Source organism: Astatotilapia calliptera, chromosome 7, assembly GCF_964374335.1.
Source record: "Astatotilapia calliptera chromosome 7, fAstCal68.1, whole genome shotgun sequence".
Classification (NCBI taxonomy): Eukaryota; Metazoa; Chordata; class Actinopteri; order Cichliformes; family Cichlidae; genus Astatotilapia; species Astatotilapia calliptera.
Genome location: NC_137428.1, coordinates 56240294 through 56311729, shown reverse-complemented (window position 1 = coordinate 56311729; position 71436 = coordinate 56240294). Strand labels below are relative to the sequence as shown.

Here is a 71436-nt window from a genome sequence, read left to right as displayed (position 1 = left end):
CACTCCCCCCAAAAAAGACAAACAAAAAAACCCAGCATTTGCCCCGAAGAAAAATGCTCCAACATGCTAAACTTTGTTTGACATCAGTCTACAAAGAATGTCCTTATAAGCAGCATTTCAGGCTGCTAGAATGAAAATGTTCGTTTACAGCGAGCTGTAATGTACACATGGGGGAGAGGGAGAAAAGAGAACTCGTGGCTGGAAGCCAGCTCGGGCCCCAGATGTGCAGTTGTTTGGGCCTTGTTCTGTGGTGTAATTGTGTAGTGAGGAGCCGGCTACCGGACACACACACACTGAGATCTGGGCAGCAGATGACTGCTCGCTGTTTCCAGTGCAGATAAGCTACAGGGTATTTAGGGTTTAAAACAAAAACAATATGAAAGAGAAATCTTCAGTTAGTGACACAGAAAGAAGTAACACAGCAACAAGAGTTGGGGAAATTTGTGACAGTCAATACTGCAAATTTTGGCATCAATCCCATACCAAGTAACTACAGGGTCAGTACTGCCAATGCCAATACTGACATCCATAGTTTTAACCTACAAAGGTAGCTCATCTACGGGAGAGAAGTGTGTTTTGATTTATGAGATGAATCATCATCAATTTGCAAGATCTGGACCCATTTTAATGACAGCTAAATTACTGTGATTAGTTAAGACAGCAAAGCACTTGTGTTTCTGGAGACCTGGAAGGTAAATGTGTCTGTCTGAAAAGCACTTTGGGGTCAGCTTCTGTTGTTTAAACATAATAGGCTTTAAATAAAATAGACGCAACAGTGAACACGAAAAAGTTCATACAAGAACAAACAAGAAAAATAAGTAACACAATTCAGTGAGCTACATAATGACCTTTAAGGATATCAATCCTATCACGTATATTAGTATTGATTTGATACCAGTACCAGCAATATTTGGATATGCCTCGTCTGCATTTACATTTAAACATGCTTACATTACCTAATTGCAAAATATGTAGATACTAGTAGAATTTCCTCCAGAAATAACCAGCAACAAGCTTGTTATTCTCCTGGAGTGATAGCTTTAGCAAAAAGCTGGTGACTGCTGCTTCAGAGCTGCAGCATCAAGGTCATTCTCCTCTTCGATGGGCCTCAGTGTGGTGGAGCTTGCCGCGCTTATCTCGCAGGTGTTTGCTTAACATCTGAAGTAGAGCTCACAGACATTTATTATCACCCTGAAAAAACAATAGCTCAACAATGTAACAACTTTCCATTTTTTATGTGGGCACAGACACTGTAATATTATTGGATATGTTCCACCGTGCTGTAAGGAGTTGGGCGATGGGGAAATGCTCTAAAAATGTCAGGGGTTTAAAAACATTTTGTTACAACAAACGGACCAGGAGAATGAGGAAATATTTCCCATTTGAAAACATAACCAAGTGAAAGTAAATCCAGCGACTTAAAAAAAAAGTATGCACTACTTTGCAGAACATATTTCCTGATATTGTGTTTGTATCAGTTTGTGTATGTCTTAGCTATTCAGAGTGAAGGATTTTGAGTATGCAACCAACACAGACATGCTTGTCTGCAGTTTTCCAAATAACCAACAGCGTGTAGACCTTTCACATTCTGTTCTCATCAAAAAGAAATTAATCTCTAATTGTGTAATACGTTTGTAGTCATTGTTATGCTTGTTCTTTTTCTGTATATCCACCCAACTCATTAAGAACGCATTATTATAAAAATCCTCACTGCATCAACAGTGATTGTGGGTGTATAGGTGATATATATATCACACTGAGCCAAAGCCTTTCTGCTTTATATATCTCCTCCTTCATTATTTTCAGGTTGGCGTTTCCCACCACACGGATCTGTGCTCTGGAAGAGTATGTCCTCCTCTTGCCTCAGTTTTCCATGGAGTCACTGAGCTGGCTGCCTGTTCCCACGCTGACTTATGAACAGAAAGTTGAAGCAGCAGAGGTAACATTCGTCTACCCTTCCACCAAAATGTTTGCTTTTGACCGTGCCGCGCACACGGAGAATGACATCTTACTATTTTGAGACGCTTAAGAGGGGAAAATACTCCACCCAGAAGTTATGCAATCTATAAACATTAAAAATGTTCCATATTTATTTCATGGGCTTTTCAAGAACAGGTCCACGTGGGGAGTCCGTTAAAAAGTTTTGCTGGACGGGCACTGTGAATACGCAGCTCAGGAGGAGTGGAAGTGTTCTGTCATGGTTGGACATGGGCGTCTGGAGGTGATTAGAGACCATTTGTTTCTGTCAGGGAACAAGGCTCCAGCCTTCTCTGTGTGTGATTGATGAATTAATGGAAGTGAATTGGACAGGATAAAAGGGGACACACACATACACACACTCATCAGTTAAATACTTTGACACTGAGACTTAATGTGATTGCCTGTGTTGGAAACTTTTTTCTACGAAAGGCCAAATCAAGTTGAAGAAAATTCAGCTCGTTTTTCTGACTGTGTGTGTATGCGTGCTGTTCTCATGGACACAATTTTCCATTCCATATATCCCAACTTCTCCTCCTTTCACTCTACATCCCTTACTGTTTTCTTTTTCCTGCACACACATGCACGCACACTCACGCACACTCACGCACATGCATAATAAACATACTAGTTGAGGACCTGGCTAATGCTTGTTCCTTGTCTAAAGAGCAAAGATAAAGACAGAGAGCGAAGTGGCGAGTGGTGCAGTAGACCCCCCCACCTCCACCACCACCACCACCTCCTCCTCTCCCTCCTCCCCTCCTGTCCTCCCCAAGGGGATCGGATGTTCTCAGCCGTTATAAGCAAGCAAAGCTGGTGGCCGGCAGACCGTCTGGCTCCAGCGCAGCCCGGGCACACAGACAATGCCAGACCTTCTGTCATGAGGTTTGCTTTCACTGAGGTCAGCTAAACAAGCCTTAAGGCCCTAAACACAGCCATGTGCACACATACTCCTCCACCCTCAGAAACAAAGCGCATCTGAACACACTCAGACTTACTTTCCCCCCCTACCTTAGGCAAAACTGTCAGTCTCCTGTTTATGTTTTCTGTGTCTGTGTTTGCAGTATCACTCTGTCCTGCAGCTAGTTGACCTCACTCTCCTTCTCAAACTCAGAAGACGGGTAGCCAGCTGACCTACGCTCCGTGCCAACTTCAGCATACTTTGGATTCCATAACTCTTTAACAACAGCATGACTATACATTATTACTCTTGTGTAGTTAACACTGTGTCACCAGAAAGTTGGAATATTTACCAGTTAATCTGTGATGATGTGATACTGTGCTGCAGCTTTAACTAAACTTGTACACAGGAATGTATCTGTAATAATTCTCCACCGTGTATAGAATATTATATAAAATTATAGAAACTCACCTCTCTAAAATCCCTGTGCAAATTTCACCCTCTGTCTCCTGTTCTTAACCTCATGTGCCGAATGTGAGTTTATGAGGAACAGAGTGTATCTTGAAATATTTATTTTTCCGGAAGATTAGTTAGGATGAATTTAAATAAAGTAACCAGATCTGTGTTTTAGGAATGTGTGTCTAATCATGTAAATTAAATAGCTGGCATTATGAAGGGCCTTTAAAAGACTGACGCAAAAATATATTTAACCACAAAGAAATCAGCTGTTTCCATTAGATAATCCTATTCAGAGCCACAATTTGCTCAATACACACTGAAATATTAAAATGTCAGCTACTAATCCTTTATGTTTTATCCTACTGTCATATTTCCTAACATAGTTACGTTCCTTTGTTTCCTTTACATGTAACTGTTATTTTTAATTAGTTTTCTGCAGCTCTTTATTGACATTATACAGTGATTTCATTTTGAGCCACGTATTTGAACCCAGGACTCCACAATTTTATTATCAAACTGACACAATCTACGTGCTTTAGACAACAATTTTAACATTCATGTTCTGAAATTCTTGGCTATTGTCTTCATTTTGCTGGAAAAAAAAGTTGTGTGTGTTTGTGGCATTTATGCAAGCTGAGTTTTTGTCAGTGCCAGTTAAAAGGGGACAAAAAGGCAAATCTGTTGCAGCTATTTTATGGCAGTCTTAGTCTCCTTTGTGAAGGGATAGACAGAGGTTAGAGGAGGCCCGGTGAGCGACTCTGGTCTCCTGCGTTGGGGTTGCACCAACCTGTCTGCGCTCAGGAGAGTAACTTTTTGTGAGTGACTCATTCCAGCTGAGGCTTCCTTGGTAGCCTGCTGCTTTTGATTTCACAGTCTGTTCCGGCTCCTCTCTCCCAGCGAGAATCTCAAAACACCTCCTCCTTCCCCTATTGCCACCCCTATACTATACACCTCTACTCACTCATCTCATGGGAAAACAGCAACAAGCACCACAACAGGTGTTTACACTTGCCTGTCTGTCTGCACAGGTTTCACGTTGATTTATGAGGGACAAGAAGAAAATAGGTGTGAAGGATTATATTGTGTTTAAGACACCGGCAAGAACTGCGTGTGTGGTGTTCCTCCCAAGAGACTGTCGGTCTGCAAATGTGGCGTCTCTGATAGACAGCTTTAACAACTATAAAGCATTTTTCACAGATGTATGAACACAGAGAGGCATTCATAAAAAGGAAGTGCAAAATAACACAGAGAAATACTTTACCAGCATGTTTTGTTGATTTTTAATATCAAGATTCACACACTGAAAAAAAAGGGCTGCGTTTAATTGAGTGGTCTGGATTTGTCAATCTGGATTTGGGATGCCCGTCCCTTATCCTTCATTTTCCTCAAAGCAAAAACAGCTGGGGATAATACATGAAGCAACACAGGAGTCTAATAACGTCAATATTAGATACACAAAATACTGCGTAGACTGGATGAAGTTAACTCAAAGGATTTGGCTCAGAAGGAAAAAAACACAAGCCTGCCATTTTAAATTGAGAAGCCTACAATGCCGCCTCTAGAGAAGCCAAATAACCGCTACATACTCAAACGTTTCCTTTCATCCTCCCTCCCCTTTGGCCTGCTCCCACTTTGCTTTTTGGACCATCTTTCCCTCTTATATCTCCTACTCTTCTCCTCACCCCCCCCCCCCCCCCTTTTTTTTATCACTCCCTCTTTCTCTGAATGAGCTGCCCTCAGATTACTGGGGTTTGTGGAGGTCTATCAGAAACATGTGTGGAGGTTTGGAGGCGGCTGATGGGAAGTCCTTCGTCAAGCTGCTCACCCTCATTCCTCCCAAAGAGCCCGAGCCAGTGGGGAAGAAAAACTCTTAGTGAGTTCAAAGACAGAATCTTATTGGGTTTTTTTGCAGGATATTATTTTCCACTGAACGGATAAACAGGAAAAACTTCCCACCCTAAAGTACTCACTGTAAAATGCAGGAGCCAGTTGGAAGACTGAAAGCATCACCCCCCACGCCCCACCCCATCACAGCGTTCAGCCACTACTCTTCAAGATTTTAGTCGATGTGTGATTCTCCTGCCTTCTCGGGCTAAATGACGCGTCCCGTATGTGGTTGGCTAATTATACAATGAGAAAAATGACATTAATTCAATTTATTAAATTGTATATATTTATTTTAGATGATCAGGGATAATTGCAGATACATACAAATGCATAAAATGAAATGCAACAACTTGAACTTGCCTCATCATATCAGTGTTTATATGTGACAAAGGTGAAGGCATGACATTATTACTTTAAATGTCCTGTTTGGACAGGGACTTTATCAGTAGCTACATTGCCCCCTTGTGGACTCTCTTTTTATTGTTTAGAAGGCATTAGATTGTACTTTCAAAATAAAACATTTATAACGCTAAAACTTTGGAACAAGCAAACACACAGTGAAAGGCAAGAGTGCTCTCTGTGTGTACGGCCCTTGTGTGTCTTCTTTATACATGCGTGGACTCGGAGGTAGCCTGTAAAAGTCTCACAGTAAAAATCCTACATAAAACACAGATGTGGTTTTAGCAAAGTGCATCAGAGTAAATGAAAAATGGTGTCTGTAATGACTAGAATCACATATTTTCGTATTAGATTGCTCATGGGTATGCATTAGTGTGCATAAGCAGTATTTTTATGTTGTCTTTAGTATAACAATTACCTCTACTGTTGAGGGAATTGGAAGAAGAGAACGTATTAGGCACCTTGAAATACTTACTAAAGTTGTACCTCAACAGGGTAGTTAAGTAAATGGATTTTCTGTCACTTAAGAATGTTCTTATTGGGAGGGAAAAGTAGCTCTGTGGTGTAACAGGAGTACTGGAAGCTATTTGTCTCTTCACTGTTTTCATAATCTTTCAACAAGTTTGCTGTTAAGGTATTTCAAATTGAACATGTATCTACAGTACTTGTATTCTGGCGTTTCCATGATAACTGATTGTGTGTGAACTTTGAGGCTCATTTACAACAAAGATCAAAGGTCTATGGCATCTACCATAGCTAAATCACTCTGCTGTGGTGTGTGTGTGTGTTAATGAAGAAGCTATCTCTGCAGAGAAATGCCGCTGAAACGCCCACCGACCTGAGTGTGAGCATGAGAACGGGTGAGAAAAAGACTGGAAAAATCCACGGCATTTAGGTAAAGCTATGTCATAAAGGCAACACTAATGAGCCGGAGGTTTTAAGAGGGAGGAAAGGAGGAGGGAAATGGTTTACATATGGATTTGAAAGAGCACAGGCATCACAGCTATGTTGTGTATTCAATGAAGCAAAGTAATTCTGGTGCACACATCTCTCCCCTGCTGCTCTACAGCTCCTCCTCCTCCTCTCAAACTCATGTCAGTTTTATCTAGCATGTTATTTACACAAACAACATTCATCTATTGGGTATTTTACAGTATGAAAATGCACTTTAAAAATGCCTACAAGAAGTAGAAAAGTAACACTATTCTTTCTATTTGATGTTTTATTGATATTTTCTCTTTTTTAACCCTCTTATGTTTAAATGTGGTCTAACATCTCACTTCTCCTCTGCTACCAGCACTAAAACGAATAATTTGAGATCTACTCGGTCGCTCTCCTCAAGTTCAACAAACACACGAGCTGGCCACAGGCTATGCGTAATGATAATGCATAATAGATAAATGCAGACTGTCGCTGAACACTACAACATGCCTGATTGCTTTCTTTTCCTTAAGTCACATTAAATCATCTTCTAAGCCACATTAAACTCTGTTCCCATTACAAACCTAATAGGATTGTCATTTTAATGAGTGATGGGTAGTTCCTGACAGAGGACTTTTCAGGTTCATTCAGCTGCTTCATCTACATGTAAAACAGAGGAAGATTAGGAAAAAACAGTATTTATATGGAAGTACTGCTATAATAACAATAGATACAAATATTATAGTAATTAAAAGATTTAAAACAAAAGAAACTAACAGAGAAAATGGGCCGCAAAACAACTTCATCTCCTGATGTTGCAAATAATGCTGTAAAGATGCCTCTCTTTGTAGACATCTTTGTAGACATCTTCACTGTGTGCTATAAATTAAAACAACAAAAGGTGATGTAAAACGTATTTTTATGTGACACAAAATTAAGGAAAAATTAACCTCAGATTTAATCTCCTTCCATCCCAACATATGTGACCTTCATTAAGCATCTACTTTGAAATGGAAGAAGCGGTTCACACACAGATCTAACAAAGAAACAAAAAAAGACTAGGTTAAACATTTAAACACCGACTTAGCTGCAGCTTTCAAACCCTATCACATATTCAGTAAAAGCTGTGTTTACTTAGTTAGAGTCTGTCGCCACATATAATGCTAAAAGACAATGCTGTGGCCCTTTCCACTCATGAAACACCGTCCCTTAATGTTAAGTTTTAAAATAAAACTGCCCCAAGATTTGCACTACACCAGCCTGTTGTCAGTCCCTAGTTAAAACAGAAAGAAATGAAAAACACTGAACTGAAAGAAATTCAGGCTTCCCAAACTGAGCAAAAAGCCACTGAAAAAGTCTTGTCTCAAATGGGGGGGGGATTTCTCTAGATGAAAACAAATAACCTTGGGAAAGCTCTCTGGATCAGGAAGCAACACAAGGCTTTCCACTGGGAAAACAGCCAACATATCAGAAGACCAACATCACCATACTGGAGAAAGGGAAATACCAACTGAACATGAGTCCACGCTTCCTGATATGATGCACAAAAATTCTTATCTGATAAGAAACAAATGCAGAATCTGTAGGTGAGAAATACTGACAGCGGGAAAGATATAAATATAAATACAAATACAAATACACCCAGTCCTCCGAGAACAAGGGCAGTGCTGTTGATGTTGTTTTTGTTGTTCGAAATGTACAAAATGATTTCCCAAATATTTTATCTTGTATCTCAGAATAAACTCCCTTTTCGCCTTCAGCACTACAACCCAAAAGTGTTCTATTGGAATGAGATCTGGTTACTGTGCAGGCCATTCGAGAATGATGAACTCAGGGCTGGACACGGTCAGCAGCAACACTTGGGTAGGCTGCGGCATTCATATGATGCTCAGTTAGTACTAAGGAGTGCAAATATTAAAGAGAAAACATCCCTCACGTCATTATATCAGCAGCAGCTGCCTGAACTTTTAATGCAAGGCAGGATGGATAAATGCTTTCATGTTGTTTACACCAAATCCTGACCCTATCACCCCAATGTTGCAGCAGAAATTGAGAAACTTTCGACCAGGCAACATTTTCCAATCATCTGTTGTCTAATTTTAGTGAGTTCATATCAATAGTAGCTAGTACCAGGTACCACTTCGTGTTTTAAGCCAGAGGTTCCCAAAGTGTGGGGCTAGCCCCCTAGGGGGGGTGCAGAGCCATTGCAGGGGGGGCGCGGTACGAAAAGGAAAAAAAAAAGAACGCTTGGACACTGCTAGCATAATGGACAGGATTTTCACGGGGCTCCCACACAAACGCAAAGCAGGAGATAAAGCATCGCCAAATATGTTTCCAAACCAACTTCCTTCCAAGCCAAAGACTAGAAAATATGGTGAAGCATATCTTCCCTGTGCCAAGGTAGGTCTCCCCGACAGAATTAGTTTCCCTGCGTCGGGAGCACACGCTGGGCTCTCCAAATCACGGACAAACAGTATCCCACATTTTTGATTTTTAGTTCACGAACACTTCTTGTAATGACTAACTACTCCTGACATTTTGGAGATGTTAGCTCTTTCTACAGTAAAGGTACAGTGGGATACAAATAATATCAGGCTGACCACAATTTGTTCCCCTGGTTCAAATCACAGACAAACGGTTGCACGGTGGTTAGCACTGTTGCCGCACAGCAAGAAGGTCCTGAGTTCAATTCCACCATCAGGCCGGGGTCTTTCTGTGTGGAGTTTGAATGTTCTCCCCGTGTTTGCGTGAGGTTTGAAATAAACCGCAATTGTGTTTGTGTTAAGCTGACAGAAATGGTGTCCGGTGTGGTCTTCTGCTTCAAGGTATGACGTGTTATGTATTCAGACATGCTTTTCTACATACGCTTGATTCTAATAAGTTATTATTTGAGTCAGTGTTGCCTTTCAATCAGCTCGACGGAGTCTGACCCCTGACATCAAGAAAGTATTTTCACCCAGAGAAGTGATGATGCTTACTGGATATTTTAGACCAGGGGTGCCCAATCCCAGTCCTCGAGAGCTACCGTCCTGCAGCTTTTAGACGCACCCTTCTTCTGACACACCTGAATCAACTGAATGGCTTGTTATCAGGCCTTTGCCAAACTTGATGGCATGCTGAAGAGGTAATCACACCATTTGATTCAGCTGTGTTGGAGTAGGGATGCATCTAAAAGCTGCAGGATAGTAGATCTCGAGGACTGGGATTGGGCACCCCTGTTTTAGACCATTCTCTGCAAACCCGAGAGATGACTGTGAGGGAAAATCCCTACAGATCAGCAGTTTCTGAAATATCGAGATGAGACTATCTGGCACAAATGACCATGCCACATTCAAAGTCACATAAATCACTTTTCTTCTCCACAGGTGTACCTAACAAAGTGGTCCGTGAGTATATATAGTGTTACATTGGGGGAGAATGCTCATAAACATGCTAAAGTTTCTAATAAAAGGCCACTACATGTACAAATTATCCCTGCGAACCAAAATCTCAAACTTCACACTGAGTTTCACACTGATGTCAGTGAGACTAGAACGGTCATGTCATGCACACTGCTGTTTAAATCTTGCTTGCCAGGGGGAGCCAATCAAAAGAAAACTGAATTAAAGGGAGAGAAACTAAAACGGCTCATTTCAGAAAGTGGACAAAGTGAGGCGCTACACCGAGGCCCAGCATAACCTTTCTAAGGATTAATTTATCATTAAAACAGTGAATCATGCAAAGCTACTCTAGCAGGGTCCAAGAATACAACTACGGATTCAGAAATGAGCATAATAGCTTCCCTTTTAAAAGACATGTATGTTTAAATATTTTTTTTACTCACTGTAAGATAAAATAGATTTTTTAAAAAGACAACATATTAAGCTATAAGTCTTACACACCAGAGCATTTTTCACACAGATTTACATATCACTTCACAAACAGGCAGGTTTCCCAGAACTACAACTAGAAAGCGCATTTTTAAAAATGTTTTACAAAGCCAACATTTGGTCATACACCGACACTAATGAAAGCCATTTTCAGGATACAGTAAAAAGGGATCCAAAAGTTCACATTTTCTTGCATACTAATACTAATGAGAACACATTACAAGGAAACACCAAAAATAGTGATGAGTCCAATAAGAGCTCTTCACTGCCTGCAGCTCTCTGAAATAAGCAAGTTTTAATGTTCAAGAGTAATGCTTAATTATCCATACATGGCCATTTACAAGCATATTGCCACAGGGCTCCAGCTTCACAACAGTCCCCAGTCTAATAGAAGATGGCATTATTGCATGCAGTCAGAATTATTCACTGCATTACCCACGATTCATAGCATGTATTAACACAAGCAATTTCATGCATATGGATACAGTGGGTCTTAGCAGGGGAGCTCCTGATTGCTCTGAAACTAATTTCACAATCATTAGTTTTGGTGGTGCTGTGAGTGACAGAGTGTATTTACTAGATTTTGGAAAATGACAATTTCCACAAGCTTTGTGTAGGAATCTATAAACATGAAAGCCTGAGCTACAAGAAGCTCTAAGCTGTTCAGAGACAACAGTGACACTGGACTTGTTGGTTAGAGGAAATTTTCCTTTGCAAATGCAAAAAAGGACAAACAAAATAACAGTATTAATTATCTAGCTTTGTCACGTAATGTAATATTTATGAAAGTGTTGTTTTTGCCATCGAGTGAGAGGCCCTTCATAAATATAGGGTATAGCGCTTGAGATTCAGGCCAAACCAAAAGCCTTTTTGCCCGAAGGTGAAGTTAATGAATCATGGCCAAGTGCTGCATTCTTTCCATATGTAGGATGAGGAGATATTTTGCAAAGCCTCTGAAACAACCTAATGCTGTTATGGGCCATTGTTCACAATAAACATGTAAATTGTGTTTATGGAATACTGTATAAGTCAATGAGTTAATGGCACTGATTCACAAATAAATTATAATCACAGTGTGTCAAAACAGAAAGAAAAAGGAAAGAAAAAACGAATTCACAAAAGCAAGCATTTTTACTTGTTAGCCAGAAAAAACAGACGTGTTTTCCAGTATCATTCACAGAAACTGTTCAGTTACTAATGTCAGAAATCAGCCATCATTCCCCTACCGAAGCGGGGAATGCTGTTTGATCTCGCAGAACAAGAGATACATAAATTAAGAGGCCAATTTTCATGAAACTTTTGGGAGCGGTTGAGCAAATCCAAAAGGAAAACTCGGTAAAATTTGGTTAAAATCCACACCGCTTCCTTTTAAATTGCAGGATGGGGCACTTGCCTTTCAAAATATCTATACAACACAATATATTCACCTTAAATCCACAGAAAGCAGCAGTGCTTGGTGGCTTGGGGTGTTCACATTAAGTGTTGTAGCACCAAATGTAAGCCACTAGGTGGGGATATGTTATCTGTTTTCTTTGCAGTAAATTTTATTGCAGTTAGCGTCCCAATTTTTCAGTGGATACATCAAAGCTATTTGCCTCAGATGTACTAAGAACTTCAGAAAATTCCATAGAAAATTCTATGACAAGGTATCAATGAATGTAAACAGGTGCAGAACTGTTTTATACTTTGTGTGTCATGTTAAATGTACAAAATAACATTGTTTTAAATATAAAGACTGACTTTTAATATTTGGATGAAAATCTCTGACAGTCAATGAATGCCCAAAGTCTAGAGGCCATGGACATCACCAAATGCGGTGTTTTCTCACGTGAGATCCTCTGCCAAACCTTTACTGCAGCTTTCAGTTGCTGCTTGTTTGTGGCTCTCTCTCTCTCACTTCAGTTTTGTCTTCAGTAACTAAAAAGCATGCTCTGTTGGGCTGAGATCAGAAAACTGACATGGTCATTGCCTCCTCAAGAGTTTTCTTGACTCAGATATTGTGAGAACTTACTCTTAACCAAGGAAAGAACTCATCATCCACTTTAGCTGTTATTGTCTGTGGTCTTTCGGGTCTTTCTGTCTTACTGAGGTGGCCAGTGTATTCTTTATTTTTAAGAATGTACCAGACCGCTGACATAGGCTTTTCTAATGTTTTGGTAATCTCTGTGATATTTTGGTTTTCCAGCCAATAAAAAAACCTAAATCCCTCACTTGACTTGTCCTGACATCTCTTTGGAGTTCATACTGGACCGGTTTATAAGTTTAACATTTGTGCAGATATTTTATCTCCTTATTCTGTCATCAAATAATGAGAAAACAGTCCTCACCTGTCCGTGAAAATGCACTTCAGTAAATTGTCCCGGATTTGAGCTTGTGAAAATGTGAAAATGGGGGAATGTGTATAAAAATGGCTGTTGTTCCTAAACAGTTAATTTCATACTTTTGTAAACCCCCTTAAATTAAAGCTGGAACTCTGCACTTTAGTCACATCTTGATTACATTGTGGTGGTGTACAGACACAAAATTACAAAAAAAAGTATAAATCTTCAAAATTTTATGGACTAAACTGTATCTGCATGTCAGAAGCATAAGTGATCCCACACGCACCATCTATGGCCGTCTATCATTTTAAAGCATTTGAAGCCAGAGGAGGAGGATCTGAGGGTGCATTGGTTCAGGCCAGAGGGAGGGAGAATAGAGGGAGGTCACTCCTGCCCCAGATTTGTAGTTGTCACTGGGGAGAGAATGATGGCTGCGAGCAACAGATAACAGCTTACAGTGTGAAGAGAGATTATAAAAGGAGGCAGAAATTGTAGGGGGAACTGAACCCCACCCATATGGGACTGCGCTGAACAGCCACATCCAGCTCTAACACACTGCAATTAGCTGCCGAGGCAATTACAGGTTTGTAGAGGGTAAATGTGACATGCTCTTATTTTTTTAATCATACAATAAGCATGATGTTCATCGCTCGAGCCACAGAATTTGTGTTTACAGCAGAACTGCGATCACAAGAAAAATGTTAGTCATTTTAAAGTCTTAGTGGTATTTTTAAAACTTTAAATGTCTCTGCAGCTGCCCCTCCACACAGACGCACACACACAGACATTACTCTAATTGCTTTCCTTCTGTATAAGTAATGTTATGCCAGCAGCCCAGCTGATTGGGCCCCTCCAACACATGCTGCTTATTTCCCACATAGCCATGAGTGGCCCATCAGAGTGCCATTGTTATCTATCAGATTGCCAGCAGTCATTACTTATTCAACCAGCTGTCATGTCTTTTGTCCAAAATCATTCTTTACTTTGTCCAGAAGACCTTCTAATGCCAGCTGTGGCCCGTTGACCCCCCATCTGACACATTTTGCCCAAATGCTCTAGTTCTCTCTCTCTCTCTCTACCACACACACAAACACACACACTGACAAAAACTCTCCACACTGGCTGTCCAGCTTATGCTCCTGTGGCAGTAAAGAGAGGTGGCCCTGCAACAAACAATCCAAGTAGAAAAAAAAGCAGCACTCATCACTCTCCTGTTGTGCTTATCAGTGGCAGAAATATTTTAAAACACAGAGTAAGACTTTTCCAAATTTCATTTTACTTAAATTGAGTCTTTTAAAGTCAGATCTGTCTGAACCTAGATATCTGTATGGAACAGCCAGGATGCTACACTGTAGACACACTTATAAACATTGTTAAGCCACTTCAGCTGCTTCTTAATTCACCAAGGGATCACCAAACTAAGATCAAATTGTTATTATGAATAAATTATTATTATTAAATTATTTTCTGTCATTCTATAAATGATGTCATTGTTTATAGACAACATGATGTGCAGCTTTTTTCCCCTATAGACTCTACTACTTAAATGTCAAAACCAATTCCTCAGTTATCTTGTAATGCACCTTGATGCAGCACTCTAATTCATCTTTTGTCTGAAACAAGCCCTTTTAGCTCCATTCCCCCTCCCTTTATGGCATCTTTCTTCTGATTGGCTCACCCCTGCAAGTAGAAGGTTTGAATTGCAACTGGATGGGCAGTGTCTGCTCAGAGCCAGAGCTGTGTGCCTGAGATGAGCATGTATGCGTTGTTCTAAAACGAGTGTGTGCAGCAGTTTGAAGCCTGAGCCTTTGGCTCGTAGGGATAACCTGCACACAGCGTCACCATTATTTCAACCCAGTATTGGAACAATATATAAGATAAAATAATGAGGAAGCACGCAATAGGTCCCCCTTTAATGAGTGACATCTGAAGAAAATCTGTAATAATATATAATTGTAATCATACTTCCATTATAAGCCCTTGGGTGTTTTTGAGATAAATGCACTGAACACTGGAATACTTTCAGATACATGCAGCACTCAGCTGGCTGGTGAACAGAGAGTCATGAAGGTGTCCTTGTGACATTGCCAAGACAGCTATAATATTTATTTAGGATGAAGGAAGTAAGGAGCTATGCCAAATACTTACTTAAAAATAGACAGGAGTCATTGATAGAAGCTATAAATAAAGAGAGGGAAGAGGGGCTTGTCCTGGATGGGAGTATTTATAGCGCAGGCACACAGCTGTTTACGGGAGGCAGTGCACTTATCAATAAAACCATAAACCCTGAAATACCACTGAATGCACAGTGACCCCCCTCATACATTTCTGGAAAGATGCATCTGAAGTGAAATTAAATCACCTTTATGAGGGGATCAAAGGGATTACTCCCAAGGGTCTTCTATTCTCGGACACAGTAAATGCAAAAGTTGGATCACTTTTCAGTGCTCATATACTTTTTTGTCCTCCTCCCCCTCCCCCGTTTCTCGTGCAGGTTTTTAGTCGCCAATACTCCTTCTTCACTGATTACTAAATAAACACTGAGAAATTATATATTAAAGTTTCATAAGTTTAAGATTGAACATCACATACATTTAAGAAGATTTTTATTTTAATTAATTTGTTTAGCTTTATATTTTTAATCGTCTAAGAAAGAAGCGTGTATTTTATGTCACTGTTTTTTTTTTGTTCTATATACTAAGTAGCATTTAGTGGCTGTGTAACGTGTAAGAAAGTTGTGTGATACAGGTGCAGTAGGGCAGACCAGCTGACTGAGGAGCAGTAGGAGGGGCAGGCAGGCAGGCTGGCCGAGGTCCTGCTGCACGCCGACACTGAGCATACTTGAACGGAGGGAAGCTGCGACGCGCACCGCTGCTGCTGGTTCTGAGCCCCCGGCAGCCATCAGACATTCACCTGTCTAGGAGTTTAGCTAGCAAGCTAAATAGTTGAAAGTCTGAAAAAACAAAGTGTCTACAGTAATAAATTAAAGATAGGAGCTGTAACTAGTTGTTGCAGTTGCAGGTTAAAATGTCTATCTTACCGTTCACCCCTCCAGTTGTGAAGAGGCTTCTTGGCTGGAAGAAAGGAGAGCAGAACGGACAGGAGGAAAAATGGTGTGAAAAAGCTGTCAAAAGTCTGGTGAAGAAGTTAAAACGGACGGGACAGCTGGACGAGCTGGAGAAGGCCATCACAACACAGAATGTCAACACAAAATGCCTAACTATACCCAGGTAAAGACAAAGACAGAGCGCTGACTGACTGCCTCTGAATAAGTGAGCTAGCAAGCTAATGCTGGTGACAGCTAGCGTTAGCCCAAGCAGCTAGGTAGTTAGCTTGAGTTGATATTAGCAGATGTTTGTATTTAAAGCAGCTCTATTTTATAGAGAGCAAAGTCAAACTGGCGAATTGCCACATCAAAGACAACATAAAGCGTTTGATGTTATGACATGGATTTTGATTGGACCTGCCGCCAGAATAAAACCAATCGTGCATTGTATTTAGAGCTAACATTAGCTCTATCATCTTATCATCTTAACCCGTGTTAAATAGATACAATTTTGTTCTGCAGATGTTAACTCCTTACAGGCAATTTTATTTATATATATATATGTGTGTATGTATATATATATATATATATATATATATATATATATATATATATATATATAAAAAATTATTTGCCTGGTAGCGTTAAAGGAATAATATGGTGTGTTTCAACCCATATATTAGAGTCTGTTGTTATTTTCCAGCATTAGTTTGCGCAACGATATGATCTGTAGTAAGACCAGCTGTGCAGCATGTAATTGTGAGGCAATGCTGTAGTAGTGAGTGTTTATCTCCGAGCTAGCTTCACCTGCTGACATGCTAACTAATGCTGCATAAATATGTCCACAGTTCACACATGTGATAAACTGAGAGGGAGTGGTTTGGCTAAGCTGGAGCTTGACTCATAGAGGATGTTTAGACTGTGTGTGTCTGTTCTCTGGGAAAGTTATAATAAGAGTCCAGTTTGGGATTCCCCATATGGGATACCCATCTGTATTAGACCTGCACAATTTGTCAGACATATGAGGTGGACTCACTGGGTGTGACACATCACATTGGAGCCACATAGTTGTATTACCGGTGCTTTGAATCAGTGCACAGAAGTAGACTGATTAGGCACAACATAAAAATCCTTAGTGAAATACTTAACTCTGATCATTTTGTCAGACTGCAGTGTTTTGGTGGTTGCTGGGATTCATGCGGACAGCACTTTGACATGTAACACCATCTTAAACATGATTACTTGCCTCACTCATCTGGTGGCAGTGGAATCCCTAAGCAGGGACACACTCCACAACATAAAAAAGCAGTTCACAAATGTCTCAACCTGGCATCACACTCCCTGGATTCTTTCCAATCTAATCAAGCATCAGTGGGCAAGAACAGGCCTGATGAAGGAAGACTTTATTCCAGCCTAAAGGGTCTCCTGTCAGTGTCCTGGTGCCAGACAGTCCTGGACATCCCCAGAGGTTTCCCAAAACTGTTTTGTCTGTATGCTGGGTCCTACCCAATATTAGGAAGGTGTTTTTAAGCGTTAAGACAACTCAGTGCATGTGTGCAGTTAAATATGTTTACTCATAAGTAAATGTGTTTACTTATTGTATACAGTCTTCAATCAAAGGACACAAAGTAGCCCCTTTCCCTTATAAAGATCTCCCCTTAATGACTAGGTTTGACACCTCAGTATATCCAAACAGACCTGGTTTTGTGACTATTGGGTTCCAAGTGTAGCTGCATAGGCAGAGACCATTCCCATTAATCTCTGATGCACGCCCAATCATTTTGTTCTATAAGCAGGCCTGAAATATGAAAGAACCACTCAGTTCATAAAAGAGATTAAAGGGTTACTCCTTGTTAGCTTTCTATGGGTAAGGAGTTAACATAATGAATGTTGTTACCATGACCTTGAGACCTGTGACAGTCACAGAAAAAATTTGGACCTTAAGCCCCTACTTATTTTATGGTGGCGTTTTGCTGGCATGCTTTGGGTCACCTTATCCCTTTAAAGTGAAAGGTTATACAAGTCAATACAAAGTTGGTTTTAATGATCACTTTATCTTATGATAAAACATTTCAAAATGGCAGTATTCAATTCCAGAATGAGTGTTTCCCTGTTGGCATGAGTGATTAGTAAACGGTTTGATGAGTGTCAGAGTGGTGTAACTCATAAGCTATGTCTTTCAAATCAATTCAGGTCTCCAGTGCCACAATCAAAACACCAAAACAAGATGTAGCATTTTAAGAATGGTGTCCCGTCCAGTAGAGGCCCAGGGACTTAAGGGTTGTCCTCACAGGAAGAGACTGGCATAAATTTAGTGGGGGTCTCTGTGGAATGTCAGTAAAATTCAGACAAATGTAAGAGTGAAAGTTGATTCTAAAGGTTAGCAGTACAAAGTGGTTGGTCAGAGTTGAACCTTTTTCAAGTTAGAGGCGAGCCCATTGAAGCAGCTACCAGTAAGAACGAAGGATAATGCTGATTGACAAATTGGGGAGGTGGTAAATATATAAGCGTGTTGTCTAACTGGAACATGGAATGTGATAAACTGCTATATTATGCCAGGTTGTTGCTACAGGTATAGCAATGACAGTAAAGACATTGGTATAACACAAAGCCTGCTATTTAAAAAGATTCTTTGTTTCTTTAGCTTTTGTTCCCACATAAAACAAATAGGGCTGTTCCACACCTTTTTTCCTCTTAATAATTAGTACAAAAGGAGCTTCAGTGACCTTAACAAGCCTCCAGAAATTTTTTCCAAGCCCTAAAAGGCAGCTTGTAGGCCTGATTGCTAACAAAACTGGGAGTCTCCCATCACAGTAAGTGTGGATGTCAAAGCATGGGTGGTAACCTACATTAAAACCTTTTTCTCAGTTGTTCGGAATGTGCTCTGGGCTCTAGGGAGGGCGTGGGCCACTGTTTGGATTGTGGTTCAAGTTGTCAGTGGGTTCATAGACAGTAGACTTTACAGAATAACAGCTGTGTTGCTATCTTTTGGGGATAGAGTGACTCAGTGATTCTGTATTGCAGCCAGCCTGCATTGTGCTGTACTTTCATCACCTCCTCTAATGTGGCGTGGAGAGAAAGGGGTTGTGAGCATTTAGAGTGGTCAAGTGCTTGCCTGAGGTGCTTGCACCTAGAATGAACTTAACCAGCAGGAAATTATTATGTACCAAAATGTCAAAACTGTGAAACTAAGCGCACCACAATTTTCTGGCATCCATGACTGATTTTAAAGCACCCACAGTAAGTAGAGTAAAAAGTATGAGCTTACTGCAAAGGTTTGCCTTTTAACTGGTCATGTTAAAAAATAGGGGTGCAATGATACTCGTATCGATATTGAACCGTTCGATACAGTGCTTTCGGTTCGGTACGCATATGTATCGAACAATACAAAATTTGTAATTTATTTTATCAACTTTCCTTCTGACAATGCTGTCTGTGTTGAGCGCTCAGTGAATCTGCGTTCGACTACTCCGCCTAGGCTGCACTGTCGAGCGCAGATCCACTGAGCTTCAACACAGACAGCATTGCCAGAAGGAAGAGCGCAGGACAAGCTAGCGAGACAGAAGTTAAGCTCCCCTTGCAACATGGCAACTTGAACCTCCCCCACTCTCATTCAGATCTGGCGTTTGGAATTATTTTGGTTTTCATGTGACGTATGACCCTGAAGGTAAGCGCGTCATGGACTAAAGTAAAACAGTATGTTGGATGTGCCACGCAATGCTCAATTACATGGGTGGGAGCTCGTTAACGTGTTGGCCGTCTAGCCCCACGCACGGGGCGATCAGGGATAGCTCGTTAACGGAGATTTGCCGTGTTGTGGCGTTAACGTCATTTCAACGAGCTTAACGCTGACTGCACTAGTGGGAACACAACGAATATGACTGCCCGTTGACGCTGACATCATCCTAGTGCAAAGACAAGTGGAAGCAGACAAAAACAACAAGCATGCATGCTACAAACTTTACTCGAGTCATTTAGACAGCCGTTAGCACATGATTTATGTTTAATATTGTGGCGAGCTCAGACAAGGTGGAGACGGAGGTGTCGTTTGGTCTTGCTTCCCGTGAGCTAGCCAGGGAGCACAGCCGTTTATTGACATCTGCAGAAGAACACTGCCGCTAGCTAACTGCTCAGCGCGGCAACAGCACAGCAACAACAACAACACACAGGGCGCCCTCTGACCCCGGAAGGACACACCGTCGCAGCGAGAAGGCGTCACCCGTCACTATGGCAACATAAACAAAACATAACTGTACAAACAGAACCCCGAACAGCCCTGACCCGCTACATAGCCCCCACCTAAGGGGTCAGTCGTCTCCGACGACCCCATTGCCCCACAAAAAGTCCTGCAAATGTCCAGGTGCCTTCTTTTGGCGCACCGGCCGGTCACGACCGGCGGGGGAAAAGTCACTCGGGTCAGAACATGGGGTGCCACCATCATCCCACTTCTGACACCAATGTGGCGAGCTCAGACAAGGAGGAGACAGAGGTGTCGTTTGGTCTTGCTTCCCGTGAGCTAGCCAGGGAGCACAGCCGTTTATTGACATCTGCAGAAGAACACTGCCGCTAGCTAACTGCTCAGCGCGGCAACCGCACAGCAACAACAACAACACCACACAGGGCGCCCTCTGACCCCGGAAGAACACACCGTCGCATCGAGAGGGCGTCACCCGTCACTATGGCAACATAAACAAAACATAACTGTACAAACAGAACCCTGAACAGCCCTGACCCGCTACAATATGCTGCTGAGAATATAGCCCAGAAGAAGTGTATAGTATTGCTTTTATTTTGGAAAGAGCCTCTGTAATAAACTCTCTTTTCCAAAGATGAGTGATTCCTCAATCAGATACAGGGCTTGCAAAATCGCTAGCCAGACGTCCCGGGGTTAGCGGTTTTTCCAGTCGGGCTACCAAAATCTATCTCTGCCCTGCCCGTCGGGCTATTGTAGGAAAAATATATGTCAATGCTTTTGCATTCTTTTGGAAATGTAGCTGGGTAATTATGTCATTGGCATCGGTGAGCCACTGTCAATATGTGACATATTGAAATCGCGTTTGAATTTGCGCTTGTTTTTTGCTTTCACTTTGCAATCGCGCGAACTGTGTATAGAGAGCAACAGCACTGATTGGTGAGTGATGATAATTTGCGCACCAATTCCTCTGACATCGTCTTATCAATCGTTAGCTTACTATGCAAACATGACAAGTGAAATCTCCCGCAGCTTAAACATGTGAGAGGTTGATCGCGCAGAGAATCGCTGACCGTTATGCGAGTGGTGTGTAAAAGCAGCAGGATATATATTTTAGTTCTGCTGAGCCAAATAAGACAGGTCAGGGTGAAGAAGTGACAGCCAAAGAAAAGCTTACCACAAAATGGAAAAGTTATGACAAATCAGACTATAAGGCAAAAAGAAAGTGCAGCTTTATGGTTTCATGGACAAAAGAATTTCTGTGGCTGCAATATGACGAGCTATATAACCGGGGCTGCACATAAGTGGTCCGCAGGTGCGCATTCGCTGTCAAAAAAAAAAAACAAAAAACAAAAAACGCGCACAAGATATGAAGTTGCAACGCGTGTTTGCATACATAAGATTTTCTGGAGGAGGACAGACATTTGTTTAGAACTCTTAAAGATATCGAAGAAGCAAGCTCCTTTAAGCAATTACTTTGGTGTTCCTCTACCTCCAAACAAATGTCAGAAGGAGTCCGAACCACAAAAGAAGCATGTATTCTCGGAAAAGTGGTTGCAGGAGGTGAGCTGGCTTCAAACAAATGAAGAATGCACAGAGATGTGGTGCACAATGTGCTGTGAAAATCCCACTCTAGCGGACAAAAACAGTGCTTTTATATGGACGCAAACGCGCGTTGCAACTTCTTATCTGGTGCGCGTCTTTTATTTTGACAGCGAATGCGCACATGCAGACCACTTATGTGCACCCGTGTAAATAACATAATGTTCTGCCGGGTGTGTTGTTGGTTTTCTCTCGATTCCTGAGTCTACAAGCGCCTCTGTTACTGGGACCAGTCATTTTAAGAAAGGCCCCCATTAGAACCCATGAGAAATGCAAGAAATGCATTATTGCTCAGTCTGCAATATCTTTCCCAGAACAAACACCAATTGAAAATAACATACTAAAAATAAACCTGAAAAATCTGTTTAGAACAGCGTACTATGTTGCAAAGAGTGAACTACCACTGGCAAAATTTAGCAGTCTTTGCAAACTTCAAAAAGCAAATGGCCTAGATCTTGGTTCCACTTGTCTCTTACCCGTGACTTCAGTGGAAATTTCAAATTCAGGATCTGACACAGACTGATTCATGTCCTACACAGTTCTTACAAGTTCATAGAAATTTCTGTTCAATTAGAACCAAGTATTTGAGTTGATGATTGTAATTTTTATACAATGTTGTAATTTGTTTTTCAACAATTTTTTTGATTAATGTTTTGTTTCCTTTACAATATTATACTTTAATGTATAATATTGTAAAGGAAACAAAACATCAATCAAAAAATTGCTCTCTTTTTTATTCGGGCTACTTACATTTATTTTGGGCTACCAAAAACTGAAGAGTCCCTGCCCGAAGGGCTACCAGGGATTTTGAAATTTTGAGAGCCCTGAGATATATTTATTTTTTAAATTACTTTTTTTTCAGTAACATTAAATTAAAAAACTGTACTTTTGAGTTAAAATATATATTTATAATTTTAATAAATGACAAATTAAAAAGGCATGAACATTTTTTTTTGTATCGAAAAAATATCGAACCGTGACACCAAAGTATCGAACCAAACCGAACCGTGAATTTTGTGTATCGTTGCACCCCTATTAAAAAAGTTAAGTTCATTGGTATTATAATGTAAACCTCTCTTGTTTACTGTAGATTTCAAATATATTGGTAATGGGTTGTGTTTCTTGCCCTTAGGTAAGCATTTAATTAATGCCACTGTTAAAATAATTCAGTTATTTTTTGGAGTTTTGTTAATGATTGGCCTATTATGAAATTATACTAATACTTACTTTTAACCTTGATATCATTCACTCAAGCAGAAAATACATTTCTCTTTATCAAATGACCACAAATAAGAGGAAATTGCAAAAACTTAGGTTAAATAAGACAAAACATCTGGGTTAGCTTAACTACATGTGGCAAAGCCATGCTTGCGAGCATAATGGGAAGCCAGAAACAACCCTGATTATTTAAGATGGTGTGGAACCCAACATTGATAAAAGATATCTTATAAAACCGGACGTAGACAGTATGTCTGTTCATATTCTTGCATTTGTTAGATTAATATTATTGTTTATTACACTATATTGGCTATAGGATCATTTTGAATTATTGACCCTCAAGTTCCATACTGGTGCATTGTTGTATAAAACTACATAAATGCAATGAAGGGACTTGCGTTTTGGTTAAAATGAACAGATGTAAATAAAAACTGAGCAGCTGGTGATACTGAAATCCTAGGTCCATATAGTGTGTGTCTTAACTAGTAGGCCACCAGATGTGCTTTAACAAAGACAAACGTTGTTAACATTTTTTAATGTGCTTCTGCAGATGCAGGCACTTTGCGCTGCACTTGCATTTATTTATGTAGTATAATCAGCTGCTTGTGGTTGCTTCTGGAGTTGGAGTCTTTGACAGAAAGTGGTTTGTCTTCTACTCGGGGGGTGATTTGGTTGGTAGTGTGATGCTCTAACTTCCTGGCTGGTAGATGTACTGTTGTTGTATATTCAGCTAAACAGGAAGGTTGCCTCAACTGGCTGTGTGACATCATGTCAGAGTGGCAAACCAGGGAGACAGAAACTAGCCCAGGCCAGCCTCTCAGCTGAGGCTTGCAAATGCTGACCTAAGCTGACCCAGGAAATAATGCTGCAGGTCATCATAAGGAGGACTGGAGTTCCTTCTATTTTTTAAATACCTGATTGTATTACGCTAATGAAAAGTAAGCTCTGTTACTTACTGATTATAGTAACAATATTGGCAACTGGACCTTGTTTTCTCTCATCTTAAAATGAGATTTTGTCCCTCATTGCTTTATTTGAAATCTTTAACAATGGGGCTCTTGTTTTTTCATTTTAGCCTTTCCGCAGTTCTTCCAGTCGTTCCACCATTTGTCATTTTAGCTACTGGAAAAAACAGAAGTGCCATCCTCTGTTCTGGTTGCACATTTTCCTTGAAGATTTTGCCCCCATTGTGAGGCAAAATTGCATAGTGAACACAAGGCTTATAGAGAACAAAATTAAATGTGGATATTGTCATTATACTAAACCATTAAAATTCTGTGGTCTGTTTTGTATGTCTGAAAAATAAAACCACCCTTTTAGGTATTGCATTGTTAACTGGGCCTCACTGGGTCCTTGTGTGTCAGTCTCACTGAGCATCTCTACATGAAGCTACAAAAATGACAAGAATCTACAGTCCTCATTAAAATAGAGGACATTTTTGAGACTCTTGTATAGCTGTTACAAAAAAAATCTTGCAGAATGTGTCCTGCAGATGGTATTGCTTTCAAGGAGCTCTTAGTGTTATGTCTTAGTTCAGAGAGACATGGGTGGAGAGAATCAGGATAGAACCTGATTTTGGTTCTATCCTGGTTTTGGTTTTGGTTGGTTTTGGTTGAAAATAAGATGTATGAGCCACATTGTGTTGTGATTCAAGGGACGAGCTGGAGGGACAGTAGGTCATGTGAGTGTTGAAAATAAAAATACCACCTTTTTCCATAATGTGAATAACAAAAGAACAAGTAATGTGTGCACAATGTGAGCAGAGTGTCTGTTATTACGTCTCTAAAACAGTGTTATTAGTGCCCGTTATCCCAGGTAGTAAAGAGTACCTTAAAGACACATACGTCTTCTTAGTGTCTTGCAACATCAACAACTAAATCAATGTTCAAGAGACCCAGAAGGTTGGTGGGTTACATTAAATCACCGTGCAAAGGAATGTACATGCTGGACTTAAAAAGGGCAACGCCCAAGTAAATTCACTGATTAACTTTGTGCTGGATCACTCCAATCAGCAGTGAGTGTAGACAGGAAGCAGAGTGATTGGCACTTAGGTCATTGGGCCATTCACAGTTGAGGGAGGGACAGCACAGCAGAATCTACGTTGGGTCAAAAAACTCATCATTGAAAAAAAAAAGTTTTTCCAGTTCATTTTAAGAAGTTAATGCATAAAAAGATTATTTGTGCACTTAAAACTTGGCCAAAGAATGAAAACCACTTTTCATGTTGCACAGCTCCACAATAAACTGAAATGTTAAGTCATCAAAAAGTTACCCCACACTGAGATTCCAAGACAATCCTTCCTTTGCATTTTTTTAAATTTCAGTTACATGAGGGTATACATAGGTTTACACTACAAAGGTACCATAACCTCCTAGGACCTGGCGTCCACATATGTGGACATCACATTTTTGGTTATTTAGACCCAAATACTCAATTTTGCTCTACAAGGGCCTGATATCCACTTACGAGGACATTATACTGCTACTGTTCTATTGAAATTTTAAACAAATATCCTAATTTGTGGCTCTCATTTTTCTTAGAAACGAAAATTTGGTAAAAAAAAAAAAAATAAAATCTGGTAATTCTTTGTTTTTACATTCATCGGGGCCCAATATGCCCAAATATCAAAGATAAATTAAAAATGCATGCTGTGGAAGAGTTCGGGTCTTAGGAGGTTAAGTACTTAAATATTATTATTAGTTTTAACAAAAGCTGCTTCATGGTTGGCCTTTTCCACTTCAAATGTAAAAATAGACATTTACATTCTGTTATTATTAACCCAGGTGTCAGTAGAATTGGGGCCCTGTTTTATTCTTGGACATATTTTGTGAGCTGTATTGAAGATGAAAAATATTTTAGTGAAACAATTGAGGGTAAACCAGCACAGAGTGACTAAATTTAATCTGAATGTTTTATATTTCGACTGTGATGTCTTTCAGGTCTTTGGATGGACGTCTGCAGGTTTCCCACAGAAAAGGTCTTCCTCATGTGATCTACTGCCGCTTGTGGCGCTGGCCGGATCTGCAGTCCCACCATGAACTCAGAGCTGCCGACCACTGTGAATTTGCCTTTCACACCAAGAAGGATGAAGTATGTGTCAACCCCTATCACTACCAGAGGGTGGAGACACCAAGTGAGTGTTCTTAATTGCTACGTGTTCCACATGATTGTAGTTAAATTAAAGCTTTCTCCAAACTGGGTACAGAACTGATCTGATCCACTGTCTCCAGTTTTGCCTCCCGTTCTAGTGCCACGACATACAGACATCCCTGCCGAGTTCCCACCACTGGATGACTACAGCCCATCCATCCCTGAAAACACCAATTTTCCCGCTGGCATTGAGCCCCAGAACAACTATATTCCTGGTGAGGGGAAAAAAAGCAAAAAACACATCCCACTCATTCTTGACTCGGTCTCTAAATTATTTTTCTCAGGGATGATTTAGTTTGTGGCTCATGCCCCAAAAATGTTGTTCCTGAGTGCAGTTTTTATATTATATTAAAATATTGTATTTGTGTAGTTGTATCACAGAAGCAGTTTAAACACGCAAAAGAACAATGATGTGTGCTTAACCCATGTGTTACAGAAACTCCCCCACCAGGGTACCTGAGTGAGGATGGTGAGACAAATGATCACCAGCTTAACCACAGCATGGACACAAGTGAGTCACCTGACTGTACACACACCTGAAGCTTATACTACTCTAATTACAGCTTATAATGGTCATGAACCCACCTTCTATTACCACTCTGTTTCAGGTTCACCCAGCCTGTCACCCAATCCTGTATCCCCTGCAAACAATAATCCTGGTAAGTAACATCAGTCAGTCAAGTTTACTCAGCTTTAGCTCCTGGACATATTTTAAGTTATGTGCGCCAATAGAAATTTCAGCCATTCATTTAAAATCCAGTGTTTAATCTGGATTTGAAGTTTTTTGCTTGTTAGGAAAAAGCTTATTACACCCTCCAAGATATATGTATATATAACAAAACTGAGCAGTAACAGAACTGCCCAATAGTGAATGGGAAAAAAATTGATAATAACATATTTAAAAAGAAACTTTATAAATGGTTCTCCAGTTATTACGAAAGTCAAACCTGTAGTAATGATATCATTAAAAGTACAAGTGCTGTAATAGAATATTTGCACTTAATTCATGTGTTAGAGCCTGTCATCGCTAAAGTGTGTGTCATGCAACAGAGCCTATAAAACAAATTGAATGGTCAAAGCTATCATAATGATTTTGAGGTGTGTTGCTTGATTCAAATTTGAGGAGCGCAAGGGATTTAACTGGGTTTTTTTCTCCATATGTTTGTCTGTATTTGGAATAGTAGAGATGAGAAGTTGGCAAAAGAGCCATTTAGTTTTCAAACCGTTAAAACGGTCAAAGTTCCTTAACTAGCATGGATGACAATAATTTAATTAGGCTTGCTTTTTTCTCTTGAATTCACATGAAAACTGAATTTTTTCAAACACTAAGTGGTTTTTATTTATTTCTACAAGGTAACTACCCTTTTCTGATTTTCTTTATTTGGTTAGTGTAATTGGTCATATTTCAATATTTTTAGTCTGATCTCAACCTCTAAATGTAAAATGAACACTTATTGAATTTACTTCAAGAGGGCAATCGCCCCACATGAAAAAACACGGATGCATAATGACTTTATATAGTCTGAAATGGTCACTGTTGTATGAAAACTTGCCACAACTCTACTGTACACATGCTTGTGCTCACTCTTTAATACCTAAATAAATGCTGAAAGACACTGGCTGATAGACACTATCATCATGTACACCTGAACTGCAGATTATTAATTTATAATGGTAAAGAAGCATTTGCATCAGCGGTATGTAGTTATGCTCTATTGGCTGCTCCATTAATAGATGTAAATGGACACTGGGGCTGGGATCCTGGTGGCTCAGTTGGGTAACACACACAACAGTTTTTGGGGGGTTTTTTGGTCACAAGTGACCATATTTAGACAGCAACACCAACAAATGTGGCTAACAGGATGCTTCAATAAACTGTATGGGTGCAATACAATTCCAGTCACCACAACTGAAGCACAAACTTCGTGGACAGTCTGTACTACCGTGCAGGCCACTTTATCTGTCAGACAGTTCCATTGTCATCTTTCAAAAACTACACACACCACAATTACAGTCAAAAGGCACATTTCAGTAACTTAAATTAGAAGAGGTAAACCCTAGCAGTCAGCTATAGTGGCTGTAATTGCTTTTATTGCCCTAGCTCTCACTCAATGTGGCTAAACACCTAATTTTAAAGTCTCCAAAAAAATTCACTATATAAGATATATTAAGAAAAAACATGTATACAAAATTTCGTCATTAGTACAGTTGTTAAGAAGGTGCAAATTAGCTGTTAAGTGAAACATTTTCACATGGGAGTCCATCTCTCTTGTTGCAGCCATTGAAGCAACTGTATTTATGACACTTCTGCATTGGATCAATGCATCACGTGCATTACTATCCTTGATTTTCTTGTTGGTTTGTTTATTTATTTGTGGAGAACATTATGTTATTTATTTATTTATTTTGGGGGGGTTGGTGTTTTTGAATGTCTGTTTATGAGACTGATGAGCAATATATGCACACACTTGAGTGAGTGGATCGTGTCTGGCTTAGCTTCAGGGCAGTAAGTATGATATGAATGGAGTCTTTGTGTTTGCTCTGTTCTTATGTGTGGAAAAACCAGCTACATGCAGCTTTAAGATAATGCAGTAAATGTCTGCGTGGCAGGTTATTCTATGTGGAGACAAACTAGGAGGTCCTTGTTTTGTTTTGCTTTTTAAGAAAGGTATTTCATGTCTGGCTGAGGTTATGAAGGTCATGGGAAAGAGCTTTTGGAGAGGAACCAAAGGAAACCTTGTCAGGACTTTGTCATGATGCTGCACCTTCAGCATCAATTTGATGACAGAGCTATTCAACTATTTAATTCTTTCATCATGGAAATAGATTAAACCTGTAAATGTCTCTTTGTCTTACCAGACTTTCAACCTGTGACATATTGTGAATCTGCCTTCTGGTGCTCCATCTCCTATTATGAGTTGAACCAGCGTGTTGGAGAGACCTTCCACGCTTCACAACCCTCCCTTACAGTAGATGGATTCACAGATCCCTCCAACTCCGAACGCTTCTGTCTGGGCTTGCTGTCAAACGTCAACCGCAACTCAGGAGTAGAACTCACACGCAGACACATAGGTATTAACTGTATTTCGAAGCGACGGCATAAATTTGTTCTGATTATATGTGAAGGTTGTTTTATGCTGAGCTAGCTTTTTTTTTCTCCTCTTTTTCCAGGTCGGGGTGTGAGGTTATACTACATCGGGGGTGAGGTGTTTGCAGAATGTCTCAGTGATAGCGCCATCTTTGTCCAAAGCCCTAACTGCAACCAGCGCTATGGGTGGCATCCTGCCACTGTGTGCAAAATACCTCCAGGTCAGCACAACGTGCATACAAACACAAACTCATTAAAGGCAATATGACCAGAGTATGACTGTATAACTGTGTTCTTCTGCTCCTGACATTTATTTTATTCTCTGTGCTAGTAAACCTGATAATAAATATTTTGTTGCTAGGCTGCAACCTGAAGATCTTCAACAACCAGGAGTTTGCTGCGCTGCTCTCTCAGTCAGTCAACCAGGGATTTGAGGCAGTCTACCAACTCACCAGGATGTGTACTATTCGGATGAGTTTTGTTAAGGGTTGGGGAGCTGAGTACAGGTAAATATTTTACTATTTTTCTTATATTACTTACAAAGTATAAGATATTGTTGCATTTGCTTATTATTTGACTGACAGTAAAGTAATACGTGAGAAGGACTGATGTCATGTTGTAGTGGCGTAAATGTGTAATATGGTGTTCTGAAATGGTAGAGGTTGTGTAGTGATTAAAATAAATGTCATTTTCTGGTTAGGTCATTTACAGGTAGTTAATAAATGTCAGTGTACTAAATATTTTGGCTGGTAGATGGCCTGCTTAGAGGTCAGAAGACAAGTTAACATTTAACTGACCCAGCTAGTGAGTGGCTCGTATTACTCATGTCTTTCAAGTCTCTGCCGTGCATTTTTTTCCCTAAACGTGATGTGGAAACTTAAATTGCATATACAATCAAATTGAGGTTCAGTGAGTCAACATTTTGTTTATTAGGCAGTAAAATGCTGGAAGAAAAGAATTTGTTCTGTTTGGGAAACATGTGGACAATTGCATCTATTGTAGAACTTATTACACAAATGAATGCACATTATTCTAAAGAGGTTGTTCAACATCTTCATTCATAATTGGAGAAGTGAGGAATAAAAGAAGAAAAACATGACTTTGGGTTGTTGACTGAAGCCGACTTTTAGCAGGAAAAGAAGGTGATGGGGGATGGTGTAACTGTGACTCTGTAAGAGAGGAGGAAGAATGCAGCAGGCATGCAGTAGTGAGGGGGGTATGAAGTGGGGTGTGGACATATTTCTAACTGCCTCTGGAAGGGGGATTCCCACTGGACTATGAATGGTGCGTGTTGTATTTCTGGCACCAAACACCTTGGAGAAAAACATCCTCAGAGATACTTGAATGGCTTCAGAAATAGCCCAGAGCTGGCATCACTGTTCGGGAAATTCTTCCAAAAATATGGACTGTATAAGCTATAAGACAACAACCGTTATAATATAGTACAGAAGAAAAGGTTCAGCAATGACAGAAATGTGTGCTTTCCTTCTTTGTGTTCTGCAGACGTCAGACAGTGACCAGCACCCCCTGCTGGATAGAGCTACATCTTAATGGTCCCCTTCAGTGGTTGGACAAGGTCCTCACACAGATGGGCTCCCCCAGCATCCACTGCTCTAGTGTGTCCTAGGAGCAGCCCTCCTTCCCATCCACACTCAAACCCCCCCATAGGAATCAATCCACAGAAACAGCATTTCCCCTGCTGTGTTTGACATTTCTCATCACATGTACAGCACTGTCTTTAGTGTCATTTAGTGTCTCAATTTCATGGTCATTGTAGGACATTTTTATGGGTTTTATTATTTTCAGAAGACAGAAGTGCATCTTCATGATTATTCTTTTACATATTATGTCCATCCTTCCTGTTAATTAACTTTACATTTCACAAAGGAGACTGAAATGTTTGTTTTCCAAGTTGGAAGATATGCAGTTTCAACTTGGCCATCGACATGTTTTAAAACATTTTTGATTCTATGAATTAATCAATATTATGAATAAGCCTTTAGTGTCCCAGCAATCACTGAATTGGGAAGCTTATTTAATAAAAAAACGATAAATTAACATGAGAAATGTTATTTATAGTGACAGAATATATTTCATTAATATTTTAAGTAGAAGGTACTTTCCTTTATTGATTTATGATCAATAAAGAAACCAATTATCTGATCAGTGAATTGGTATTTTGTCTAGCTTTAAAAAAAAAACAGTATCAGTGTTTCTGATATAGAGCCCTTGTATTAAAAGTATTTTGCTCAATGAAAGAGACATTTTCTAAGTTATTTTTGCATATTGTCCTGCATGAGAATATATTTTTCTTATTGCCTAAATATGATTGTACATAAATATTTATAGCTTGTGTAATCTGCTAGTCATCCATTGCTTGAAAGAGTGGATCAAAGTGAACTCTGGCATGGGTGGATTCATAGTAAGACTACTTAGATGAACTTTTCAGGTGAGTTGGTTCTGAAGTGTGGCACAGGAATACTGTACCAACCATTAGTGTTATTTGATAACAGGCTCGATGAGTCATTATAGTAGACTGACTGAATCTGGACACCATGTGACTTGAAGTATGAAGTGTACAGTGACCAAGGTTGTGTTCATCTATTGTTGGCAGTGTGGAGTGAAAACAACAATGCAGGTCTTCTTATGTATTATCAATTGTTAACCAATGGTACACTATGCTCCTTATGGGTAAATGATGCATTTCAAGTTTATTGTGTCACTTTAATGGTTGTGGTAATTTGCTTGTCCACTAAATACTGTATATTACATGTACATTACAATATAAGGCATGTGTAATATGCTCACTGTCCTTGGTCGTTGTCTAAGACGTCACCATGTTAATCCTGCACTCACTCACAGTACATAAGACTGAGTCACCAAGCAATCTATTTAAAGGAGTTACATGGTGCTGAACGGAAACACTGTACTACACAGTACATTAGGTATGTGGTAGGTCTGTATCAGTACTTGAGTTCCTTGATATTCTTTTAGTGGTTTTATGATCCAAGTCTTATGTTTTTGTTTTTTAATGTAGACTAATATTTGTTCTCAAATGTCTAGAATTATCTGTGAAATTTTAATAAATTGCAAAACAGTAAAAAGAGGGCTGCTTCTCTGTAAAAGGAATTATGTATGAAATATAAATGTAAAAAGAACAGTTGCCTCACAGCAGCTGGTGCATTCATTGTACCACTAAATTGACCCTTTCTGTGTTAGGGTGGCGACCTGTCTGGGGTACACTCTGCTTCTCATACATGACCCTGCACCAAGGAGTAAAGTTGCTTGTTGAAACATTATTATACACCGTGACAAAAATTTGAAATTGATATACATAAAGCGGATAAGTGTCCTGTAATAAATGATATCATCAGGAAACCTGTAGAGGTGACGCGACACTCTTTTGCTAAACGGCATAGTTTGTGATGGTATGTATGTACAGTATAATATATTTTTAAATGTGCTTCTCTACTCATTAAGGCTTGATAAAAATATTAGAAACTCCCCACTGCGCTACATCTAAATTACTTATTTACTGCAGAGTTAATCGCAAAGCACAATACACATATCCTTTTATTTAAGTTGAATAGAGATTGTGAACCCATGTGAGTGTTCACAACAAATAAACCATACTCACTAAATATTAAAATCACAAGGTTTTGTGTTAATTTATTCCAGTGTGCATTATATGTCTTTTTAGGATAAGGCACATCATTTACCTTTAAAATATATGTATCAATGTACCTAATAACAAATACACAAACCACATACATTTCATGTCTTTCCCCACCTTCAACACCATCACGTGCTGAGGTTCACTTAGGGCTAAAGTATAGTGAAGAACCCAGGGGAGTAGATTGAGGATCAGGGCCACTCATTTGCTTTTCTTGCAATCAGGAATTCCCATCTGTTTTTTCAATACATCATTTCATGTTAAGAATCCACAGTTTTTAAATATACTAATGCCTACAGTGCCATCTGTAAGCATCTCCACTTTCCAAGTGCAAGCAGGATGTCACGGGATGCTGAATCTTGTGGAAGCCCCAAGAAAAACAGGAGGATCAGGTGAAAGGAGTCCAAGTTACAGCCAGCTACTTTTAGCTTTCTTCTCCCGATGATAACCCATCTATCTCATCTTCATCACCACCGATGGCCATCCAAAATGCTTTTGCCACCTAGAAAGCAGATTGTGGGTAAACAGATCATGTATTGAACTAATGAAGGGTTAAATTAAAACACTAAAGAAAAAAAAAAACTTACCTTTTCTGCGTGAACTTTTCTCTGCTCGTGGGGTAATGAAGAAGCTTTGTCTGTAGGTTTAAAATAGAGAAGACCAAAATCATCAGTCAGCCACAATGACATCAGGTGCACTGGCATCCAAATATTTGAGCACTCCTGATGAAAAGTTGATTTGTTTTTTGTTTGTTTGTTTCTGAAACCTTGAATGCAAGACTAGAGTTTTTGTGCAATGTAAGTATTCCAAAATCTTAGTAATCTCAGAAATCCTGAAGGTAACTAGCTTGTCTGTGCTTTGGCTTGTTCATAGTAATTGTTCTGGAAACTTGGGCAATGCACATTTCAAGACTTGCATACATATTCTGACTCCTAAAATATTATTCCTACAATAATCAGCCATTGAGTCCTCTACTAAGTAAGAGCGCCTTGTCTTTTGAAGATTAAAAATTTTATGCCCACAATTCAGGATATTGCTTTAAGAAGGCCTTTACTCAGCTGGAACTGGAATTAATGGAACTGATTTACTGTACTTAAAAAGAAAGGAGGGACATCAAAGTGATGTCTGGAAAACAAAGCAAAAAAAAAAAACTTTAAGAGATCTAATCGTAGGATTGCTAGAATCAAAACCCTGTGATGAAAACAAAGGAACTTCAGGAAAATTGAGCAGACTGTGCTTTAATCTACTTGTACAACCACGACCTTCGTGGAAGAGATAATTAAAAGCATCAGAAGTTTTCAAATGAACATCTAAATAAACCTAATGATCTCTTTAACTGTTAAGCATATGGGTGGATGGCTTGTGTTACAGCCACTGGCACAAGATAGAGGAAGGATGGATTCAATTATACACCACAAATTCTGCACTGCAGTATCTGCAAACAAAAAGCTCAAGATAAAAAAAGATGATGTTGTTTAACAACATTTTAACAATCCGAAAAACACCTCAAAATCCAACAACAACTACTGAGTGACGAACACTGAAGATTTGTCAGTGGTTCTTGAAATTTCCTGAGCTAAACATCTTCAACAGTTGATGGAGTTTAAAGAAGCTGTGCAGGCCAGAACAAAGATCTGACAAAACTGAAAGATGTTTGCAAAGAAAGGGTGAAAATCCAACAAACAAGAATGGTAAGATGTGTTGCTTACAAAGTACTGACCATGGGGGCTTAAACTTTTTATCATAATCACTTTCTTTTTATTAGTTAAAGTAATCATCTGAAATGCATCAAACTATTTTGAAAATATAATGAAAAACAAAAGCTAAATACATCAAAGATGCTCACTTAGCTATTCAAAGTGAACTCTATAGAAAATATTTAACCTCCACAGGGACAACATACCTTTAAATAAAAAAAAGAAAGAAAGAAAGAAAGAAAGAAAGAAAAAACAAGATTTGCATATCTTTTTTAAAATTCTCCCATTTACCTTTCATCTCCTTTAATTTGGTAAAAAGCCGTTCAAAGTTATCAACATCTACATCTCCAGTTGTGAGGTTAGCGAGCTCCTGAATGTCCAAATCAGTCATTGCATCTGAGGGAGATCAAAAAAATGTATGTTTATACACATAACTAACAGTTCCAGCAGCAGTATTTTGAGGAATCTGAGAAAAATTGATTCACGACTTAGTAAAGAAAATTCTATCACAAGGCATTCGCTTACCAACTACTGCCTCTTCCTGTGTGTCTGTATTTGTAGTACTTTCTGTGTGGTTAGGCTCCTCATTGTTAACGGTGCCCTCTACTGGTAAGCTGGAAGACTACCAAAAAAAATAAAACAGCTTGGATCAGCATGCCTCCACAAAAACTACTTTAAAAAAACATAAATTTAAATTGTATTGATTCAAGCAAGCAAGCAAGCAAGAAAATGCATGAAAAAATACTGTTAAAACCTAAATAAATCGATCATTATCAAAAAAGGAAAACTCCACTGACTGGTGGATCTTGGCAGGTGCGTGGGTTGTTATGTCTGGAAGCCACCAAACTGCTCATCAGACCAAAGCCCTGATTGTGCCCTGTTAGAGATGTAAACTGTCACATGCCATACATGCATACACAGAGTATGTAGTAGTTAAATCAAAGGTTATGTCATCTTACCATCCTTCATTTCCACGCTGGACCACACATTTGCATTGAGAGCCTGAACAATTCTCTTTACACCTGTGGATTCTGGAAAGTCGTCTGATAGAGAAAACAGAATAGTGTGAATGCGGGTGAAAATATTATCAAAACACAAAGAATTGAGATATAAATCTGGGTGATGTCACTGCTCATTTCTCCCATTTGAGAAACTCACCATCCTCATCTGGGAGCTCCTGAGGATTGAGTTCTACGAGCTCAAATGCATGAGCCAAACACCACTGCTGCGCTTCATGTCTGGTGACTCCTACAACATAAATTAGAAGTTGTATCCCCCACGACTTATATGTAAGACAGTGTTTTCTGCAAGCCACATGCAGAGCAAAAAAACTGACCATTTTCACAGACTCTGTCACAGACCAGGATGAGCACCTCTGGCGCAAGATCTTCCACTAACGGGATCCAAGGTTGTAGCTTTTGCAGCCCATCTTTCTGCAAACATAATGGATGATATAAAGGCATGAAGAAACGTGCTGTTTAGACTTATAAATATAACTTCTTATGTCACATACCGCTTTGCTGTCAAAATAAGCGATGAAAGCTTGCATGGACTGGGCAATCTCTGACGACATGTGAAAAGTGCTTGATACAACACAGAGACTGACATCTGCCGTATAATACTTGTTGTTGATGGTCCAAGGGTACCAGACCACTGTTTCCTCTCGCTTTGTCGGCTCGGGTAAAGTCTTCGTACTGAGGATTTCTGAGACAAAAACAAATCTGTTGATCTACACGAACAAAGACGTCAAGCTAAGCTTCTCACGGTGAAAGCTCAAGCAACAGGAATAGTATTAACCTTAATTAGCATTACCATATCGCTTGTATATCAGCCTGGCGAAAGTAAAGGACATAAAATGGCTTAGACGCCTTGAAGAAATTCGCTATTAACCCGAGAAAAAGACATAAAAGGGCTTCCAGATGCTATCGCTTAGTTAGCTCTGTTTAACGTTAGCTTCCTTACTATTGTGTTATTTTCACCTTAACTTACGTTTGATTAGTTCTTCTTCTTTAAACTCGCTGTCACAGCTAGTGACAAGCACACATGGGGTGGCTATTTCTGTGTTTTCTTCTGAAGCTGACATTTTAATTATAAATTGGAGAGAAAGCTTCTTCAGCTATTAGCTTAGCGTTACGATGGAAAACTTGGGAGACCTTTCAACTCTGACCGGCCTCTTCCGGTGCACGTTAAACAGTCTTGTGACGTTTAATTGTAAAAATATTTTTCGATCCATCATTGAAACTAAGTAATAATAATAATAATAATAATAATAAGGATGATGATAATGATAATTATTTAAAAAGCAAAATCAAAAAATTGCACTCTGCGTTTATGTGAAGTGGAGGGACACTGTGAACAAATCTAACATCAGCTGATATGTTTTAGAAGGTGATTAAAGTAAAGGCCATGGTTATGTGGCAATGGGATTGGAGCATTGGGATAAACAATTATTTACTTAGACGTGACCCTTATATGCCTGACTGTCAAACTCCAGGAAGAAATGAGCTGCACGGTGTCTCGTCGTCAAGGTTACGTGTACCGAATCAGAAACTTTCACTGGTGACAAGCTAATTGTTTCGCTAACAGTGGGTAACTCAATGACTGTAGAAAAGTCATTGGGGTAACTAGTACAGTTCGCCATTGTGCTATATATATTTCAGTTACAAACCCATAAATAATGATGAAAAAAAATGTCCGAAGTGGTTAAAAAGGAAGACAAGTCGGGAGCTGTTTCGGTTCGGGTAAAGTTTCCTTGACTTATCTTGCCTTTCGCTAAATCATCAAACTCGTGTATGCTGTTTTTAGGTCATTTTCTGGAGTATTTACATTTTATGACTGTATTGCAGGTGGAAGACGATTTAAGACAACTCAAACCTAGTCTTGAGAAAGTGACTGTCAGTGAGGGGAGGACAACACTGAACACTCAGGCCCTGAACATCAGGGTGAGAAATCTTCACGCACAGTAGCATTTATATTAAATAAAGAGACTTAAGTGAAACATAGTACACGTAAGAACCGACAGTTAATAAGTTCTTGACTGTCTGTAGAAACATGCAGAGGATTGTTTGAAAACAGTGAATAAGCAGCAGCTGGTTCTTCCTCCCATTGAAGATTTACAAAAAAAGACTATTTCTAAATGGTAAGTAGTATTTTTAGTGGGAATATTTTGCTCAACCATTACCTTTTTGCAAATTTGATTAAATATGTTTAGAATTGTTGTGAATTCTGGTTAATTGGGATTGTGAGTCTGAAAGAAAGTCTTTACACAGGACTCCTTGTCTGGAGAAAATCTCAGATGTGAAGAAACAGAGAGAAAACCTTCCAGGAGCTCCAGCAGGGGAACAGGTAGATTATTATGTGCATTCAGAAACTTTAAAAAAGGATAATAAATGACCTTTTTTCAATTAATGAGGGTGTGTACAAGCTAAACACGTGCAATACGATAGGGAAGGTAAAAGCGGGCAAGGATTGATACCTTTTTTGTTTAGCAAAAATCCTAACTATTTACACGCTCATTGGAAAAATTATTAGGTACACCTGTTTGCATTAACAGCATGTCAATGCAAATATCAATAGCCCAATCACACGGCAGCAACTTGGTGCATTTAGGAATGTACAAAATCACCTGCTGAAATTCAAACTGAGCATCAGAATGGGCAAGATGATCTCTGGACGTAGCATTGTTGGCGCCAGGCGGTCTGTTCTGAGTATTTCACAAATTGCTAGTTTACTGGGATTTTCCTGCACAACCATCTCTATAAGGTATACAGAGGATTGTCTGAAAGAGAGAAAATATACAGTGAGCGACAGTTCTCTGGATCAGAGGAGAATAGCCAGACTCCTTTGAGTTGATCCATCACTTTACGGTTACAGTGTAACCATCTTCAGATGGCTGCTTCCAGCAGGATTATGCACCATGTCACAAAGATTGTTCACCTCAAAGTGGTTTCTTGAACATGACAATGAGTTCACTGTACTCAAATGGTCTCAACAGTCACATGATCTTAAACAGAGCACCTCTGGGATGCAACAGATCTGTATTAGTGGCGTGATGCTGTCAAAGTCTCTGAGGAATGTTTGCAGCCCCTTGATGAAACTTGTGCCATGATGAATTAAGGCAGCTATGATTCAAAAGGGGGTTCAACCTGGTACTGATGAGGTATACCTAATGAATAGACTAATGAGAGTGCATCTTCTATTACAATTTCTGATTTTTTTTCCTTTCTCTGTTTCAGGACAAGTTAGCATTGAACATGTGTTTGCCAAACAAAAGATCCATTAGGCATCAGAAATCTGGGAAATTGCTTACTGATACTCACAGGAAGAGAGCAAATGAGGTAAGTAATATTCCATAAATGTAGAATAACCTGTAGTTGTAGTTTGCTATCATGCATGATTTCTTTAGAAACTACACCTTACAGAAAGCCATAGGGTCTTTCAAATGAAGTATAAACATGGTATTACATTTACTGATCATATACATAATGTTATAACATAAACAACTCTTAATCCAGTTATTCTTATTGTAATGTATTATTTATCACAGGTGGGTCTAAAATAAACCCTGTGAACTTGCCACTTTAGTCAACTTTTCTCTGGAGCCTTTGAATCTGTTTATTATGTCGATAGTTGTTTTTTTCTCCAAAAATTATGTGCTACAGTTTGTCGGATTGAATACTCTACACAAAGTAGCTGACAGATAATTTGCAGTGGCTTTGTAAAACGGAACCACAAAAGAGAATTTCGACTTTTCATTTGTTGCAGACATCAGGCTCAATGTTTTCTAATTATATTTGAAATGTTTTCATGGGGCATTTCAGTCTTACCGCTGGAAAGAACACCATTCACTGCATGAAATCTCGGCTATAATCATAGTTTTGTCAGAGTTTAATCATGAAATAATAATTATTTCCTCCGGGTATTTGCTTTGTACAGTGAGAAAAGTTTCTGCTGCACCTGTGGTGAATTAGATATCATTGTTCTTTTCCCCGATACTTACTCTCTAATCCTTCCAATAGACAGTGTGTGCTGGAGTGAAGAGTGATGGTAGTGTTCTGTATTAATAGATGCCTCAAGTCTCATGTTCAGACAGTCTGTGACGTAAAGGTCACTTGGCTTAGGGATGACATCCAGCACTTGTCACAGCAAACAAATTAATCTTTGCAAAGGTCGGCATTAGTTTTAGATCTATTTTACACACTTTTCTGATATGTTTTTGGGAATCTCTACCTGACACAAGAAACATAGGCCAAGACTGTCACTCTGATATAGGAGAGATGGAATTGCTGGCTGCAGAAAGCGGAAAGCAGCAGATTGCAGCACATCAGCATTCTTCTAAAGTAACAGGCGCCTGATTGCTGTGCTATGGGCTACTGGTTTACAGCTGTCTCAAGACAGAAGTGGATACCTGGTCCAGCATGCCAATAAGACAGCCGTAGCTTCCCCAACTGCTAACCACTGGCTCTCTGCCTGCTACCATCTCCTGCAACTCAGGCCAGCTCTTCTTCTCTCCATACCCATGCCAGGCAATGAGCGTTTGCATTTTAGCAATTTTACAAAGGGTGCCACCTTTTTCCCAACCTCATCTGAAACAGATGTGTGCCTTTGAGGGGAGAATCTCACTGCACCTGGCTGCTACCTGTGGTCTGTCAAAGAGCTCAGTGGTCTGAGAAGAACAAAAGAAAGGACATTAGGTGACAAATCTGGAGGAGCACAAACTTTCTGTTTTATGAGTTGTGAAATGTTTAAATGTAGTCACAACAAATTCATACTGAAATTAGGCCAATAAATCTTGTTTTATTTTTATTGTAATCCAGTGTTATGAATTAAAATGTTTAAGGTTAACAGATTTGAATAACTATGATTGACAGTGAGTTACAGCGAAGGTCCTATTGCCAGTGGCACTTTTCTAAATTCTTAATGAATGCAGCAAACCTGTTGTTTCTGATAAAGCATGCTATCCTGAACCGCTTGTTTATACTTATTCCCCTAGAAAATGTTTTCATGTCTAATGGGACAGATGGGTTTTAATGTGGACAGTAGCAGGTAATGTCAGGCAGCGTTTTGTTGGTTGTGTTTACATCTGATGTGCAGTCACTGATGTTGCGAAAATCTTCTGTTCAGGCAAAAGGTGACAGGATAATCTCTGGCTCTGTGGTGAATCTTCAAGGAGCTGAATCAAAGGGCCATCACATCTTGGTAGTTCCCAAAGAAGACTTTTGGACAGGTTAGCAGCATTTCACCACCCCTACACCATCTCCTCATCTTTTATACTCCAGACAAACATCTTTTGACATTCTGTGTTTGCTTAATGTTTGCGGAAACTTTGATCAAGTCAGTAATTCCACAATACTCTATAGTGTCAAACTCCAAATCATATAAATTTTTATCTTAAGTTAGTAGTATTAAGTTTAGATACTATTATATATATTTTCTTAATCCTGGGAGAGGATGAACGAGGACAGTGCCACATCCAAATTTGTGTTCTGTGTCGATCGACTACAAGGCTGCATCTCTTTATCCCAGAGAAGATTGATATTTTTCAAAGATGGGACAGCGCTCTACAGAGTCTGTAGCAGTTTTTCCTGTTTCTGTCTGCTTTTTACATTAACCTTGAATTTATTATTTAGGGAATATTAAAAAATGTCTTTTATGGAAAATGTCATTTATCTTTGCTAAAAGTTCTACTTTTTAGAATACCAAACTTTTAAGAATCTGGATAAAAGTCCATCAGCTTTGCCAAAGCAATTATGTTTTTTGTCTCATCCTTCTAGCTGTTTTAGTTTTTCTTTCATGATTTTAGGTTAAATATCTCAATGACTCTGTTCTTGAAGAGATAGCTGATGCTTGATTTGACTTCTGATCACTTTTAAAATGTATCTGGGTCTTTCTGTGAATTTTGCCCTGATAGATTCAAAGTCCACGTGCCACGAACAGCCAGTATGTAAAACAAAAGCTGAATCCACTTATTTAAGAGCAGACAAAGACTGCACACCCACTGAGACACCAGCTTTCGCCACAACTTCCAAGAGCATGGTTCCTAGAAGTCCTCAGGTACACTAATTCAAAAATAGTAGGTGCTAAAAACCAACATTTTCATGAATTGTAACACTGTTATTAATAACTAAGCTGGGTGTCTCTCACTTGTTTCCTCTTTAGAGCCTGCCTGTAGATATCCCCAGGTACCTTTTTACAATCAGAAGTGGACAGGTCGACCCAATGGCTGCAGACTTCTGTCATTTCAAGCAGTGTTTTGTCTTGTGCTGGAGCAGTGTGGTTGATGTTCTAGAGGCCCTGCAAAAACTGCTCAGGGAGTTTGCTGTGCCTTTAGCCAAAGTGGGTGGAGAGCGCCTGGTGGAGCTGAGCCATGTTTGGGATAGTGGTTGGAGTAAGGCTCCTTCAGCGATGCCTGTCCTCTCAGTGCTAGAAAACTGGGAGGAGGTTTCAGAACTCATCTCGCACCCAGGTCAGCGCTACAAGGGAGAGGGAGGCATCGAGGCCGCTGCCATCCACATCCAGTCCTCCTGGAGGCGCTACTTAGCCCGGACAGCCTACTTGTGCCACTGTCGCCGCAAGTGGGCGGCGGGCACCATTGCCATCTCATGGTTGATGCACGCTCAGCTGTGCCGTGTCAGGAAGGCCCTGCAGGCTCGGCGTTTTAGTCAGCTGGAAAACAGCCGCAGCCGAGCACAGGTGATGCTACTTTCTCGCTTCCATCTCTCTTTTACCTAATAATGCTCTGGTACCTGTTTTCTTGACTATTCTCTCAATTTCTCCAAATCCAATGAATCCATTGATATTTGTCCTTTGACTGTAAATGGATTCCTTTTCATTAAAATAAGGTTGCACATTGTGATTCTGTTTAGTATAAATGTTCTGTATTTTACAAGCATTTTTTAAGGCACATGGTCATTTCTAGAACACCAAGACAATTTTAGAAATTTGGACAGAAGCCATGTAATGCTATGCTAAGATGCAGTGTTATAGACAATTGTTTACAGTGGTAAAAAATGCATTTCTCTAGTACTTACAGTGTGAGATTTAAAGAAACAAACCCAGATATACACATTTTAGTAAAGTTTAAGGAGAAAACAAAAAGACAATGGAAAAGTGGACGGGATGAAGACAATAAATATAAGTATAGCCACACTGTAAAAGAAGACAGAAGCAGAAACAGTGGTAATGAAGGCTACAAAGCCTAGGGACAATCAGCTGATTGTCTGTTACAGTTCAAGTAATAATTACTACACATATGATGAAATGTTATAAAAATGAAATACGTGTTTTGGCATTTGTTAGTTATTTGATCTCTAAAAAGGAAAGGTTTCCCCTCTCTCTCTTCTGATACTCAACATCTGATTTAATGAAAAAAATTGATTATGTATTTTCTCAGTGCCACATCAATTGTGTTCTTTGTCGATCAAGCACAAGGCTACTTCTCTTCACCCCAGAGAGGATTGATATTCTTATAAGATAGGACAGCTCTCTACAGTGTCTGTAGCACTTTTACCTGTTTACCAGTTTTTTACAACCTTAGATTAATTTAGGAAATATTAAAAAATATATCTTTCTGCTTTTAAAAATGCCACACTTTTTAGCAAGTGAGCATGATTTGTGCTATTAAGTATCAATCCTGATCTAATGAACAACTAATGAATCTTATTCCACTAGTATGAAATAAAATATATTTACATAGTCATGGCTTCTGCGTTTTTCAGTAAGCTACAAGGCAGATTTAGGTGAAGAAAATCAAATATTGTTCAGAGAATGTGTTTTATATATTGCCCACATACTGGAAAGGGATTTTTTCTTCATTCAAAAATAATATGTTACTGTGAATTTTAACGTGTAAATAAACAGTAAACATGTTCTAATCGCACTGGCATAATTTAAGAGATGCAAAAGAGTGACGGTACATATAATCTACACCAGAACTGCAGTTAAAAACAAGTTTGTTTTTTTATTTATTAGGCTGAAAAGACTGATTTTCTTCATTGAAGACTTCCAGGCAGGCTTCCCAAAGTTTATGTTCAGTATCTCCAAATATTTTAACATCTCCTTAACATGGCAGAATGCATGACGTATACTTAACTACGTTAACTTGTAATCTTAGACATGGGAAATAAAACAGTGTTTCTATTTAAAAGACTGCTGTGACAGTTCAATTGTTCTACATACGTAATATTCTGTAATCCTTTTCCCTTTTCTTGTAGATGTCATGTCTCTGTGTCATCTGGCTGAACATCTTCTAGAGCGCTGACATAATATTAATTAGTGCCTAAAACCTCATTTAGTTTTACCATTACTGTGTGTGTATACATGCACTAAATGTATGTTCTCACTCTTAAAGCATTCATACCCTGGTAATTAAGCCTGCTAATCTTCCCCTGGCAGTAGCATCATGTACCTTGCTGATTGAATTAATTGTGAGAAGATGTTCCTAAAGTAAACGCTTAATTTAATTACGGTGGTATTTTATGCTTGGTTTGCTTCTGTGAGCCCAGAGAGAGATTGGCTTGATGTGTTTTAGCTATGCAATGATATGATGATTTGTGTGTGTGTATGTGTGTGTGTGCATACGCTCTGGCGATCCCATCTCTGATCGCTCCTTTTTTCCGTCCCCAGCATCTGGCAGCCAACTGGAAACGCATCCAGTCCTTCAAGAGGACCATTATCCACATCCCTTCATTAGGTAGCTTTCTTTGCCTGCTGCACACACACAAGCACATCTGATCTAGCAGCAGTCACCCCCGGTCTCACCACTCTGCTGCCCCAGTCTGTGGCCCTGGTGCAGGCACTCTGTCTCGTTCAAATGACTCTCTGCAGGAAAGCACTCACAGGATGATGACAGTCCCCATGCCAGGGAACTGAACAATTTAGTCTCAATCGCCATTTAATTTGTAGATTAAGCAAATGAAAAGCCATTATGGTGAATATTTACAAGCGGCACAAAGGTCTTATTTTATTGCTGCGCAAAAAAAAGGCAGAAAAAAAAGAGACAAAAGAGGAATCGCTGCTGTGTTTTTCACACTAAACACAGAGTGCAATCTAGGATCGGTTCTTGTTCTAATTTCACCGCAGCATCCACATTTAGACAGTAATCAGGCATGTGCATTGTAAATCATTGAGCGATTGTCTAAAATTATTAAGCCTAATTACTAGCAGATGGAATGCTTTATTTGCACTTGGGGTGACTACAGAGAGTGCTGTGTGAGCAAGGATAATTAGAAAGTTGAACCCCATTGTTGTTAATTAGCATGAATCCAATCATTTAATTACCTTGATTCAGTTGAGGATTCTCTCTCAGGCAGAAATCCAGACATACATGGGCTAAAATCCTGGCGGTATCACTGAATGTAGTTCAGTGGTGGCTGGACATGGTGCAGCAGGACTCCCAGCACGCGACAGGCACAGCACCTGCTAGTTATTAAGCTAAATTAATCATCGGATTGCACTACAGTGTGATTAGACTTAAGTCCCTCATCCCCAAGTCTAGTAACACACGCATTATCAGTAGTTGTACAGAGCTACAGATTTTTAAACTGTTAGATAACATATAACATTTTTCTGACAGGATACTCTCAGAGGAAACGACTGAACTTGAGAGGCTTTGACATCCTACAGAACATCCAAATGAGCAGGTTGTGTGATATTAGAGGTAAGCTGCACAGCTTACGTTTTTTTATTGTTCATATCTGTAAACATGCCATTTGTAAAACACTCTTTGTGTAATTGTAGATGAAAATGTGGAGGTGATCTACATATGTCCCCAGCATCTGGGAAACGACATCTTGGACTATTACACCAGCCTCCTGAAGTGTGATGGAGCCACAGATGGGGCTGATACCAGGACCGCTCGAGCCTCATCCTCCGTGAGACGCTACATCATCCTCACACCTGAGGCTGTAGATTATTTCCCAGTAAGGATGACAGTATTCACCAATTTACTTGCAACTTTTAAGTATTAACATGATAACAATGTGCCTTTTGAGCACAGAAATCTGCTTACTATATATTTATAGATGCCACAAGCGTTTGTAGTTTATAAATTATCCTCTAGAGGGTACCAAAGGAGGTTGTTGTTATAGCGCTACACTCTGTCTAACATTTTTTCATCTTTCTTTCTACTTGTCAAACCAAAACTCTACATATTTTGCAAGTTTTACTGAATTTAACTGAGGGTGTTTTCTGATGTTGTTCAGCAGATGATTAAATTCCATAGTGGGTGGTTTAATTAACTCATCATTACATTTAAAGGCTGTATTTTTAATAGTTCTGAGTATCTCACTGCTATAAAAGTGAAGCTGTTGCTATATTTATCTTTGCACATCCAGCCATTCTATCCATCTTATTCCATCGTTTTGCGCTAGATTGAATGTGCAACATGACATGGTCTTCTTCATTCTTTTTATTGATTTTCCTGCTGTTTTGTTGTTAAACTGTGCCAGACGTGTTGCTGAGATGAATCACTGCTACCCATGGCTGGCAGCGCATTCTGCCAGTGACAGAAGGGATAATTCCATGTGGATCAAATAAATACAGATGTGAAGTAATTAGTTGTATTCCCAAGGAGCTCATTGGGAGCACACATTAAAGATGTGAAGGATAGGGGAGGCCTCCCACAGGCAGCTTTTATCAATTCAACCTGCTAGAATACAGGAGAGGTCAAAACCCTGCTGGCTATTTCAATAATAGATCTGTTTTGTGTACACAGTGATAAATCAGGTCAAGAAACAACCCTTGGAAGAGACAGTGAAAACGCTCCGCTTTGAAAATCGTCCTCCCCTCTTCTCTTCCAGACCCATAACATGTGCCTGTCTACACTTCTGAAGTACAGTCCACAAACCCTGAAGCACATCAGAAACCTGATCCAGGGGAAGCATGCCTATATTGTGGGTGGAATTGCCCACGTGGATGACCTGGCGGTAGCTGATGAGTTAGGGCTACCAATCCTGGGTCCAGAACCTGCTATTGCTCAACACTACAGCACCAAATCTGGAGGGAGGAGAATTTTTGTGGGGGCAGAGGTCGATGTGCCACCTGGTCAAGGAGACATCTACTCGCTAAACCAGGTCAGACACCAAATACTGCATTACACAGTCCTTCATCACTGCTCAGTAACAGATGAAAACATAATACATTTTCCCTCCTAATGTTTGTGTTAATTTAGTTTGCACATTTTTCAATCTTGGTCAAGCTTCATGAAACACTGGCAGAGCTTATGACTCAAAACACTGATGTGCAGCGCTGGCTCTTCAAGATTGACTCAGAGGATGGCAGCCACGGTACAGCATATTGTGATACATGCCATCTTAGTTGCTATAAGTGGGCTCTGCAGGAGTATCATCGTTACGGTCCGGAGCTGTGGAACCCAAAATGCATTCAGGTAAAGATGTGACTCAGAGCATTATGTCAATCTTCCTGTGACTTAAAATTTTTGAGCATAATTTTACACTCAATTTTATGCAATGTTTTATTAAATGAGTTTGAATTTGGAGTTTCTGTTTTTCTTTTTTGATTACTTTTCCTTATTACATCTCACCAAATTTATGTTTTTTTTACTATTATATCCTGTTTTTATGGCTCTCTCCAAAGCAGTGGTTTTGCAAAAACACAATACAAATAAAGTTTATTGCGATTATTATTACAGCACCCATGAGGAATCTCCCACTTTAAGTTAACATGGTAACAACTAAATAGTTAACAGATAACACTACAGTAGCGACTGGATATTAAAGTCCAGACTGTGCCCAGGTGAGCCCCAAAAAAGGGTTAGATTCACTTCTGTCACTGAAGGAACAAAAGTGTATGTCACATTAGGGTCAAAGAGATGTCATTTTTCACCCTGGGGTCAGTGGCAATGCTGATTCCCTTAGTACAGTATTTTAAACGTCATCCCAGGAGCCTCAGAACAGTAAATCAATAGATGACATTTTTTAATTTTATACATATAGATATATCCTGAAACACACACATAACCTAGAGTGCTTTAACTCATCCAACAGTAACAAATCACGGTACACATAGTGTATTTAACATACTGTTGCCTATCCGTATAGTACTGTGCAAAACTCTTGAGTCACCCCCTCATTTTTATATTTTCCTAAGAAAACAAGTGCAGTGACTTATTGAAATGTCTACATACATACAAATAAATACAGTATATAAGGCATAAACAGAGTTTATACCATTCTAACAACATTGAAAATCAACATTTGGTATCACCACCTTTAGGAAGACTTTGTTGCAATAGGCTTCTTGAAGCTCTTCTTTGGATGTTGCAAATCAGCTTTTACAGATGGTGGATCCTGACCTCCTCCGTCCATACTAACAGCGATTTAAACCAAAATCTTCAAATTTGGTTCACTGCTTTTTAAGACCTGTTGCCACTGATTTTCAGTCTAGTACTTGTGTAATTTTTCTTTCTTAAGAATCGCTTCTTGGCAGCAACCTTTCCACTGGGATCATTTCTAATGGGACAGCAAATAGATCAACTAAAGTGTCAAATGTATCTCTCAGTCCCTGGCTCAGGTCTTTATTGGATTTTCTCATATTTCTTAAGGACTTTCATCTGCTGTTCATGTGCTGCAGATAGTTTTTTTTAATTTTATGTCATTTTTTGTAGATTCAGTTAAAGAATTGGAAGCAAATTGTGTTTATGTGACAGCAGCTAGTAACAAAGTTCCTAAAGATACAATTTCCAATTGATACTTTGCTGAGTTGCTTGTTGTGTGGCTCAACAAAAAAAAGTAAGAAAAAAATATTCTTCTGAAGATGGCCAGTTGCAAGGACTGGACTGAAAATAAGGGAAGAAGCAACCAAAGAAAAACTTCAAAAAGTCTAGAGAAATATTGCTCAAGATCACTTAGGAAATTAGGAGAAAATACATCCTTTAAAATGAAATTTAAAGAAATGGGGGGAGATTCAAGGCTTTCCCAAAGTAATGTGTATTTTGATACTTTTACTCTGCAGCTTGAGTGAGGTTTTCGCCTTAGTTGTTACCTTAGCATGTAAAGTTCTTTGTGATGGCTGCTGTGAATTGTCACTGTATCAGTAACTTTGTATAGAACAGAACTGAATAGTTTAAATACAAGTTACATTAATATTTGCTATACTGAGCTTTTTACATCTGTTACACTCATTAGATGGATCTGAGCTCTCTGTAAAATAAAGTCTAAATTGCAAATGCGATGTTGCAAGAATTCATTTGTTTTTCCTGAAAATATAAATCCTGGTTTCATCTTGGATCTATTTAGAACAAATAAAATGTATTTAATCAATGGTAAACCATTCATTTACAACAAATGCAATCTGTACACAGCGCCTGAGCCCCTGGCTCTTATTTCTCATATGCTTACAAAGTAGCCTTTGATTTTCTGTCATGTGTTAATTACCGTATTTTGCCATTTAACTGGGAGCACTGTGTAAACTAATTACAGGCTAATGATTGTGGGCTTGGAGCACAACAATTTTACTTTTTATTCCATTCGGAAGAATAGCAGTCATCTCAAGGTTCTTGTGGCTCCCTCTGTTTTTGTTCCTATTAGCTCATTCTTTAATTCAGTGTATGTGTGGTGCGGGGCTGTAATTGTTGTGGCTTTGGTGCTGTTAATTATGGCAGAGAGTGGCTGAGCCACAGCCAAGGTCCATAATGGTGGCTGAAGCAGCACAGGGAAGTAAATGGGGTTTCTTTCACCAGCTGGGGTCCCATGGAGAGGGAAGAGTGCCGAGGCCCCCAGTGTAGGCCGACAGCCTCGGGGCTTCTGGGCCATATGGACACAACACTTTAACTGGCCTTTATTCTACACCTTGCTCTTTTAATCAAAGCAAAGCCCACATCCTGTGCTCTTCATTGCATGATGTTTTTCTTACGATATTGTTTTCTCCTAAAATCTGTTAGCCACTTGGATGTGAATCATACTGACCTTCTGTTGAAATGCTTTATACAGAAGAGTGCAATCTGGCTCTTTGTGCTGAAAGATCATAAAACAGTATTGTTGAGTAGATCCGAGCATATTAATATGTTATATTAATGTATCTAATCGTTATCTTCTTCACACAGCAAAAACTATCATGAATGTTTAACCTTCTTCATACATTTTGAGAAATGACGCTCATTAATAGAGCACTTTGCTGAAAAACAATAGATCTAACTGCACTCGTAATGACAGCTAGTGAATACACTCCAGAATATTTCGCAAGCTTTACGAAAACAGTAGTTTTAATAAATTATTAATCAAATACAAATGATCAAATTAAGCATTATAATACTAATCCATAATTTATCAGCTTTCACCAATAATTGTTTACCAATAAATATCAAAGGGATTATTAAAGTGTATATTATCATATGTGTCATAGTTTAGTTAAAGTCCCATTATATTCACTATAAAAGTAGATGGGGGATAAATGAGTGTGACTGGCCCTTTTTTCTTAATTATTGCTTGCTCTGACGGGCTCCATATGAGAAAGCTTGAGTCAGATGATACCATGTGCTCGTTCAAAATAATATTAACATTCAGAACCCTTCTGGCTATGCAAAAGGATAGCCTAAAATGATACAAAAAGGAGAATGGATGGGTGGTGGTGGTGTGTGTGTGTGTGTGTGTGTGGGGGGGGGGGGGGGGGGGTTTCATCCTTACTATAGGAGCTTTTGCACAGGTCTTAGAAAGCGTGTGTTTCTCAAAATATTGTGAGGCCCACAGCTTCCAGCACAATGTTTTAGCCTGCAGAAAGCCCCCAGGCCTCTTTTAGCATTTACACAGAGAGAGGTTAAAGACATGTAGATCTGCAGCCTTGCAATGCCCGAAGGGGGCCATACACACACTTAAGCGCTCACACAGCTTGCATATGGATCATTAGGCACAAGAGGGTAAAAATTACACCTAATAGCGTCAACAGATGGAGTATTTCTTTTTGTCATGCTGTGTACAAACAGATCTTGAGCAACACCTTATTTAGGTTAAGTTTGTCAGCGAAATGGGTCATTTGATAATCACTACCACTGAAGAGGTAGAGGGACATGTAATACAGATGTTCTATGTCTAAATATTGTGCAGTCTGTGCTTGCATGGAGGAGTTTAAATATGTAATGTTTTGCCTTAATATAATTAGCCTGAATTTAGGAATTTAAAATATTTCCTTTAGTCTATATTTATATATATATATATATATATATATATATATATATATATATATATATATATATATATATATATATATATATATATATATATATATACACATATACACATATATACATATACATATATATATATATATATATATATATGTATATATATATATGTTTTGTTTTTTTCATTGCAAAGACAATCCTAGGTATTTATTTACAATGTTTATGCAAAGAAATTTTGCCTCAGTTTGTACAAGAAATCCAAGGATGAGGTTGAAGTAAAGCAAATATTCATGCGAAATATATAAGTAGCCTGATTATATCTTCCTGTTCCTGAGACCTGTTCACTGTAGTATCTCAGTTGTTGTGCTATGTAGTGGAGAGGTGAAATGGCAATCAAAGAGCCAGGGCAACATCTATTTTATTTATGACCAGATTGCTTGGCTTTATGTGGACACCAAGCAAAGGCTGAATCCTATCACAGGGTACTATACGCAGTTTAAGTCCAAATAATTTATTGCAAAATACCTCTCTTTCTTTTCTTACTGTCCTGCTGTTTCTGTGAACTGCATAGGCAAAGTCCCGGGGTGAGTTTGCTCTTCCGTTGAGAATGACAACCGTTCCCTTACACTTTTTGCCGCACCATTGTGTGCTTTATGGTTTGTATAGGGGGAATCACTGTGTAGCATTTGACCTCGCCTCTTACAGTACTTGAATATGATGATGGCTGTTACATGACTGGAATATCAACAGTATAATCTCTGGTCCTGTCTCCAGTGAAGCCCAACAGCGTGCACTCAAAACAAAGTAATGATCTTGATAGTATGAGGACAGAAGAAAGATATTATTTCTACTTATAATTTAGTCATCTCTTAAAAATGTTTTTCATGTTTTATTGTGTATGAAAAAAATTAAATTCTTCTCTGTTGGCGCCACACGTACAGCATTGTTGTTGTTGTTGTCATACTGGCTACAGAGGGTTTAGTCAGGGCATTGTATTTTAAATATAGCCATCATAGCCTTATAAGAAGAGAGTTGTACTTGTTGTTGTCAAACTGTTTCAGGGAAACCTAAAACAAAAGTTAGAAATTAACAGCATAATTAAGTGGTGTAACCATTATGGCATTTCCTAGTTACAGAAACAAGAGTGATATCGATCTCAGTCAAGCCCTGATTGATCCCCAGATAGATGGGGTTAGCTTACGTATTCATCAACTGCCCAGTGGAGAGAGTTGTTATTGAGGGCAGCTGCTTGGAGGCTGTGAGTTAAAGCCATTAGACTCCTGAGGCCTTCTGATAATAGGCTGTCACTCACAGATGGACCCTCCCGCAATATCCATCAGACACTTGCACAGAAATTGAAGCAGCCACCCAAGGTCTGGGGGACAACAAGCAGTCACTGGAGTCAAACACAATGTGCTTCCAATAATATGGTCAACACATACAAAGCTTTAATAATAATGAAGTAACTGAAACTTATTATTTTGCATTGAATTGATACAAAAACTCCTAAAATTTGCACAATATTCAGTAGATGCTTAATGTATGCACTTTCTTTCTGTAGGAGACTGTGCTGCTCAGATATTTAGATGAGATCCCAGAATGGCTGACCCATTATGCCCAGCCTGCTAAAACCTCCTGCTATCCCAACTGGGCCTGCTTCCTGAAGACCTTCCTCAGGCAAGGTTAGATATCTATTGTCAGGCACGGAATGCTTTTCACTTGCAAATATAGCAGCATGTAATATGGATTTCCTATGTCGTTCCTGCTTCACAGGTGTTGCCTTTGTGAAATGCGAAATTCAATAATTTTCATGTAACTTTCTGTGATTGCTAAACAGCTGCTAGGAGAGTTCAGGTCCTGTATTACTGTTAGGCTGTGTTTTGTTGAGGGTACTAGAGCCATTTATCTGCTCTGCTATGTTCCCAGGAGGTGTGGTGGAGGCCTACCCCCCTTCAAACAGTGTCACCTGTCTGACAGTAGATCTGCTGCTGGAGCCAGGGGGTGAAGTGACCATGTTCTCTTGTGGAGACCAACTCCATGGTGGTTGTAAACTTGAAGCTATAGGCTCCATTGTTCCTCAGAGCTCTGTACACCCAGAAACTTTGCACTCCATCTGCACCCGTGTAGGCCGGGCCTGCCTGCAGCGGCGTATCGTAGGTTATGTCTCTGTGGATCTCGTTAGCTTTCTGGACCATAACACCATGGAGAAGAAGGTGAGACACAAACAGAGAAGATCTTAGCTTATCTATCATAATAGATATGATCTAAGGTGTTACAACACATTCTGCAAATGCTTTTATTTCAACGTATTGGTGGAAAAGATCAATTTTTAGGCTGGATCCATAGGAGCAGTTAGGTGCCGCCCATATTAGTCCCCTGGGATCTAAAAAAAAAGATAAGGCAAACTGTGGGCACTGGGAGCAAATGTGTCACAAGGCCATCTAATAAACTGTCAAGTCTTATTGTGTCGATACACTGATTCCACCATTTAAGGCTTGCCCTTTAACCTTACAATACTGAGAATTTCAGAGGCACCTATCTTTCAGACAATAGGTCATTCCAAAGTGATTTGGCAGCTTCGGGTGGGGGGATACCCTGTCAGTGTTTAACCCCTACCTGCAGCAGTCGGCTGAAATGTATCTCGCTATTATAGCCAGGCAGCATGGAAGTCTTATTTCATTTGTCAGGATTAAGTTTTGCTGAAAGCACTTTGATTTATGATATTTGAAATGGACTGGTTTATGATGCTTTAACCTCTGCTCCTAACATGTGGCTTGACTGACTGCCTATTGATTTGGAGCTGTATGATGAAATGCTTTGTATGTAATGTAGTCTATAAAATACTGTGGAATTTTACAGGTTTTACAAAAGCACAAAGAAGAAAGAAGGACACTATCTTCTTTCCCATTCTTTCATTAAAAAACATGAAAGAACACCAGTAGCAGAATACAATTTGTCCTCTAGTTATTTATGATGGATTTTTATTCAGAACAGTTCAAAAAATATCGTCCCTGCACTTTTCCGACTTTCCTTCTTTTGTTTATATTCATAATAGATATGCCGGAGTTGGAGAAAGAGCACACTTGCCACTAGAGGGTAGTATCTTCTGGATTAGATGTAATGTACAATGTAAGCAAAGCAGTGTTGCAATTTGCATCCTATAACCTCAAATGTCCGATTTTGTTTTAGATTATCAGCATTTTTTCTTTCTTTAAAGATTTAGAAATCCAGCCAGGAATGTTTTTGTCAGTAGGCTTTGCACAGACTGTGGACTCTACCATGCTGTATTTATTTTAGGGTAAAAAACCAACTTGCAGTACTTTCTTACATCCTGTGATTTTATTTAGTCAAATTAAACTGTCATTTCAGTGACAAAATGGTGACACTAAAAGCAGAAATTTCTTAAATGTGTTCGGGACAGAATCAGGCCCTTTTTCCTTTACCTGTTTAGAATGAAATAATGACAGGCTTAAAATTAATTTTCATCTTCAATGTTGACCTGAAATTGAAAGGGACTCACTGACAGCATAATTAAGAATAGACTATAAAACAGCGTGTGCTTCAATAGAGGCAGGAACATTAATGACAGATTCTTAACCATCTCCCCACACACACAAAGCTTAGATGGAAGAGAGCCACATGGGCAAACCTGTCTGGGTTTAAACATCAATTTAGATTCAAACCTGTTGCTAAAAGCTGCCTACTTTATTTGATGGGAAGAAGTGGGTCACATATGTTTGCCCTTGCAGTCTTTCCTCACATTGTGGAACGGTGGGGCCCCAGCTGCAGCATCGGGGCTTTTAATGAAAATGCAAGGCAATAGAAAACAGGTACAATCCAGGCTTACATTTCCCACAGCTTTGTTAAGAGCAACAATGGGACAGGGGTGTATGAGTTTTAGTGAGTTGAGTGAATGGCTTGGTGAAGTGTGTCCATCACTCAGGCCCAGGTATCAACCTGATATATAGAGACGTGAATCTGCCCACAGGTAGCTAAAGTACCACCTACAGAAAAGCTCACTCAGTTCTGCTAAAGTGTTTCCCACCTTGAATTTTTTTTAACTTTGTATCCACATACTGTACTTTTTCTTTTTGACGTTTTTATGTACCTCGTGAAATTTTCATACTTGTTTCTGCAGTTTATAAATCATAAGTTTGGGCATTTTCTTATTGGGAAGAAAAGGTTACTAACCAAAACTGCGTAACTTCTGCCCTATAAATCAGATTATGTCAAATCAGGAAAAAGCTATTTTTGTCTCTATAACATTTTAAAAACAAATTTTTCAGATAAACATGTCACACATTTTCCAGTTTTCCCGCTTGTGCCAATCTTTTCAAGTTTTCCAAACATCTCACATTTTCAGGTATCTCTCCGGAATTGTTTTTTACACGCTATCGCACTAATCGGTCCCAAAAACAATTGTTATAGAAGCAGACTGTGCAATATGCTTTACAATATATTCAAATTTCATATAAAACACAGTGAAGCATTTAAGATAATTACTGCGTATGGTCAGATGTCCATGTGCTGGTGGAGATAAAGTACTCGGGTTACCGAGACTGCGGGTTCAGACAGGCAGCAATTTGCATTCGGTGGCAGGAGCGTTTACTTTGACAAATAGGAACGGCTAAAGGAGGCAGCCAACTGCCACTTAGTTATTAACAACTCCTTCACTGGTGATTTATTTGTCACTTTTGAAGAAAGGGCAGAGCTATTAGGTTATTATTGGGAAAATTAGCCCTGTTTAAGCGGAGGGCTACGACCATACCTGACCCCTTAATATACTTATAATGATGCCATTTACCATACATAACTGAACTTTACTTCTCATCAGACTTGAGCCAAACATGCCCAGGGCTGCCCGAATTCAAATACACAGGGAAGGATCTACTTTGTGCACATGTCAGAACTGAATTACCTAAATCAGTCAAACACTCACCATGCCTGTGTTTTCCTTATGTTTGCCTCTTAACATGAGTAACACTGTAAGGATTAAGAGGTGCTAACTCTTCGCTTTGTAAGGTCCGGGGATGAAATACTTTGATGTTCCATTTTTTTTGTGATTAAATTGAAATGATTAAGTCTATAGAGTTTTGTCTTCTCTCCATGACACAGAGTTCACGACGTCTTGTTTGCAGGTGTGGGCTGTTGATCTGGACATCACATACAGTAACCAGCTGGCCATGACCCAGATGCTTCTGATGATGACTGGAGGAACGCTGAATTGCCGCACAGGCTGTTTAGAAGCGCCAATGCCAATCAGCGAGAAATGCTGTGAACACCAGATCGTGCCCAAAGTACCGTCTTATATTTGCTTATATTTGCAGTTTAAATTATGTCTTTACTCACCTATCAGTGTGTTGAGTTTAGATGCTATAATTTAAATTCACACTTTTTTCTTTTTCTTCTTAAATCAAATGATGCCGTCACGTAGTTTCTGCAACAAAAAAGCAGCCTGAGACTATGGAGGCTATTCGTAGCCTTTCAGTAATCACAAAGATAGATCAACGTTTTGCTCTTCATTATTGTTAAATACAACTAAATACTGTAATTATGCACCGAGCTCAATTGGTGTTTAGGTGCTGAATTCATTATCATTTTGATAGATGAGCCTAAATAATCAACACATTAATAATTCATACCATTTTCATTATGCATGTGTATGCATGCTTGAACACCTCATCAACCTGGTGCCAGGCCTTAAACAATAGAGTTCTTTTATTAGCAGTATGCCCGAGTTTACGCTTGTTGATCTGCGACTTGTATTATTTTATCAAACATTCATTTAGTTGGTGGCCTGGTGCTTCAGTACAGCAGTTGAGCCACTGCAGTGGTTAATGGCTTCGGCGCTGGCCGTCATTAAGGCCCTGCATATTACAAACACAATTAAATCCCAGTTGGACGCTTTTATTGTTGTGTGAGGGCCCTGCATCTGACAACTGCAAACACACACCCTTCACAGCAAGTTATGGGCTATCTCCTGAGCTCACGGGGGCTTAGGCCTACTCTTTAAGTCTCCCAAAGGTGGCTGAGAAGCAGGAACATTTTTATCCTCCTAAGCCCTGCCACTTTTAAGTAATCAACCTCTCTGGTGTTACTTATGACACATGCAAACAGAATCCCTCTATTACGGTGATACAGAATGTTGTGTGCAGTGAGTATTCCTTTTGTGGATTCACTAATGCTTTGATCTTAGATTGAATGAAAAAAATCTGCAGTCCCCAACCTGTAGTTTCTTTGATTGGTGTCGTACAATTAAGCTCATCTTGTGTTTGGCATGTCTTCTAAGCATTAATTGTTCCTCCCTGCAGTTAATTAAGAAAGGCCCAACAGTTTACCACATGTGCCCCGTACTCATCACGTTCACTAATCACACACACAAATTCAGCAGTGACCCTAAGGACATGTCTGGGGTTTAGCCATTTCTGCTCTATCTATTTCACACACCACCACCATACTTAGCTGCCAAATATAATCAAACTTTAAATTATTGGATTCAATGAATTAATTGACAAACAGTCATCACTCACATCTTCTGCTGTTTTCTTTTTTCTTTCTTTCTCTCTGTCTATTTTTTTTTGTCCAGGCTCCAGTTGGAAATCTTTGTGCAGTTATTGGGAACCACTTATTTCACTCTGACCTTTCCATGTTATACAATAAGGTGTTCCTTATGATGTGCAAGGCCCATGGCATAAGATTTAACAAAAAGGTAACAATTCAGAATTGATCGGCACGCTTTTCTATCATCATTTCCACTGTTCCTGTTATATGGTTAATACAAAGGGAAACTGCACAGATTTTACACATCAGAGTCTGTTTTCAGGTTTTAATGAGTACAACAGCATATGGAGGGAGGGCAACATACAGAAAAGGTGTGAATTTAAAGAGCTTAGATTTAAAGCAGGGTTGAAATGCACTAATAGTTAGTACTCTTTGCTATACAATGATGAAGCTTTATTTTTCTCTGTTTTTTGTTGCTTGCGTTTCAGACAAAGCAAGGCACAGTTTTCGCTTTTTTTGACAGCAGTAAGCGAAGCAGTATTGGAATGATGTAAGTATGTCTTACTACACCAGATCCATACAAGAAAACATGAGTTATGAACTTTCTTTCTTTATAGACAAACCATAAGCTGATCTTTTATTATTTTAAGTCAGAAATATGGACAAACATAATGTGGAAGAGAATAAGATTTTTGTTTTTTTGCTGCATATATGTGTATAAAATTTGAGGCTCATCCCCGGGAGATGGAGCCTTACTCTCCTCTGTTCAAATAGGCGATCACTTTCCAAAGAAGATAATAGGCGATTAGGTGAAAGACTTCACATGGCTAAGAGTAAAATCAATTCTTTCAGAGGATTAAGATGCCACCTCTAGCTTTGGTAATGCTACAAACTCTAAATGTTGTTAAGCAGAGGGTTATTTAACATATTTATCACACAAATCCTTTCGCTTCCACAATGCTGTAACAGTTAAATCAAGCTGTGCTCATCCCCCTAAAGAGCGAAGATGTTGTCTGCTGAAAGTTTCATTTAACCACCACTATCAGATGAACAAGGTGATTGTTTCTTAGCTGGCGACTTGGGGATCATTAGTAAACTCGTTTGTTTGTGGTATCGTTAATAGAACAGTCTCAGAGGATCTCCAGAGAGCTCTCGCGACCTTTGCTCGGCATCTGTCAGTCATTCATCAGGAAATATCAATCCCTAAAAGCCAAGGAGAAACCAATTTCATGGTACCATGTTAATGAGTTAATGATCTCTCCTCATCTATTTGTCATGAAACTTGTGTATCAGTGAAACTGAAAGCATGATCACTACTCATAAATATCCTAATAAGAATATATTTTCAAGTTATTGTTGATGATTTTATGGAATAATAATAGGTAATACTCTAAGTTTGCTTCCTTTTCTGTCTGCTTTACTTGAAGGAGGTGATTAAGGAAATAGAAGATATACTGCAGATGACTCAGAACAAGCTTCAACGGGAGGCTAAACCTGCATCTTAGATAGTTCCATTATCAGTGTTGCTGACTTGCTTTTCCAAAATCACTAAATATAACTAAATATGTCTACTCTGAAGATGATTGAAGGACTTTCCAAATAAATTCCTGAAAAAAACCCCTAAATATATCACAAATCTGTAAAATCACTGGCTTTGTAAAAAGTTTCAAAAGCCTGAATATACTTTACTATAAACAAAGATTACACTGCCAGAAACCTATGCAGAAGGAATTTGCATGTGTAAATCAAAAAGTGTGTACATAAAAAGAAGTCAAATGTGTGTATATAGCAATGTATGCTTCTTCTGCCAAGTCAAATGCTTCTGGTACACACACACATATATATATATATATATATATGTATATATATATATATATATATATATATGTATATATATATATATATATATATATATATATATATATATATATATATATATATTTGCGTTTGGTGTCACAATACACACTAGGATCTCCCAGAATACCTTTCTTCTGTACAAATTGGGCCATGCACTACTGTGGTTGATTTTTATTAAATTAGATTAGAGTCAACTAGTTTGATTGTCAAAGTCCTCATCTGGAAGCTGACAATTTCAAACAACTCGCCTCATATGGTGACATGACAGTGTTTCAGTCTGGTCCTCACTGGACTGTGAACGTTGACTTTCTAAGCTTTCTAAGTAGAGACGATGCGTGTATTTGTGGATTTGAGATTGCAAAAAAACATTTAAATCGTACTTAATTTTTATTTTGTAATTTGTATCAAGGATTTATATATGTTAATTTTATCCAAGAGCCTTACTTGATGTACATTTTTTAAAGCACATAAAATTTTAGATTTCCAGGAAAAAGCACTCATAGTCATGCTTTACCCCCCTCTGTTCAAATAGACAGTTGTATTGCAAAAAAGACAACATGTGATAATGGAAAAACTTCACAGGACTAATTCTTATGGAGGATTGAGCACCCCAGTGGCTCTGTTACACCTTTAAATCCAGAGACTAGAATTACATTTGAATGTGTGCATTATTTTCACATATTTGACTTCAGAAATAATATTTTAAGACACTGAAAACATCTGGGACAAATACATCTGTAATTTATTTTCACATCACTTAATTATTATCTATTTGCATTTCACACAGAATTGGACCTAAATTATTTAGCAAATCATTTATAAAGCATGCAGATGGGATTTCGGTTGGTTTGTGAAGTTGTTAAGGCATTACCAATCACCCTGACAAATTACGGTCAATCAATGAATCAATCAAGCTTTATTATATGGCCCCCTTCCTGCAGGTAAGTGCTGCACAAACGACTGAAATGCTAAAAGGAAGACAGGCAAAGATATATTCAAATAACATGAACGAAAACGCAAATTTTAAAAAAACAAACATGTTTATTTATTTATTTTTTATTTATTTATTTTTTTTTTTTTTGGGGGGGGGGGGGGTATTTTATTACATGTAACAAAAATCACATCACATACCACAAAATTTATAGCCAAAGATAAATTAAAATGTCTGTTCTTAAAGAGGTTCTTAAAAACATTTTCAAAATACGAGTAAATAATAAAAGAAACAAAAATGATGAGCGCATGTATTAAATATAGCATATGTGTATATGTATATATTATGGCTTATTTGCGGTGTTTAATTACCACGTAGTTTATAGACTGCTGTCCATGGTCCTGATCTACAGCAGTTCACTGAACCGTGGAAATGCTTCAGCAGTTGCTGTGGTGGTTTTAAGTGGATTTTAAAGGAGTAGGTGGTGTGGTCATGGAACCAACAAAAACACTTATTAGCCTATTGGCACTCGGGTCAGTGGTGGTTAATTTTGAAGAGGTCTTTTGGTAGCTGGAACATACATTTGTCGTTTTCATGCTTATTTTTTTGTGGTAAATAAACTTTACGTTTAGTCGTTTTACAGGGTTGTTGAACACGTGGCAGTCTATAAATTCTTATAAAGGATATAAGTCCTATATTGAATGAACCGGCGAGTACTTGATATAAATAAATACCAGACTGAAGTTAATTATGTTAAAGAGGAACGGGTTCGGAGAGACGCGTTTCCAGCCGGATGAGTTAAGCCGCGGTACGAGGTCAGACGCAAGAAGCACAACAGAAACAGAAAACCAACCAGATGAAAGCTGCTCTTCTTCTCACAGGTGGTTTAGATACATGTGTGCGAATTCAGCATTTCTACAGAGACACGTCAGGTGTATAGGTCAGTGTTGGAACATCTCAGACATGGTCTGAGGATTTAAGCTCGCAAATCGTGCGGGAGTTTTCTTGCTAGCTTTAGCATATCTCATGTCAGCTGCTGCTTTGATGTGTTACAACTTGGTATTTTCACTCTTAAAACGTTGGTATATTCCAAGTGTGGCTAGTTATAGGTGTGTCCTTCTGCAGTCCGAATGCTAAAATACGAATCTTTAAAACCATGAAGGAGTTTTTGAAGAAGACCCACAGCCTCTTTCTGAAGATCGCTCTGTTTCCTAGCACGTTAGGCAGGACAGGTCCGCGGCCAGCTGCTTCGGAGGTGTTAACCTGTCACCTGCAGCAGCGCAGACTTCCTCCGTGGACTTCATACTGTGTCCGCTACAGCTCCGTCCACAATGACCAGTTTGGAATGTCAAACTTTAATTGGAGAGTTCAGGGATCCAACTACCACATTCTGAGAACGGGATGTTTCCCCTTTATTAAATATCACTGCACTAAAGCGCCTCCTCAGAAGCTGGATTTTGAAGACAAATTTTTCACCATGTTAAAAGTTATTAATCTGGGTCAGTATTTCTTCCACGTTGCTGTCATTGTTACATACTTGTATTTTATTTCCAATACAACAGAGTCCATATATTCAGTGTCCCTTTAAACTGCAGGTATCCCTTGTTTGGCCTATGGCATTGGCTGCTGGATGGTGGTGGGAGCATCAGAAACAGTACAGACGAGTGTCGGACCTGTTACAGTCTATTTTGCCTACAAAGAGGAGGAAGGTGCACAGTACTGAAGTGAAGAGGAAACAAAGTAACTTGAATGTGTTTTCAGGAGGATATTATCTACCAAGCTGCTGTATTTTTGAAACCATTAAAGAGGAGCCTTTGTGTTTTTTTTCTTTGCTTTTGGTCCTATATGCTATTTTAATTATCGACGCTCCTGTTATACAGAGTTTAATAGTGAGGTCATCTTACATTCAAGCAATCCCTGTGAATGAATGCTTTGAAGTCAGACTGCTCTGAACACTAAGTTGCATTTTTGCTACTGTTGGCTTAGTTTGATCTCAGGCACATACATGTGAGTGTGAGCAAAGAAGCCCTACCCACTGATCAGATCTGAGCAGCCAATCAGAAGGGGAACCAGAGAGAAAACTGCTTATTTCAGATAGTAAAAAAAGTGTCCCAAGGCAGAGCATAAGAAAAATATGGATTTTTTAAAATCAATTTTTCAAAATCCTGTCCTGTCAGGGAGCTTTGCAATCAGATTGTGATATGGATTATTTTTAAGCATGAGTCAAGCAAGAATAAAAACATGGAGCTGGAAGTGAACATAACAGGTCCCCTTTACCGTCATGTCAGTAGTGCTCTAGCTGAGTGGCACATCATATTGACTGGACGAGCAACCAACTTTCACATGGGGTCATTCTGCTCAAGTTTGCTTTTTTTTCCAAGGAAAAAAAGCTATGCACAATTATAACCAGACAAACATTGTACACTAACAGAGAAATGTAGCTGCACTTATAAATGTGCAAAAATATCTGTCAAAGATTGCAGAAGCAAAACAGGAGACAATCAGTTACAGAAGTGGATCAGCAATCTCACCACGGTCTAGAACAGTTGACTGTGGGCACACAAGATCTTTAACATTTTCCCATTTGTTTTGTCATTTCCAAGTAGACTCGTGCTTTAAAACTATCTGGTTTGGGTACTTCCCAAAGTCTGACCTGCATAGCCTCACCTGTTTGGTGTCGTCCTCAGTCATGCTGGGTACCACAAATGCTGCAGAAAGACTAAACTACCATGAACGAATGATTATACTGAGTTTGCACTGCTATAACTTATCAGTGAGAGACAGGTGTTTACCAAATTGTATGACCTAGTTCACTTAGAGTAAGTGTATCGCTAGAATTCAACTTAAGGGACACTGAGTTTCCAGGGTAGGCCTGGACCCCTGAGATGCGCTTCTTGGACTGCATAGATTCAGTTGTGTTTAAGTACTATTAAATATTTAAAGTTGAAGTTCAGTTCTTGTACTATATTATTCTTTAGCAGAAAGCTTAAGAATACCTCAAGAATAGACTGAAGTATGGAGCGATGGAGATTTTTCATCTTGGTTTTATTGCAAAAGGAGAGGAGACATTATGAAATCAAATTATTGAGAATGGCAGAAAGGAGATGATATAATGTTTGGTTTTTATGGCACTTGTACTTACACGCGTTGGAAACGAGAAGCTTCTCAATGTCGCCTGTTGAAAAAACATAGCTTAAGTTTGTCAGATGTTTCCTTCAAGACTTGATGTAAGTGATATGAAGTGACATAATTTATTTGATGTCTTTTGCTTAATTTTGTGTGACAGGTACAAGAATCTAAATGGCCACAGCTCATTTATTTAAAGTTAAATTAGTGATCACCCTCCACTCAACAGATAGTCAATAGTGTTAGAGAAAAACCAGTGATACAACAGGTCTGAGAAAATAGGTTTTAATTACCAAAGTGTGGCCTTTGTAGAGAGACATCTACATCCCTTCCTTCGGGCCTTCTCTGGCCTTTGATTTCTGGTAATGTGCTTTGCTGACAGGGCACACTTACCCCAGCTGCAGAGTTCCCCTCCCTCTGAGAGGCAGGTTGACAAACTGCCATATTGATTTCTCCTCTCAGCATCTCCTACTAATAGCGTTTATCAGCGACCTCAATTTTCAGGCCTTGGCCTCTTCAATTTTTAGCAACAATGAAACTCTAGGAATAATTTCTTGTCGTACACGGGAATCAATGCACCTTGTGACCTTCGCTGGAGTTGAAGGCTACGATTACTTGCCTGCGTGTTGTTACAAATGTTCTGCATCCTCATGATCATCTTATGCGAGAAGATTTAACTAGACATTTACATGCCGCCTGACCACATTTTTACTTTAACACCCACGTCACAAAAAAAAGTAATAAATCAAATAATCATTTCTGTTGCTGAATCTGTCTTGAAATGTACAGTAATTTAGACGGTGCCTCGGCAACACTTTAAAAATACGACTAGCTTAAAGGTTTTTATTGTAAGCAATGCAGCATTTGCTTTGTTGAAAACCTCATGCAGAATTCATGTGCAAAATCCTCTTAAACAGCGTGATGACCCCTCGCTATCTCTTTAATCATACTAATTGCCTTGAACAAGGAACATTTAGACACACTTATGGAAATCTGATCCTTCGTATCAGGCTGCACTTAAATCCCCCTCCTTTCATTGCCAACCTTTCATCAGGACTGAAAGTGTGCATGGGGAATGCTCAGGCAACCATGTCTTAATTACTCATTGACCCTTTGACCCACGAGCTGCATTGATACTGCCGTATAGCCAGACACAATTGCACGGGGTTGGAAGTGACTGCAGCTTTGTGCGCTGCTAATACGGGCCGATGTGCGTCAGTGAAATGTAAACTGCGGAGCATCTGAGTACGATGTATTTGTTTTCAGGACTTCACCTTTGAGTCACTCTAAACTGCGGGGGAGCGACCCCTTCCAGCTCGGGCTAAGGATTAGCATTACATATCAAACTTTAGTCACCACCACAGTGGGTGCAGGATGCCGGGACTGCAGATGGACTTGTGCAAATTAACAAAATGCGCCTGCCTTTGGTACGAAAGTGATGCCTTTTAATAGCCGTAATCGTGCAGTCTTGTATTGAAGTGTCAAATTACCCTACATGCATTTAATGTGGTAATGAACAAAGAATTAATGCCTGTTCGGCAAGTTTAATTGCACGCTGGAGCTGGTAATAAGTTTTGCCAAGGTGAAATCTTTAAATACTTATACTATTTAGAATTTAGGTAAGTAAGGCAAAACAAGTGCTGAAATTGAGTGCAGTCTTTCTGTAAGTTGTTAATGTTCAGCAGTGAAATTGCTAATCAACTTGCAGAGACTTGTAATTATCTTCTAATTAGCTAATAAGTTCACAGTTTCTTCAGAGGAAAAAGGAAAAAAAGAACAAACGATCTCTGAAATAGTTGACGCAGCCGCTCCGTAAATCAGTTATTTAGCAGGAGAGTCACACCAGCTTTTCCTCTGTCATATAGATATATGGCTTGGCAGAAACAATTATTGTGTGAACAACCCCTGCAGCTAATACTGGCGAGGTTATCATTATTAAGCCTCCGGATCGGCCACCAGCACCGTCTCCATGCTTGCTCCATGAACAGCGGGGTACCTGAGCCATCACTCAGATCACTTTAAGGATCATGCTGGAATTACATGTTTATGCAGCAGAGTCAAGACAACATTGTCACAGTGTTTACTGTCAAACGGCACTTTCTGAATTATAATGTGACGTGAGAATCATTGCGTTTCATCTGGAGACAGCTGATGTTGTAAACATGCGCACGCTTTGATCAACTTTGAAAAAGAAATGCTACGGAAAAGTTTGCTTTATTTTTTACCTGCACTTTGTAATTGCTGACCTCCTGTCACTGACATTCAAAACACAACCTTTCCTTTTTCTTTCGGTGAGCAGATAGCCATTAAAAATCTATTATGGTGTTTTTCTTACCCAGGGGATGACAAGGGGCACCATAATTCTTTTTTTTCTTCACTTCCCCCACTTGTGTATCTGTGCATGTGTTTGTGTGCGTGTGTGTAGGGGGAGGAAGTGAAGCCACTGAAAGAGTATGCCTGCTGTGCCAGTGTTGCCAAAGCTACTGTCAGTGGGTGGCTGAAACGTCAGTCATCTATTCTTTCTTTTTCTGCTTCCAGCTGACATTAAGACTAAGCTGCAACTTATAAATAAATAAGACAATTTCATCAAGATCAATTGCACTTCACATTTTAAACACAATAAAAAAAGAAAAAACGGCGATGCTTTGTCTTCATAGAGTGAATCTGAATTTCTAGTTATAGTTGAATACATCATTGTCTTTGCGTGCACTGTGTTTAGCTGATGCCCTTAAGCTCGTGCACTTATCTTCGTGCCCAAACCTCTTGTTTCTTCCAGTTCAAGTTGATTATTATTTTGCGTTTTCTTTCTTGTCGATGACAGCGGTATGACATTCACTTCATTCATACTTAATGCTTACTCTGTTGACATTAAGAGAGAAATGGTTTTTAATAGTTTTTTCCGCGACTTATCCGGAGAGTGAAATGAACTATCCATTTTTAGGAGTATTATATATTATGCAGTATTTAAAGTTTCAGCTCATTAAAAAACAGACGCCCTCCACACCCCCCCAGGCTGTCTTTTACCCCCCACCAGCATGCAGTCAGGCTCCTCTAGCCACAGGCTCTGCTTGATCTGTTTTTCCTAAGTCAAAATTGAAATACTCAGAAATATTTATTTATTTGTTTATGCGTTTTTATCTCGCTAAGGAATAGCGTAATGTCTTTGTAGCTTAAACAAGCAGCATCAGTGGATTGGAAAAAGGAAACGATGAATGAATGCTTTTTGTTTGATTGATATAATCTGCTACATCGCATATGTGCTTTTATCATTTACTCCCAGACAAAATCATATACTGTGTAAAGACATACCGCGTGCACCTTTATCTTACAGCAGAACAGGTGTCCGTGTGTTGTATGATCACCCTGCTTCTTACTTGCACAATAAGCAGCAACCTGCACAGCAACTCGGTGCTAGATTGGGGGGATTTACATTAAATACACTGATACAGATGCTGCATACAAACACAGAAATGGAATAAATCAATTTTGCTCCCAGAAATGTTTCACATACTTTTCGAGGCAGCGTGATCTCCAATCTTTCTGCAAATGAGCTGCAGTGCCTTGTAATGGTTTCTGCTCCTCGTGGGAGGCCGCCGTCTCAGAAAAAATGCTGATTGAGGGAGAAATGTAATACAGGTGTAAAGCAGACTTGATAGGGGTCTTACATGAGGGTTATGCATTTTAACAGTGATATACATACTGTTACATATTTATCAAAGAATATGGATTTTGCTGGGTTGACTCTTTCTGGCCTGTAGAGATTTGAAGGTTTCTGCTGGAGTGTTTTTAATTCCTGTTGGAGAGGGTGGCTATTATGTTGAATTAATAGGAATTAAGGGTTTAAATTGGTTAAGTAAGCACTTCATTAATCGTGAGTGGATTGCTGAGTGTGAGAGGTTTATAGGTGGTGTAGACTGCTAGCGCATAGATGAGAGAAAATGAGGCCGTTCTGTCTTTAAAAAGCAGGTTCGTGCTCAATAGATGTAGATAAGGAAAGCACAATAAACAGCATAATGTAGAACTGAAATGATTAGTACTGTTTTTAGTTGTGTTGATTATAGAACAATAGCTTCAGGTATTTTTTTTAACAAAAAAAAGTATAAATAAGCACAGAGACTCTCAGGTTGCAGCTTCTGCTTCGTACCTGAGAGTTTTTGTGCACTTAAACTGTCTTAGATCAAGACTTTATTGAATTTAGGGATTTATTTTATTCAAAGTCTCCCTTTCAGTGTGTGTAACTGTTTGATAATGTAATCTTTGGCCTTTACTTTGGGCGTGATGTGAGCTGCTGTAATCAATGCATGGGTCAGTTGGAGCAGCCCGCCTTACTAGACGTGCCTCCCGCAGCAGAGGTGGACTAATTGTTGAGGTGTGTTTTTATCTGAGCTTGCTAATAATGATGAGGGTGCAGGAGAAGTAGTCTGTCCCCCAAGGCTGAAGAATAGCTTGACTTAGCCAACCTTCTGTACTTATTGTCCAACAAAGGGGGAATTCACTTAATGCAGTGCTTCAGAAAAGTGGATAATTGTGGCCACGATCAATAAAGTAACAGAGCAGAAAATGAACGTTTGGGTGCAGTGTAGATGTGTGGATGTTTGAAGGAATCCAAAAGAAACTAGATTCTTGCTTTTGTGTTTGTTTCGGAGAAGTCATCGAACACGGAGGCAATTTTTGGTATACAAGCAGGTATTTTACTTTGCGTATGAAAGGCTGTGACCATCAGCGGGTGTGTGTTTGCATGCGTTTGTGTGTGTGATAGAGGGGGTAGGCTTGGTTGGATGAGCCACATTGTTCCTGTGCGGCCCACTGACATCGCTGGAGGGCAGAGAGGGATGGAACCTGAGAGGGGTGACAGTGATAAATAGCCCTTTTAATAACAGCTGCCCCACTTGGCCAGCTAGTCCCAGTCAGTGTCCTCTGTGTATTTATGCCTATGTTTATTTATGCATCCATAGCATGCAGGAAATCACCACCGCAGGGGTACAATTATTCTTTTTTTGTGTGGTGGGGGGGATTGCATTGGTTTTTACTTTGGGAGGAGGTAAGCAAGCTGATCTTAAACCAGGCATATATTCATTTAAACCTGAGTTTGGTCTGTAGCTGTGTCTGTGCTGGAATATAACTACACGTGCATCACAGAGAGGTCTCGCTTTGATACACAAGCACAAACAAAAGTTGCCAAGATTTCGTTATTGGAAATGTCAGCTCGCATATAGTTAGCAATGACATTGAATGCCACAGAGAAGAAGATAAAACTGCACATTAGCAAATACTGAAAAGATTTTTGCAGTTTCTGAGGACAGATTCAATACTCTAAACGGCACATTTTCCTCAAGAAAACTAGCTTAACAATGGCTCCGCTGATGCTTCACGAACCTTTCAATCTGCATGGCTTTTAATTTTTTGGTTCATTGTTGCTTTATGACTGAAGTCAAAAACCTTTTGTCTGCTGAAATATGACCTCAGGCCCAGGTCTGTGAGCAGGGAGAGGGGAGGCTGTAGATCAGAGGTGTCAAAGCTTCTTCCCGCAGGGTGATGCCGGCTCTGTTCTCACTCAAACCAGTTCCCTCCCTTTAATTGGTTCAATTAGTTAAGTATCTGTATACATTATCGCGTATGCATTTTTCATGACTCCTCTTAACGCTCTGTTTAAACAGAACAACTTCCGGCTATGATTTGCCATTTGGATGAATGTCAAGGAGACTAAATGATTGCGCTAATTGAGTAATTAAAAGCAGATGTTGGAGCAAGAGCCAACAACATACACTTTAAACACTTTGCCCTCCAGAAAACCTACAGTGTTTTTGACACCCCAGTTATGTATGGTTATCCCAGAGGTGCCTCTGTAATAGTTACAGTTTCACCCTTGTGATTATTCAGTTGAAGTCTTTGCTATTGAACCAAAATAGTGTTTTTATGCTATTTTGACCATGGGAAATGGCCTGGAAAAGAAAAGCCCATCACGCTGCCTAATGGCCAGACTCAGTGATGCACAGATTCAACGTGAGCTCTAGACAGCCAAAGCACGATATCTCCGCGCTCACCCAATCAGTCTCACCCCCCCACTGTCCTCTGGTGGGACACTAGTGGCCTGTACAAGACTCTTTTCAGGGAGATGATGTTATGTTGAAGGTAATTAACATTGGAAATGTGCCAGTAATGGGAATCAGTGTGCCATCAAATCACAAAGGAGCAGAGTGTATTTCCATGGTTTTGACAGCTATGGTGATTGGAGCATTGCTGGAAGGCTTTACAGAGTGCAGATCAATAAGTAACAATTTTCCTATTAAAGAAAAATTACTTGCACATTGTACTAAGATAGCTTGTGGCTCTTTCACTTCAGAGCAGTTATGGAGGAAAGGTGTAGTTGAATGAAGGTTTGTGTAATTTTAGCCTTGATGATATTTGCTTGCTTTCTTTCATTCTAGTTTTCAGCACTTGCTCATTCTTTTTGTAAATGTGTTTGAAAAGAAGTCAGACTTAATTCTCACTGTACTCTGGCCCTAATCTGAGAATTACACTGCGTATATTTTTATTTAAAGATGATGTTTTGCCTTAATGTTCTGAAAATCTGCAGCTTTTACAAAACATTTTACAAAATTTTAAGCTAAATGTTATTTGAATTACTTTGTAGACCCATCCTACAATAGTTTTTAACGGGCTTTATTCACCGACAAGAAAAGCAAATTCAAACTGCTGATTTTATCTTTCTTTTATCTTTTTGACCTCTTCTGTGTTTCATATCATTATAAGATGAAAGCCCACGACTGTAGGACTGCTGGTCAGATACAGTTTGAAGGCTTCACTTTGGGCCCTCAGAACTTAGAGACTCAAATTTTCAATAATTACACGAATAATTGAAAAGATACCAAGAAGCTAGCTCATGGTTCAGTCAGACTGCTTATTAAGGTTAAAATCTTTTTTTTTTATGTTGATGTATATATCATTTTATGGGGAAGTGTTTTTTTAAGAAACATTACATTTTATTTCTTGTATGACAAGAAATAAATTCATGTGACATTTTTTCTTTAAAGGGCATTAAGGATCATCCCAAACTCCTCCTAGTAAACACTGTATTACATAATGTTTTTTAGCTTAAGCCTTTTTTCTCCAATTGGCTAGCTACGAGTGCCACCTGTAAAGCAATTTGCACACAGTGATAACCCTCTTAAGCCTGCATTAAGATGTTCAAAAGCAGTGGCAAGATTTGATGACAAATTTTGTTTTAATAAATCTCTAGGCCACTACCGTGGCTAATGAACTTAGTAATTACTCATCACTGGTTGGAAGAGTTTAGCCCGGGTGAGATGAAAGCATTGGCTGCTGGGAGCCACAGGAATGGCACAACAGGCAACAATCAACACAGTGTCTGCACAACAATCAATCAAATCTGTCAGGCCCTCAACAGTCAGAGTAATTTTCTGGTGTTTCTCAGAAATGAGTACACCTTGTAAAATGTAGCTAAGATCACTTTCACAAACACCTTGCAGCACAATATGTTTAAACCAATGAGATTTGTGTTGTATGATTTATCACACAGCTCTAAGAAAAATTATTATTTTTAGCTAAGAAAGTGTTTTATGGGCTCCACTCAACCCTGAAGTCACTTCCTCCTACAATGTACTGCTCAGTGTTACAGCTCAGGGGTTTTTATTATTTGTTTTGCTTTGTTTTTCACTTTAATGTCTAGTCAGTCACACATTTGATGTCAGCATAAGGCTACATTACAAGGATCTAGAGAAAATATAATGAACATAGCATTAGAATCTATCTATCTATCTATCTATCTATCTATCTATCTATCTATCTATCTATCTATCTATCTATCTATCTATCTATCTATCTATCTATCTATCTATCTATCTATCTATCTATCATTTAGAGATCAGATTTTACTGAACATCTGTTAAAGTACAGTAATATTTAAATACGAGTCAGAGCAGGGTGGTGAGTAACATTGGACTATTCACAGATGCTTCTTTCTGCAGAGCTCTAAATCATGTTCCTTAATTCCCAGAGCCACATCTCAATCATACTCCTTGCTAATTTGAGAGTCACCCTCATTTCATTTTAAACGATTCATTTTTGGCAAATTTGTAAATGGCCCCGATGTGTTCCACAATTTAGTCAATTACTGTTTCAGCCAGCAGGACTCCAGGGACCAGGAGCATACATCGCCTGGAGGTACCATCTCAATAATTGTTTCAGAAAAGTTGGGAATGGATTGCTAACGCTCTGTTCCACTTATTGAAATGTCAATTGGAGCCAAAACCCTTTTTCTGTTCTCTTTTTCTCATTCTTTCTCAGTACAGTATGACAGCTTTGCCTTTCCTGAGTCCGAATCATTGCTGAGTGATGAACTGAGTTTGATATGTCCTAATATTTAATGCAAAACCAACTGTGTTCTTGGGATGACTTCCAACACAGATTGTGTCACAAATTGCTTCTCTGAATTAATCCATGGCCTGCACTTTTCCTGTCATGTG

General features: G+C 39.2%; 4 protein-coding genes across 12 annotated transcripts; 3 read left to right on the top strand and 1 right to left on the bottom strand.

Moving 5' to 3' along the window:
- The first annotated feature begins 15345 nt into the window (after window positions 1-15345).
- smad3b (SMAD family member 3b) lies at window positions 15346-32134 on the top strand. The gene is made up of 9 exons (XM_026175816.2): window positions 15346-15964; window positions 25732-25925; window positions 26023-26157; window positions 26379-26453; window positions 26551-26601; window positions 28802-29014; window positions 29114-29251; window positions 29392-29536; window positions 30534-32134. The coding sequence occupies exons 1-9, from the start codon at window positions 15762-15764 to the stop codon at window positions 30655-30657; spliced, it is 1278 nt and encodes a 425-aa protein (XP_026031601.1). The 5' UTR covers window positions 15346-15761; the 3' UTR covers window positions 30658-32134.
- A 451-nt stretch (window positions 32135-32585) lies between these two features.
- aagab (alpha and gamma adaptin binding protein) lies at window positions 32586-39914 on the bottom strand. 2 transcript variants are annotated; one of them, XM_080304685.1, is made up of 10 exons: window positions 38026-39914; window positions 35914-36104; window positions 35737-35833; window positions 35559-35648; window positions 35360-35443; window positions 35198-35277; window positions 34926-35022; window positions 34692-34796; window positions 33291-33340; window positions 32586-33205 (listed from the first exon to the last, which is right to left on the bottom strand). In XM_080304685.1, the coding sequence occupies exons 2-10, from the start codon at window positions 35971-35973 to the stop codon at window positions 33128-33130; spliced, it is 741 nt and encodes a 246-aa protein (XP_080160811.1). In that variant the 5' UTR covers window positions 35974-36104; window positions 38026-39914; the 3' UTR covers window positions 32586-33127. The 2 variants fall into 2 exon arrangements, with proteins under 2 accessions (XP_080160811.1, XP_026031602.1); XM_026175817.2 differs by lacking the exon at window positions 38026-39914 and adding an exon at window positions 36390-36591.
- On the top strand, window positions 36857-58816 carry iqch (IQ motif containing H). 8 transcript variants are annotated; one of them, XM_026175813.2, is made up of 20 exons: window positions 36857-37141; window positions 37247-37342; window positions 37448-37539; window positions 37670-37745; window positions 38636-38737; window positions 40524-40626; window positions 41311-41453; window positions 41559-42092; window positions 44025-44091; window positions 44974-45057; window positions 45138-45319; window positions 46199-46471; window positions 46570-46785; window positions 52097-52217; window positions 52462-52748; window positions 55674-55832; window positions 57122-57244; window positions 57359-57407; window positions 57525-57586; window positions 58464-58816. In XM_026175813.2, exons 1-19 carry the CDS (start codon window positions 37091-37093, stop codon window positions 57554-57556), a joined length of 2790 nt encoding a protein of 929 aa, XP_026031598.2. In that variant the 5' UTR covers window positions 36857-37090; the 3' UTR covers window positions 57557-57586; window positions 58464-58816. The 8 variants fall into 8 exon arrangements, with proteins under 8 accessions (XP_026031598.2, XP_026031597.2, XP_080160809.1 ...); XM_026175812.2 differs by lacking the exon at window positions 58464-58816 and adding an exon at window positions 58160-58268; XM_026175810.2 differs by lacking the exon at window positions 57359-57407 and adding an exon at window positions 58160-58268 and having other exon boundaries at window positions 36858-37141.
- Window positions 58817-60559: 1743 nt separating this feature from the next.
- On the top strand, window positions 60560-61656 carry c7h15orf61 (chromosome 7 C15orf61 homolog). Its single transcript, XM_080304686.1, has 3 exons — window positions 60560-60705; window positions 61040-61323; window positions 61420-61656. The coding sequence occupies exons 1-3, from the start codon at window positions 60575-60577 to the stop codon at window positions 61545-61547; spliced, it is 543 nt and encodes a 180-aa protein (XP_080160812.1). The 5' UTR covers window positions 60560-60574; the 3' UTR covers window positions 61548-61656.
- The last annotated feature ends 9780 nt before the right edge of the window (window positions 61657-71436 follow it).

Coding starts and splice junctions, on each gene's coding strand:
- aagab (XM_026175817.2), bottom strand. CDS start 36,483: ATGTCAGCTTCAGAAGAAAACACAGAAATAGCCACCCCATGTGTGCTT. Junction 35,649..35,736: donor TGACAGAGTCTGTGAAAATG/GTCAGTTTTTTT, acceptor TTTATGTTGTAG/GAGTCACCAGACATGAAGCG. Junction 35,444..35,558: donor GGAGCTCCCAGATGAGGATG/GTGAGTTTCTCA, acceptor TTTCTCTATCAG/ACGACTTTCCAGAATCCACA.
- iqch (XM_026175810.2), top strand. CDS start 37,091: ATGTCCGAAGTGGTTAAAAAGGAAGACAAGTCGGGAGCTGTTTCGGTT. Junction 38,738..40,523: donor ACAGGAAGAGAGCAAATGAG/GTAAGTAATATT, acceptor TCTTCTGTTCAG/GCAAAAGGTGACAGGATAAT. Junction 40,627..41,310: donor CAAAGAAGACTTTTGGACAG/GTTAGCAGCATT, acceptor TTGCCCTGATAG/ATTCAAAGTCCACGTGCCAC.
- c7h15orf61 (XM_080304686.1), top strand. CDS start 60,575: ATGTTAAAGAGGAACGGGTTCGGAGAGACGCGTTTCCAGCCGGATGAG. Junction 60,706..61,039: donor AGCTGCTCTTCTTCTCACAG/GTGGTTTAGATA, acceptor TCTGTTTCCTAG/CACGTTAGGCAGGACAGGTC. Junction 61,324..61,419: donor GTTAAAAGTTATTAATCTGG/GTCAGTATTTCT, acceptor TTTAAACTGCAG/GTATCCCTTGTTTGGCCTAT.
- smad3b (XM_026175816.2), top strand. CDS start 15,762: ATGTCTATCTTACCGTTCACCCCTCCAGTTGTGAAGAGGCTTCTTGGC. Junction 15,965..25,731: donor AAATGCCTAACTATACCCAG/GTAAAGACAAAG, acceptor GATGTCTTTCAG/GTCTTTGGATGGACGTCTGC. Junction 25,926..26,022: donor CCAGAGGGTGGAGACACCAA/GTGAGTGTTCTT, acceptor CACTGTCTCCAG/TTTTGCCTCCCGTTCTAGTG.